Genomic DNA, 60948 nt, shown 5'->3' with positions numbered 1-60948 from the left:
GACTCATTACCACATCATTAACTCTAGCCACAGCTTTCAAGTCATTGGCTCTCTATATACAGTGGGTACGGAAAGTATTCAGACCCTTTCAATGTTTCACTCTTTGTTTCATTGCAGCCTTTTGCTTAAATCAAAAAAGTTCATTTTATTTCTCATTAATGTACAGTCAGCACCCCATCTCGACAGAGAAATCAGACATGTAGAAATTTTTGCAAACGTATTAAAAAAGAAAAACTGAAATATCACATGGTCATAAGTGTTCAGACCCTTTGCTGTGATGGTTCTAGTCCTTCATTGGAGTGTTTAATTAACTGATTGAACTTGATTAGGAAAGGCACACACCTGTCTATAAGACCTTACAGCTCACAGTGCATGTCAAAAAGTGCATGTTTTGTGAAACTTGTGTTTGCATCCTATTCCTAACATAACAGTAAGCTTCAACTATAAGAGAATAAAAAAAATTCAAACAGTAATAATAATGAATAGCACTGACTGTATTTTTCATTGAATAGATTCTTTCATTGTAAACTGAAGTGTTTCTCATAAACATAAAGACTAATTGTTTGTACAGTAATGGTCATGTACAGTTATGCCTGTTATTGTTGTCGATCTTCTGTTATTCTTTACTGTATTTTTCTCTATTCATGTACAGTTGTGTTCAGATCTGTGATGTCATGGATCTGCTGTCAATCAAACGTGAGACAAGTAAATATTTCCCACAGCAAATACAGTACAGGATAATACTTGGGTAAAATAAATTAAATCAACTAAGTGTCTGTTATTTTACATTGTCATTATCAAAAATATGTAATAAAATTATGTTTTTTTTTTCCATATGAAAGAAAAAGTTCCTCTACACACCGGTGTTACTAATATACAAACAGATGATCTGATGACACTGTGGAGGTTTAAAGGTAAAATTCCTCATTGGTATTAAACTCTTATCAACCTCACTGTCTACGGAGAAAACGGCTTATACTGTTTAGCCTCAAGCTGTAAGGAAAACATCAGGATTGCAAACAACCCAGTCTGAAAGACCTATACAAAAGCCTGAGTGTGTTACTTGTTGTGTCACGAGGGGGCTTCAGTGACGTCATCTGCAACAGTAGAACAGTCAGCACCAACATCATTACATCATCTACTGCCAGCCACACAGATAAAATACATACATTGTTGTGAGTGTGCTTGATTGTGAGACTTTAAGCCCTTAATTAATAAAACAGAAACAATGAACAAACTTTAAGATACTGATTAAAAGTAATATTTTGTGTTTGGCTTTTATCTTTGATCATTTAATTAATTAATATAAGAGAGGTACACTCTTAAAAATAAACGTCCTACAAAAGGTTGTGAAGCATCGTGAATGTTATGTTTAAAACGATCACATTAGCGACACCCTATGATGGGATTTTGCTATCGGGGGTCATTTGGGGACACTTTCAAATAGTGTGACGCAACTCAGCATCCTTTAGAGACGTCACGTGACTGCTTGATCTGTACAGTGCAGCATTATCATCACTGATCCACAGACAATGAGTACAGAATAGACAAACATCAACATGTCGGATTATTTATTACTCTTCAGTTTTTCTTTGCTTCTGGCTGGTGAGTAAGATTTATTTTATTGCTTACAGATTTCATATTGATTCAATGCACGTTTCTCTTTTATCACAATGCATATACTTGTATCGCCAAACTATTATTATTATTATTTGCAAACAGTGATGATAAGAGTAATATTATGCAGCATGTTTATCCTGTAAGAGTGTTGTTTTGCAAACTGTGCATGTATTTTCACAGCAGGTCTCTTGCGTCTGAAGGAAAACGTTGCGCATCTCTTTTATTGTCTCTCGTGTGCGCATTTAAACACATGTGTCGCTGTTTTAGCAGTGTACAATCATAATTAAGAATAACCACTAAACGGTATTCTGTTTAAAAGTCTATGGTGGTGTAAAGAGTGAGTGTTTTTCAGAGTCTGTGTGTTTTGGGTGCGGCTCATATAACGGAGTTCTCTCATCTTTTCATTTGTCAGACATTGATCAACTCCACAATAATATAAATACAAATATATTGATAACTTTATAACGTGTTTTGTTCTTTACCTCGTTCTTTACCCATGTTTTAAACACTTTCGGTTTCATTGATCTGCACCGGAAACGCATAAAAAACGCTTTTACACTCAATTCCTGGATCCCAGCTAGAAATAAAAAGTTCTAAGAACGTTCCCTGAAAGTTCCCGAATGTTCCCAAAAACATTCTGCCAACGTTAAAAGCGGCTAGTTTTTTTAAGTTCTAGGAACGTTTCTGTTGTCTGAACGTTAGAGTAATGTTGCATTTTACCATTTTAAACGTTATGACAATGTCATGTTTTAATGTTCACACAATGTTTAAAACAACAACTGTTTATTATATTGACTTGTTTGATTGTTATGTAAATGATAGAGAAACATTGCATTTTATTATTTTATAAAACATTATTTCTGTATGCAGTAAATATATTGCTGTAGAAAACTCAATTCACTTACTAGGTTTAGATGTTGATGTTTCATTTTAAGTCACCCTTATTGTGATTCATGTTTGTTTTAGTTGGTCTCTTGACACTTGACTTTTTGCCTACTAGGTATTTCCTGGTTGTGTTAACTTTGTGGTAATGCACCACATTTGTTATGAAAAGTTATTAGTGTATTTCTGTGGTTGTTGGTACATAATGGTAAAGATCATCACCTAGTTCATTTACTAATCAAAAGTTTATTTTCTGTCAATAATGTATATTAGATCCAACTCTTTCACAGCAGTTTGTCATTAAGGCGTTTTAGAAACTTTGGACAAAAATATCTGCTGTATAGTTGGGATGCCCAAACATCAAGAATCAGACTATGAATCTCAACCATGGTGACAATTAAAATTGTTAAAAAAATCCTTATTTATCCATGCTGCAGTGCATGCTGGGAGTCCTGAATGAGATTTGTAATTTGTTAATACCCAGCATGCATTGCAGCATGAAGTTTTTAATTTAATTGTCACCATGATTGAGATTCATAGTCTGATTCTTGATGTTTGTGTATCCCAATTATACAGCAGATATATTTGTCCAAAGTTTCTAAAACTCCTTAATGACAAACTGCTGTGAAAGTGCTGGATCTCATTTACATTTTTGACAGAAAATAAAGTTTTGATTAGTAAATTAATTAGGTGATGATCTTCACCATTATGTACCAACAACCGCAGAATAACACTATTAACTTGGCATGTTCATAACAAATGTGGTGCATTAACACAAAGTTAACACAACCAGGAAAAAACTAGCAAGCAAAAAGTCAAGTGTCAAGAGACCAACTAAAACAAACACGAATCACAATAAGGGTGACTTAAAATGAAACAAACATCAACATCTAAACCTAGTAAGTGAATTGAGTTTTCTACAGCAATATATTTACTGCATACAGAAATAATGTTTTCTAAAATAATAAAATGCAATGTTTCTCTATCATTTACATAACAATTAAACAAGTCAATATAATAAACAGCTGTTGATTTAAACATTGTTTGAACATTAAAACATGACATTGTCATAACGTTTAAAATGGTAAAATGTAACATTACTCTAACGTTCAGACAACAGAAACGTTCCTAGAACTTAAAAAAAACTAGCCGCTTTTAACGTCGGCAGAATGTTTTTGGGAACATTCGGGAACTTCTAGGGAACGTTCTTAGAACTTTTTATTTCTAACTGGGATGTCTTAAAATGCTGACATCCTTGTATTAAAAACCTTTCACTAACCGCACTACAGACATTGCATAATCGGACACTCACTGCAATATAAACTTTTAAAGGGAACATTTCACAAGACTTTCCTAGGTATTACGACCCGCAATGCACTGCGTAATTATACAGAATTTACATCGTACCTACAGAATGTTCTTATATGTATAAGGGAACAATATGTTAAGTTGGGGTAATAAAGGGGTGAGAACATGGACAATTATAAACTATTTATACTCTTAGTATTTCATAACTACAGGTTAGCCTACCTATTGTCCCAGGCCAACATTGTAACGTGAGGCTCATGTGGGCCCAATATGGGCTTCCTATGTGGGCCTATATGGGTTTGTCCATGGGTTTCACTATGGCTCCACCTGGGCTAGCTCATGTGGGTTTGATATAGAAACTGAGTGGGGCTTATGTGGGGCCCAGCTGGGAAACTTACATAAGATCCACATTGCCTCACCTATGAAGCCCACATGTTATTTACCAGGGCCCATGGGTTTTTAATGGGTACTGGACTGGATTATTATGTAATAATTATACCATTAATGCTTAATTGTAATTTACTTAATATATTCATTTAAATAATATTTTTTATTAAAATTGATAACTGATAAAAGCAAAATAATTTTAGTTCAGTAAATATCTGTTTTCAGCGTTAATATTAAACAGTTCATTCATCTATAACATCACAAAACATGAAGGAGGTGCAATATGAGAAATCAAATAAAAAACTGTAAAGGTTCAATGTATCAAAATACTTTATTGTCATTTTATTACACTTTCAACGCTAAAATAATCATCAACATTTAAAAACTGCTAATGCAGATAATGACTAACAATTTAACATAACACTTAAAATAAGAATTGAAAGCAATCAAACTCTTAAAATACTTGAGACTCAAAAAAAAAACAAAAAAAAAAAAACATTGCTCACTGTTCTGGAGATGGTCTTAATTCTGATCATCAATTAATCTTTGCTCAACAGTTTTATGAAGAACTTCCAAATCATCCACAGCAAAACTCACTGTCCTTGCACGTTTGCTTTGATTCATTGATGTGCAGTACGTGAACTTGCACCGTAGTTTTACATTTTCTAAAAAACATAAGTGTCAAAAAATTAATGACAAATTTGGACAAGGCATTATTGCTAGGTACCAGTCAGGGTCCTAGAGGGGCAGAATTGCTCATGACGCACAGTTGAAATAGCACGTCAGACTCAAAGGCTGCGTCTGAAAACTTAGGCAACTTAGGTTTACATTAAAATACCAATAGGAACCATACGCTTTTACCATTAAAACCACTACACTGTAATGTGTTTTGGGCCATATTCCATTAGAACCAATACAATTCCCAAAAAAACCAATAGAATTTCTGTGATGGTGTCTATTGTTTTTTTTTTAGCAGGGTAGAAAATAAATGCGTAGTGATGTCATTTCTGGATGACGTCCGGAACCGGTTCACGGAAATTAATCGGACTTTGCATCACTAGTGAGCAGGTCATAATGACGTCTCCTTATATGAAACACCCGACTCCACTAATCAGGCTCCTTCCAGAATTATTGAAACATTTCTTTAATTAACACACTAACAAACTGATTAACTTTCTGACATTTCCCTCATTCTCAGCTGTGCAAATTAAAATAAAATTAATAATTGATAAATTTATAAGCAGGTGAACATTATAAATATCACAATTAAATGTCAAAAATAATGAATTATTTTAAATGTTTTTTACTGATCAAATCATATCTGTTATATTATTTGCTCTTTGTATAAAAGTGACAATCAACCAAAAGTTATTATTTCATGATTTTAAATGCATTTCAAGCATAAAATTATTTTGCTCACATATGCCACGAGGGCCCCACTTTATCACCCCACATGGGCAAACCTATATGGGGCCCACATAGGGAAACCCACATATATTGCCCATGTGAAGCCCATGCCCCACATGTAACACATGCTGCCCAGATAGGACCTACGTGGGGCCCACCTATCAATGTTGACTGGGGTATAATATTACGTGGTATGTATGATTGACTTACGTCTATGGAAAATTTTTTGTTATAATTTTATTTAGATTTTTTTCATATTCGCTACTTACCTGATGAAAGTGTGTAGTCGATGTAACATATTGTATGTGTTATACATATATAAGTAATAAGGACATCTAGTGGTCATCTGATACAATGACATCCAGAGTCACATGTGTATGTTTGATTACTCAAAGTGAGTTGAATAAAGTTAGGTGACGTAGCAGCAGCTTGTGTTCGTTTGTCTGTATAAAGAACAGAACAGTCGATGAGCCACTTGGGTAAATAAAATATAACAAGACATCACTTTTATTTCTGTATAAATTGTATTATAATTGCAAAAGTGCAGCTGATTTAATTTGATTATCTGTGTTTTAAGGCAAGTGCAATAAAAAATAACAACTCTTTGATCTGTATATGTAGGTAGGAGTTACCAGGTAACTAACTCTTACATTTGCGGAGTGTAAATTAAAGTGGTGCTTTGTTTACCTCTTGTTATAAATTTAGTAGGGTAAATACCATAGACATAAACAATATTGTAATCTTTATTTTAACCCTTTAATACCTAACCCAAGTAATAATGGACAGAAGTCTTTATTAGGCCCTTTAACAAATAATTTGCAAGTATGTTTTTTTGTTCAGATCATATTTGATACTTTGGGTATTACACACAATATTTGTTTATATCATATTTGATACTTTGGGCAATTTATGTTCTAGCTAAAGTTTTATTTTATTTATTTGTTTGTTTATTTAACAGGGACAATATACACTAAGCATTGTTACACAGAGACAACCTATGCCGTGTACATAGGGCATATAGCATAAAAGCTAGTTTGCAGTCCTTGTCCGTGGTTAGGCTTTCACATAAAATCAAGACAACCAAATGAAAAACAAGTCATCACAATCATCACAAAAAACAAAATAACTACACACACGCACGCACGCACGCACGCACGCACGCACGCACGCACGCACGCACGCACGCACGCACGCACACACACACACACACACACACACACACACACACACACACACACACAGTGTTGTACATTTTGTCATACCTACTATAAGCCCATATGCAACTTCATACAAAGCCATAAACAATAAAGTTGTAAATCAACCTGCATACAGAAAGAAGATGTAAACTAACCCAGCCTGAATAAGCCAGTGGTATGTACACAGCAAAATCCCCGGTGTTAAATACACACTGTGGTTGTATATATAATCCACTCCCAGATGGGTGTGTATAAAGACTGGTGTTAAAATTTAACACTGAAGCAGTGTTGAAGTTAATGAGATAATGAAGTGATGATTAAGACATTAATGGTGAACACCTGCTGGTCATTCTGTGTCAAATCAACCTTAATTTTAGAATTTTCCCTGTCTTTAATTTTTTTATTTTGATGACTCTTTTTCTGGATAAAGTAATACTAAAATAATGCAGAAAGACAAAATATTTCAATGTAATAGATGAAATCCCCACAGTTAAATAAACACTATCATCATCTCTGTTTGAAAACAAAAATTACAACTTGCTTGCAGAGTTACATGGATAAGTTTAACTTCGATACAACTGCTGTAAATCTGGTTAATAAAGTTAGTCACCATTGCTCCGATTAGTGTTTCCTTTAGTTGGGTACTTGGGTCTTAAAGTTTAGTGTTAGTTTTTTTCTGCTCATTGTGGCAGTGTGTTTATAAAACACATCTATTAAAGCAGAGAAAGATGAGAGAAATGAAGTCTTAAACTGTTACAATGTTAATTACTATGAAAACATAAGTGTTGTGATTCAATGTTCTCATACAAAAAAATAATCACTGTATATAAGTGTATAATTTTATATTTGGTCCACCCCATGAAATCCATATAGCCTTAAGAGTTAATATTTTTCACCGAAATCTAATCTGTGGTGTCAGTCAGACACACTGAGACATCAACAATCAGCCTATAAAACACAATCATGGTGACAATCAACAACAAAGCTTCATGCCGCAATGCATGCTGGGTACCAGGATTGTATAAAACTCATTCATAACTCCCATCATGCATTGTGACATGACAAAATTGTGCAAATTTCTTACCATTTACTGTCACCCTTGTTGAGATTTGTATCAGAAGTTATGATGTCTCTCTTAAGCAAAAAAAAAAAAAAAAAAACTAAAGCATTACAGCAGTCTTATTCAGAACAGTGTCTTTCATAGAGCATGTTTGTATTTGCATTGTTGTCTTTATCATTTATTTGTGATCAAATGTTTTAATGATTGGTAAACAATAAAATTAATAACCAATCACAGATGCTATGAAAAGTTTTCCCTCTACATCAAGCAATGAACAAGCAGTCTTAATAAAACAATGTTACAATTGCTAAAAGTGGAAAATCAGTTTAGTGAAGGTTAAAGGAAGAATGCCTAACTAAAGGAAACGTTAATCACAATAATGGTGACTTCAAATGAACCCATAACAAACAAAAACTTATTAATGTGATACATTCTGTGATTACATCACGTCTGAAAGAAGATTTGTCTACTAAATCACGTGTGTGGATGCTGGAATAGTTGAGCACTTGTATTTTGTTCTGACAGTTGTTTAGAAGTTAAACTTATCATCCCGGTTTAGAAAATAACGCTGCAAGTTATAATTTTAGTTTTTTTAACAGAGATGATGATAGAGAGGCAAACGTGAAAGATTGCAGCTTTTGGAGTCATACACCCAACAATGTTCATTTAATACTGGGGATTTCGCTGTATTCATCTATTGCATTTTGTCTTTCTTCAAAATGTTAGTATTACTTTCTCCAAAAATAAATCCAGGAAAATTTAGTTAATTTGACACAGAATGACCAGCAGGTGTTCACCATTAATGTCTTAATCATCACTTCATTATCTCATTAACTTCAACACTGCTTCAGTGTTAAATTTTAACACCAGTCTTTATACACACCCATCTGGGAGTGGATTATATATACACCCACAGTGTTTATTTAACACCGGGGATTTTGCTGTGTACTCAATGTTCACATTGCTGTTAAGATTTCAGCCATTGTTTTAGCTTTGTGGAGAAAACTGCTGATTGCAGCTTTTAATATTCCACAGATGTGAAGCTTTCATTGAATATAGTCTAGTAGCCAGCCCATAGAGCCCCATTGTGAACCCGGAAATGTTGAGTACACCAAAGTTTTATTGCATGAATGGGAAGTATAGGTCCCCAACATACAGAAACTGCCGGATGCTAATTTGCATATGTTGAGCAATTTGCATAATTAGCATAATTAGCAATATTAGCTTAATTGTCCATTTTGGTCACATATTTTGCACTGTATGGCCAATTTCTAAAATATGTAAGTGGTTTTAGAGGTTTTAGAGGATTCTGATTTCATTTCTGCCACTTTCAGACTTCAAAATGGTAATTCTATAACAGATTTGGATTAATTTAGACACTTTTTTATTAATTCCGAACAAAATTTTAGGTTATTTTTATGGTAAACACTATATTCTCACATTTCAGAATCACAAGAACTCATGTTTACATTTCTTGAGGTCTGGTCATGTTTTTATGCAAATAAGCTGTTGCAGTGAGCTGTTGTATATACAATAAGTATGTTGTGAAGCAAAGGAGCATAGTCTATTTTAAAAGTCGAAATTATCCTTGCCGATATTTTTATATTCTTATATCATATTTATGTTTTCACATTAAGATAAAAGGTTATAATGAGTTATAGTGACAGTTTTGTTCAGTACATTGTGAATTTCTATTCAGATCCATTTTGTGAGTGAATCTGGTGTTCAAAAATTAGTTACCATTATTAAAAAAAATTGTATTCTTTTTTTAAATTCAGACTTCTTGTGATTTGATCAGAAATGGATTAAAAACATTTGATATTCAGTGTTCTTGCTGCTTTCTCAAGTTGTTGTGTAGTATTAATTTAACCATTTGGATCTAGGTTTAAAGGACAAGTTCGGTATTTTACACTTAAAGCCCTGTTTTCAGATTGTTTATGATGAAATAGAACGGTTTTGGCTGAAATTTCGACATATGCAGCTGCCCTGAGAATTTTTGGGTGTTTGTTGTTTCACCTCACACCTCTACAATGGGTTTAATGGTGCACTGGAACAATCCTTTCTAAAATGCATTAAACTTTCATTTACAAAGACGTGAAACTCAGCGAGTGGTCAGGGGTGTTCACTGATATGCTCACACAAAAATCGCTGCAAAAGATGCTATTTCACTATTTCATCATAAACAATCTGAAAACAGGGCTTTAAGTGTAAAATACCGAACTTGTCCTTTAAGTACTTTCAAAACAAAGAGAAACGTTTTGATCAAGTCGAAATGTCAGGAAAGAAGTGTCTGTTTGCACCATGCAGTGGCAAAAATAGCGACTTTAAAATATCTTTACAATCAGAGGAACTCTGTAACCTTGGATGGAGCCCGTATGAAATTTACCGAAAGCGCAAAAGGCCCCCAGCAGTGAAAGCACTACCTCCTACAGAACGTAATATGCGCCTTCATGGAAGACGTGCCCACCTACAGGTGCTACTATGAGAATCAGCTGACCAGCCTGATCCACCGGTTGTGGATATCACCTTGTTTGGATGGGACAAGAAGATGGGTCTAAAGGAAGGAGAGGAACTACTTATGCCCACACAGGATTCAAGTCCAGTTGCTCCTCCTGCTTTGTTAGATGTTGTCAGCTGTGGTTTCAAAGCTGTGTTGAAACCTTGTACATCAGCAAAGTGCAGCTGTGTAGCTGCAGGTCTGGGCTGTACCAGTTATTGTTCTTGCAAAGGCAATGATGGTATATACTGCAACATCCTTACACAACACCAAGAACACAAAGAAAGAGATGAAGGGTCTGGAGAAGATGATGACAGAACAGAAGAGAATAGTGAAGATGATGAGGCTGCCTTTTTATTAATTGTGAGGCATAGCAGTTTGCCTGAAGGTGGTAGCCAGTGTGTGCTTTGTGTGGTGCGGAGGTAAGGCCCTCTTGGTTAGCCTTCCGTCTGGCGGGCTGACCCGGGTTGCCCAGACTCAGTTTTAACTCTTCCGTTTGGTGGAGTTTTAACTGGGTCCTCGTTTGATTTTGCGACTTGCGGACCAACCTGGAAAGCACATCTGCTATTCTGGCATGGCCCTAGTGACTTGCGGGGCCTGTCTTGTATGGCATGTATATGTTGTATATTTACATGTTTGCCTTGGTGCAGAGGTGAAGCCCTCTTGGTTAGCCTTGCGTTTGGCGAGCTGACCCGGGTTGCCCAGACTCAGTTTTAACTCTTGCGTCTGGCGAAGTTTTAGTTTACCCGATTACCATGTATCATACAGTTCCAGGATCCAAATTATGTCAAATACCCGCATTGCTTTTTCATCCAGAAATGCATAACATTCAGCCTAACAAAGATTCATTGTTTATCCAAAAAGCTATTTTGAATCTTCAAAAGTGTCAGGAGGGGATTTAGCCTCACTATGAATCAACATTTATAAGTGCACTCATGATTCTGAAATGTTAGATTATTTTATTTACCATAAAATAACCTAAAATTATGACTGAAAGTAATAAAAATTTGAATAAATAAATCAAAATATGTAATAAAATTAGCTCTTTAAAATCTGAAAATGCCAGAAATGAAATCAGCATCATCTAAAACCTCTAAAACCACTCACATATTGTAGAAATTGGCCATTTAGTGCAAAATATGTGGTCAAAATGGACGATTAAGCTAATATTGCTAATTATGCAAATTATGCAAATTGCTCAACATATGCAAATTAGCATCCGGTAGTTTCTGTATGCTGGGGACCCATACTTCACATTTCTGCAATAAAACTTTGGTGTACTCAACATTTCCGGGTTCACCTAGTTGGCTACTAGACTAATAGGATGATTGACCCCCAGTAGTTTTGTATCTCCGAACTCCTTTGCCACTTATTACCCCTCTGGTCTTTGCCCCATCACTACTGAGTATTTGTATCAACTGACAGACTATATTGGGGGCCAGGCCATGTATACATTTAACTACTATTTTAAAAAATGAAAACAGGGTTAACAACTGATTGAGAAGCTTCACCTCAAATTATTGCACAATAGGTCATATGTGATAATATCATAGTACGGTATGCACGAACATTATCATACAAAAACAGTTTTGTCTTAATATTCTTAGACATTTTTTTTTACAGTTTTTTTCGATTGCTAAACGACAGTGGGCACAACTGGAGCTACATGTGCCAAACTCTAACTACAGTCTACAATACCAAAAGTCACGTGAGCTAAACTGTACATATCACCTGCAAAACTCACTTCAAGCAACACAACTCTTAACACATGACTCAAAACCAGGGATGGACAGTATTTTAAATACATGTATTTAAAATACGTATTTGAAATACAAAATAGTATTTTGTATTTTGTATTTTAAAGCCTTTGAAAAAATGAAATGTAATTTGTATTTAAATACATTTAAGATGAGTATTTTTGTATTTTTAAAATACTCAAAATACTTTGAGCCAGTCAACCAGTCAGGGTGCTGTTTTCATGGATCAACTAGTTCAGACCAGACACCAGAGTTCAGGTAAGCAAATATATCTGTGCAGCTTTTAGTGGGCAATAATTAAAATGTTGGAGTGGGAAAAAAGCAAGAGCAATTGAATTATTAGTTGTGATGTGATTTGTGTTATTATAACTGTCGCGAAAGGAAATTCAGATTTACACTTGCACGTTGGCATGCAGTTTAATGCACGACTGAGAGAGTGTGAAACGCTGACAAATAGGCCTACACTTTTGACTTAAAGGAAAACCACTATTTTTCAATATTTTACTATGTTCTTACCTCAACTTAGACAAATTAATACATAACTATCTATTTTCAATGCATGAAGGAAGAGCACTTAGTTTGCAGGAGTGATGATGTTACTGTGCCAGAGGTTGAAGTGCTGTAAACTAAGTGCTCTTCCGCCATACAATATAGTTCTCATTTTTTATCCACTTAAAAATCACTACGTTTTATTTTGTGCCACCATACTTACGCATGTAACTACTCATGTAACAGTCTTTAAATAGGGAAAACATGGAAGTGTTTGGTGGCTTCTAAATTCTTCCCTGTTTGGGAATAAATGGGACTAGGATAAATGCTAACACATTCATGACACGCTGTGCAAAGATTAAGTGCACGTATTGAAAAAAGATAGGTATGTATTCATTCATCTAAGTTGAGGTAAGAACACAGTGAAATATTGAAAAACGGTGGTGCTTTCCTTTAAAGGCCCTTTCACACGTGACGCGGCTTTGTGCAGTCAAACCCTTGTTTACACTTTTGCAATTCGCATGGCCTGCGGGCCCCTCAGTAAACCTACAAGACTTTTATGCTTGACGTGCTCTCCGTCGTATAATTCTGTGAAATGACAGAGGGCGACTCTTGAGTAATTGTTTTCAAAACCATCAAAAAGCAGCGATGAGAGGAAGTAGTTTGCCGAATAATTTGTCAAGCACTCGTCTCGTGAGAAGTTTGTAAATACGTGGATTTCTTCACATATAAACTGATTAGGTTGTGGGTCATTTTGCCGATACATGATTTTATATATTTTATATACATGTTTTTATAAAACATCACTTTACTTGAATGGGTCTGACATGACACCTTCATAACCATGACATGACACGTGTCGTGAATATGAAGGAGATTTTATTGACGTTTATGACTACTGTCATTAAGTGTCATTTGTTCAATTATGTCATTTTTATTGCAAAGATGACATTGTTTGAGATGTCTTTGTTATGACAACTTGACATTAACCAAGACAACATAACTGACCACTTTTTACCAGTGATACAAACTGAATTTGTCATTAAAATGTTATTAAGTGTTAATACTCTGTAAAATAGTTTTATAACAGCATAATGAATATTTTTTCTTGACCTCAACTACAGTGGCACAAATATTATTTGTCATTAAGTGTTAATACTCTGTTAAATAGTTTTATAACAGCATCATGAATATTCTTCAGTTCATAATGTTTATTTGACCGAGTATTAATAATTTATAATAAATTTGACATAGTATTAACACTTAATGACATTAAAATCACAGTTTAATGTAATGTTAACCCACAAAGCTAGATAGTTTCTTAATTGTTTATGATTTATAACAAGTTGTGTTGTATTGGTTTATGTCAAGTTGTCATAACAAAGATATCTCAAACAACGAGGTATGTAAAATAAAACGAAAGTTTCTAAGCAGTTGCACAGATCTAAATGCTTTTTGGCATTCAGAAATAGACCCAGATAGATTTCAGCATAATAGGGATACTTGCACTGAATCACCAATTTCAGATGTATTTTGTGTATTTTCAAAATACAAAATACTGTATTTGTATTTAAATACATTTTTCCACACAGTATTTTGTATTTGTATTTAAATACATTTTTCAACACAGTATTTTGTATTTGTATTTGAAATACATTTCAATGTATTTATGCCCATCTCTGCTCAAAACAGCTCAGTGCAGCCAAACACTAAACACAACCCTCAATGAGATAACACACACTGTCACACACAACACACTGAGAGGAAAAACACTAACATCAAACACAAATACATGCAAAAAATACTAACTTTTCATCTTTACAGTTTCAACAATTTCAGTGACTTCATACAAAGTAATGTTTTCTTCAAATAATTATTTATTGATTGATTGATTTATCACATGATTTTTTTAGAACATCATAATTCTTTAAGGTAAATGAAAATTAGCAGTTTGCTTCAGTAGTCTGGAGTAATTTATGGAATTACAGTAATGAGAAAAAAAGGTAGAAACTAAAAGTACATACTGTAATTCAAACAAATAATTGAGGGGCTGATCGTGCCTCTCCTACCATCAGACCACTACATGCCACCCTTCTCCCTCCACAAACCCGTCTTCTTTGTTTCATTTCCAAAATTAGTCTTTCTGAGCTCTACCTATCATATTTATATAAAAAGTTATATTTTATATATATATATGACATTGGAATTTATATTTATATGAAATTGCAATCAGTACTGTTTGAAAGGCCCAAGGCTGAAATCAATTGTGTTTTGAATGTGTGGTTGACAGTTGTGACAGCAGTGTGTTAGCATTTGAACAAAGTGCTGTAAATCCACAGTGTTGTGCAGGTTGTGTTTAAAGTCATGGGATAAGTGTGTAGAGTTTTGAAAACTGTGTTCAAGCAATGAAAAATGAACTAGAGTTTGGTCCACATGAACTGCTGCTGTGCAGACTGTAGTTAGAGTTTTGCACATGTGACTCCAGTTGTGCCCACTGTCGTTTAGCAATCGAAAAAAACTGTAATATGGGCATGAAACTTAAGCTTAAATTAACCTGCTGCTAGCTGGCAACTTTCTTAAAAAACAACATTATTTGAAACGCGTTGGTCATGGTCATGTATTAACAATGCGTGCTGATCCTGCTCACATCCCTTGCAGCTGTACTCCACAGTGTATTACGTTCTTAAACTCTCCTAGTAAGAAATTTCCTCTCAGGATCATGTTCCAGGCAGACAGGCTTTTGCTTCAGCGTGAGCTGGATCTTCTGTTGTTTCATTCTGGTTTGCCATTGCATAAATTATATTTGGCTAATATGCTTGTATTTACACATGTTGCAAACTTTTATGTTACCAATCACTCTAAAAACAAACGGTGCTATATAGCACCAAAAGTGGTTCTTTGCTCATAATCATAGAAGAACCGTTTTTAGTGCCATATAGCACCGGTGAAGCACCTGTGTAGAACCATATAGTCCTATGTAGAACCATATTTGGTGCTATAGTGGTTCTATATGGCCCCTATATGGCTCTACACAGGTGCTTCACCGGTGCTATATGGCACTAAAAACGGTTCTTCTATGATTACGATCCAAAGCAACAGATTTGGTTCTATATAGCACCGTTTGTTTTTTTAGAGTGATGATAACACATAAAAATGAACAAAATAGTGTGCTGCTTTATTGTCGTTATTGTGTCATTTGAAATAAAACATTTTTAACAAGAATCAAGAATCTCAGATTGTATATACAGCACACCGTATTTACCCTATAATTTCATAGGGAAACAAAGCACCACTTTAAATTACAGCCCACAAATATTAAAGGCATATCAGTAACTTCAAAAAAAGTGATTTGCCCACTTGGCTCGTAGATATCGACTGTATATACAACGCACTTTTATCAGGTAAGTAGCAAATATGAAAAATTCACAATAAAATCATAACAAAAAAATGAATAAATAATTTCCCAATAGACTTGCCTAAGTCATACATACCACGTAATATTACAATAGGTACCCTGTAGTTATAAAATATTTAGAGTTTAAATCATTTATAACATCCCATTCCTTACCCATTTATTACCCCAAACTTAACATATTGTATACCTACAATACGTACTGTAGAGGTACTTTGTTGTAAATAAGTAAGTACGCTGTAAATTCTGTTTAATTACACAGTACATTGCGGGTCGTAATCTAAGGCGTTACCCTTTTTTAAGATGTAAAATAAATCGTTGGTGTCCCCAGAGTACGTATGTGAAGTTTTAGGTCAAAATATCCTATAAATAATTTAAAACATCTTAAAATTGACACTTTGTAGCTGTGAGTAAAAATGTGCCGTTTTTGTGTGTGTCCTTTAAAATGCAAATGAGTTGATCCCTGCATTAAATGTCAGTGTCATGGTTGGATAATGCAGATTAACTCTTTCACACCAGAGTTTTTAAGAAAAGTTGCCCACCAGCATTTTTGTGATTTTAACAAAAGTTTCACAAAATGCATGCCAGGAAAAATTTTCTTCTATAAATATATTAACATACAAATATATCAAATGAAAGAACAGACCCTCTGCTTTCAAACAAACAATAGACAAACAAACAAAACGGGAAAAAAATGTCATGCTATCTTTACTTTTTCACCTTATTTAACCACTGAAATATGGATATTTCTCTTCAAAAATAAAAAAATGAGCAAAAAGCTTTAAAATTTGCATTTTTGTAAAGGAATTTTGTGAGAGATCAGATCCAGAATGATTATCAAAACATACACGAGGTTTATAAATAATTAAATTTATAATACAATGATTTTTGCTTCAGTTTTTATAAATTGGTTAAGAGCGCCATCTAGTGAATTACAGCTTACCACAAAAACTTGTCAGGAAAGCATCTTTATCAGGTAAATATTAACTCGTAATTGACGAGATAACTCGTCATTGGCAGGGGAAGAGTTATGGGGCAGTATTGTCCCCTTCTGACATCACAAGGGGAGCCAAATTTCAATTACATATTTTTCACATGTTTGCAGAGAATGGTTTACCAAAACTAAGTTACTGGGTTGATCTTTATCACATTTTCTAGGTTGACAGAAGCACTGGGGACCCAATTATAGTACTTAAACATGGACAAAGTCAGATTTTCATATATATATATGGAGAAACTGCATTTATTAATAGACTGTATTGTGGATCACACATTTAATAAAACAGTGTTTATCTAAGTTGATCTTTTACTAAATAAAGTGTTTGTGTTTGTGTCTGCAGGTGTGTTTTCTGCTTATGTTACAGTGTCAGTGATGACAGGAGATGACGTTACCCTTAATCCTGATGCCATACATGAAATGCGGCGTTGGAAGTTTAAAGGGATTGAAATTGGAACTAATAATCAATCCAGAAACAGACCGAATGTGGATAGTCAAACTGGATCTCTCTTCATCCAGAACATCAGAACTGAAGACACTGGAGAATATAAGCTGGAGATCAAGAGAAGCAACGACAAAACATTACAGCCATTCAAAACATTCAATGTTATTCTCAATGGTAAGCAGTTTATTTGTGGTGTTCACTATATATGAAGATACAGATTGTTTTGTGTTGTCTGTCTTAGGTGTTGGACTTCATATGTGCATATTTAGTTAAAGATCATGAAAATTACTGACAGCATTTGTTTGTTCTCTGTTTGTTTGTTGTTGAAATACATCAAGTGATCACAGTTTCTGTGATGAAGGGAGATTCTTTCACTCTACCCACTGGTGTTCAAAAACAGCCAGATGATGTGAAGTGGACGTTTAATGGCAAAGACTTAACCTGTTAAAGTCCGATAAACTCGGCTGGACCCTGTGTCGGGTCCATTGATATGTCCCTTTAATTATTAAATGTTCACGTCACTCAATGACGTCATATGCGGTCTCGTTTGAAAGCGTAGAATGTCTACTTTCAGGAGAAGAGTGCACCACTTTGGCATTTATTTGACCTAAAATAACATATTTAGACTGAAATTCCTCATTTGACCAAACAATAACCATGTTATGATCATGTATGTTCACGAATATAATTATTATCCATAACGCTCAAGTACGAATATGTGCAAGTTATATGTCAAATGAAAGCTCTCATTCTACCAATTAAGGTAACACCGTTTATTTTAATAAAACATAACCACAGACCTAACTATTGACAAATAAACAACAACGTATGAACATTATAGTTCTGACAAAACAAACACAAACCTCGCATTCCCGATCGGATAACTGCTTCATGCCGTATATAAATAGCCACAAGTGCTATACATTCTGTTTCGTTAGGTTGTTTTCTTCAAAATGAGCCCATTTTACCTCTCTGGGTGGTTGTGTGTGAGAATAATCCACAGTTATGGCTAATCTTTGCCATACAAAACTTGCACCGTAAATAAAAGGTATGAAAAGTCAAACATTCTGCAGAACACTTAAACCTCCGTCTATCCAGATTAAATATAATCGCCCATTAAGATGAGACTCTGACCTTTACGTAGACGCGTCATTTGACCAGATCGGCAAATCAGAGGCTGAGATACAGCTGTGCGCAACAGGAGGCGTGTATACAAAACAACTTTAGCATATTAGCAGCATTAGTTTTAAACAAGCAAATACCGCGTGATAGACAAAGATTTTGGACGAACCGTGTGGAATTTTCACTAAAACGATGGCGTCAAAGGGAAAAGTATGGCGTTTATTCAGACCTAAAACCGAGAGATACGAGCGGCGCAGATCAGAGCACTATTCGCGCGCAGCTGGGATGAGCGCGCTCGCTCGACTCTCTCTATGCGCTCACAGCTGCACAACCTGTGCACAACACGCGCCCGCTCGATCGATCAGGATGACTTTCAGTTTTGAGACTTTGGGGGCAGGACAATGACTAATGTTCTGTAATGCTCTGTAACAATACTGACAAACAAAATTAACCATATTATGTCAAATGAAATAGAAACCACTTATTGGATACTCAAATACAGCAACATAGTAAAATTCAATGCTATTTTGACCCTAAAAGATGCAGAATGGGTGTAGCCTAAACAGAAACAGACAAAACACAAGCTCACTATAGAAAAAAACATGGACTGCTGTCTATATTTCTGTTAATCTTTATAGAGGACTATACTAAAGTTTGCTAATGCTAATTAGTCTGGACCAACTCGGTGATCTACACTGACAATGTCAATACTACCGTATTATTGCAATTATTTAAACAGGAAACAAAATATATAATACCTTAAAATTGGTGTCATTGTTTGGTTTGCATCTTATTGCATGGATCAAACAAGATCGACTATTGTTTTATGGTTTTTGTGCGTGTGAGTTTTGTGTCCGAATTAACGTCATAAATTAGATCGCCTCTCTGATGTGGACTTTGTCACTGGGACTTTGTGGCTGGGACTTGAAGTAGAAGACTCTGCATTTCATAGGCTAAGTCAGTGAATATTTCCACAATTTACCTCCTGTTTCTAGGAATAGTTGTTTTGCTTTCGATACCGCTGAAGTCAGAAACGCAATGTGCTTCTGTATTGTTTTAGTAATTCGTTAAAACTGCGCGATACATGCTACTCGGGCATAGATGTTGTTATTGTTTGTTATTTTGGACATGTTGTAAATAACAATTGTGGCTTTATATTCTAGACTGCTGTAATATGTTTTTAGAAGCGCAATGAATGAATGAAAACTGCTTTTGTGGTTTAGTGAATGGGTTGGGTTTGGAGTGCAAAGAGGCCACACCTCCAGCACCCCTCACCTCCAACCCCCTATAAATAAATGACAAAACATATTATTGGGTCTTTCTGATGTTACTATGTTATTGATAAAGTAAAAGTAAGAACATTTTGGTGGTAATGTGAGTTATAATAGCTTGTTTTTGCACTTTTGATAGGTGGGCATCTTAGAGATTTGGTTGACAAAATGGATCCCTTGAGGTGCATTAGAATAACTCTTGAACGCAACATAATAGAGTATAAAATCTTGTTTGCAGTGTTTTCTGACATCTACTAGAATCAAACAGAACTATCTGCAGGTTGCTAGTACACACAGGACCTTAGTTATACACTTTCAAAGACATCATTTAGAACAAAAAATCAAAAAGTGCCCTATGTTTTTTGTATTTACCATGAGATGAACAACACATACAGCAATGTATATTACTTTACAGCAGCGTATTATGAAATTATGAGCAGTTCCCTGTAAAATGAGACCAAAATAATGCATTTAAACCACTGTCTGTGGGTATGGGGAGCTTTCAAATTTGGGTATGCCAAATACAGGTGGAAATTACAAAAACAGGACACCTTGCTTACTTTGATATGAATTAGAATATTTCCTGAAGAAAATAAGCTAGCAAAAAGTAGTTTTTTCCACAATTTCCTGACAACCCATGGAATCAAACAAAACTATCTGCAGGTTTCTGGAGCACACATGGCCAGGGTTATACAGTTTTATATACAGACTTTAGGGAAAAAAAATCAAAAAGCGCCTATTTATTTTTTGTGTTTATTAGAGGACTGACAACACATACAACCATGTTTAGCACTTTTAACATTGTTTTATAAAATTTGAAGCGTTTTCTGTAAAATGACATCAAAATGTTACATTTACTCCACTCTATGTGTTTATGATGAGCTTTTAAATTTGGGCATGACACATTCATGTGGAAATTCAAAAAATGCCTCGTAGTGTAACAAGTTAACTGGCTCTACGATCACAAACATCAGACCCGAACAGTTTGGAGAATATAAAGGGGAAATCAACTTCAACGATTTTATTTTACACAGGACATTGAGCGTTAAACTCAACGGTGAGTGATAAAAATGTTTAGTGTGTTATTTTATGTGGGGGAGGGGTCATTTGTTAACTCCACCCCCTCCAACTGTCAGTCTGCTGCCATGTCTATTTCTGAATGAAACGCCTACTTTTCTATATCCATGCAACCAAAGTCGATCATGGCATCTGGTTTCGGGATAGTTTTCCAAAAATGAACATGACCCCATGATTTACTCACCCTCAAGCCATCTGAGATACATATCTCCATCAACTTTCAGACGAACACAATTTGAGTTACTTTAGTGAATGTCTTGGCTCTTCTACGCTTTACAACACTAGAACACAGAGTCCATCACTTTTAAGCACAAAAAAGTGCATCAATCCTTCAGAAGTAATCCACACGGCAGTAAGGGGTTAATAAAAGCCTTGATGGTATTCAGTGTACTTTTGTAAGAAAAATATGCATATTTTATGTTTCCCACAGATATGAAATATACTTGTAGCAGGTGAAAAAGGCAATCATTACCCACCGACAAAAAATGGTTTTACTATACGTGTTGTGTGACCTAACCTAATGCTTTGATTTATTGAACATTATATATTTCATAAATCCAACGACCCCAAACTCTCTTTGCAATAAACGAACGTGACACTGTTTGTCAAAACACAAGGTCTTAATACGTCTATGATTAAATCAGCCATTGCGTGTGATGTTTAGGGATCTGTTTTGGTCCATTAATTTTTTAAGGTAAAATGTGTACTAAGCACTTTCTAGTAACACACAGCAGAACCTAAGGGAATACTTCAGCATTTAAGGGTAAATACTTATTGACAGCCTTATTATTCATTAAGTGAACCCTTAGGTTTTTTTCTTGCAACCCATGTTTCATTAAGGGTACCCTTAACCTTATATCTTAAGGATTTCTTAGCTTAAGGCTTTCATGCAACTGGGCACAGGAAGAAATAAAACATCATTATTGTTAAGATAAACACGGTTTTGTACATTTTTTAAACTCTGTAAAGAAAGTTTATGAGTGATTAAGAGTAAAATCATCTGCTATCAATACTTTACATATTCTCTGAAATTCCTGTATTTTTAATATTTAGATTTCTGACATGATGATAATTTTTAGTTTAGAAACTTTGACTCTGAACTGCTGTGAATACAGTTATTCAAGTAATAAACACATTAGCATATGATCTTTATATTTGCTCTCTACAGACAGATTTGCTTATGATCAGAATACAAATCAATATTCATCATACACTGCAAAAACCCGGGAGTTAAATTAACACTGCTCAGAGTTTATATAGGTCCACTCTCCAGAGTGTTAAAAAAGTAACACCGGAGAGAGTTAAAAGCTACAATCTGTGACTTTATTCTCTCTATCACCATCTCTGTTTGAAAACTGAAATTGCATTTTACATCTTACTTGTAGAATTATTTTCTTAACTTATGTTAAGATGTTTGCTGTTTCATTTAAAGTCACCATTATTGTGATCAGTGGTTGTTTTAGTTGGACTTGACTCTTGACTATTAGCTTGTTAGTTTTTTCTAACTGCTATATCTTAGTGTGTTTAAAACATGTTGTTATAGCAAAGAAAAGGTTGTAGTGTGATTGAGTATTGATGGTTGAAACAAAATCTCAAACTTATATATTTAATGACTATTTAATGAACAGATTTATTAGTATAGTTTTCCTCCCTCATCAGAAGCCTCATTTTCTTTTAATAACAAATTACTACAGTTCAAGATGCAGAACTCTCATAGCAGTTTATCATTCTGAAGGATTTTGTTAGTGTGCACAAAAACATTAACCGCTGAACAATGTAGATGCACAGACATCAAGAATTGAAGTATGAATCTCAACAATGGTGACAAAGAAAATGGTAAAAAAGTTCATTATTTATTCATGCCGCAGTGCATTCTGGGAGTTCTGGATGAGATTTGTAATTTGTTGATACCCAGCATGCATTGCAGCACGAAGCTTTTCATTTTATTGTCACCATCATTGTGATTCATACTCTGATTCTTGATATTTGTGTGTCTACATTGTAGAGCAGTTAATTTTAAGTGTCAGTGTTTAAAAAATGGTTCAGAATGAAAAACTGCAATGAGATGGCTGGATCTCATACTACAGTATCATATTATTGACAGAAATAAATACTTCTAGTAAGAAACCACTAAATAAAATATTTTTTAATAGTGCTATTTGAAAGTATATCCTAACAACCATTATAATCATAGAAATGCACTAGTGTCTCCTCTTTGGCCACAAACACATGTTTTTAACACATGTGATTATACCAGCCAAAAAAGCTGAAAAGCTAAGACTAAGACTCAAGAGTCCAATTAAAACAACCACTAATCACAATAATGGTGACTTTAAATAAAACAGCCAACATCTTAACATAAGTTAAGAAAATAACTCTACAAGTAAGATCTAAAATGCAATTTCAGTTTTCAAACAGAGATGGTGATAGAGAGAATAAAGTCACAGATTGTAGCTTTTAACTCTCTTCGGTGTTACTTTTTTAACACTCTGGGGAGTGGACCTATATAAACTCTGAGCAGTGTTAATTTAACTCCCGGGTTTTTGCAGTGTATATGTTTATTTATTCTGGAAAATTCACTTAGAAAGGCGACTTTGAAGCAGAAACATTTGTAAAGTTTAATCTCTGTGGTTTTGTTTTGTTCTCTGTAACAGATAAAGTGGAGTCAGTATCAGGGGTCAAGGGAGGATTTGTCACTCTGAACACTGATACACAACCGCAGACAGATGATGTGATCGAGTGGAAGTTTGAAAACACTTCCATAGCTAAAGTGGACAAAAGAATCCCCTCAGATTATTTCAATAAGGAGAGATTCGGAGACAGACTGCATGTGGATTCACGTGGCTCTCTCATCATTACACAGATCAAAATGAATGAGTCTGGACAATATGATGTAAACATCACTAGCAGCAAACAGATCATTCACAAGAGATTCAGTCTTACTGTTAGTGGTGAGTATCTTGTTTTTCATATATCAGTCTCTTTAAATCTGTGATCTACATCTGAACAACATGATATGAAATCAACACAGATGTGTATTTGATTCATGGGTGAGATATTAAACTGAGGTTCTGTATTTCAGATGAATGTTACATGTAAAGATGTATACACTGGGTTGGTGTTTTTCATATCTTCTAGGTTGATAGAAGCACTGGGGCCCAATTATAACACTTAAACATGGAAATAGTCAGGGCTCGTATTTATGAAACATTATAGTGCAAAGAGTTGCTCCTAGTAACAAAATAGTAAGAAATGTGGGCGTTTATCCTTAAAATGAAAGAAAAGATCCTAGTAAAGAAGAAAGTAATTCAGAAAGCATCTTAACCTTTAAAAGAGGTCCAATATTGTTAGAAGTACATGCGAGGACTTTTAAGAGTCTTAAAAAAAATTTTAACAGCAGGAAGAGTGGACAAAACGCGAAGAGGGAGACAAAAAGTGTTGCACACAATGCATGACAGTAAGTTAATAAGACACAACACATTAGATCGTGCAGGAATCATGTTTGTGACTGATCTTATTAAAGACATGTTAACATCTCTAACACAGTACAAAAATGCCTTAGTGCCAAAAATAGAAGTAATCACTACATTAACTACAGTAACAGATTTGGTAACTGGAAAAAATGCCACTATGCAGCAGAGATAATTTGGGTCAGTTACAGATGTCTATAAGGAAAGTGATCACAAGAACACAGAACCTCTGTTTATTTCCTATAATATATGTTAAAAGTATGACATTAACAGCATGGTACATAAAAATAAAAAAGTACACCTGTAATTTTAAACTGATGGCTTATAATAGACCCTACACTTAAAAGCACTCTTTATCTTCCTTCTTGGACAACCAACCAATCAGAGTCTTCATAAGACTGTGTCATACGTAGGAACGGGGTCAGCCTCTTCACTAAGATAAAAGTTTTTGTATTTTCCTTCCTCAGAGTTGCTCTCAGATTGGACCTGAATCGCTCTTAAGCTAAGACTCCTACATAGAAGTTTATAAGATAAATAAGGAGCTCACTGAGAGGATTATAATAAGCTTCAAGAATAAGGGCCCAGGTTTTCATGATATGTCCCCTTTAAACAAGTGCTTTTCTGTCCCGGTTCGGCGTTTATTGCATGCTGCACATGAGCTGCTTCCATGCTCCGCCAATCTATTAACTAATATATTTATTAATAGTTAACTAAATGACTTTTTGGCACTAATTAACAGTTATTTCTTACGTCATTTAAATGTTTATTTACAAACTATATGTTAATATAAAAGTTAATGACATATTTAACTAATTATTATTAAACTGTGCTTCTGCCAATATGAACCACTCCTAATAGGACCCTTACAATAAAGTTGGTTAAGCTTAATTAGTATATTAGTAATATATTACTAGCAGTATGGTGGACCCTTATAATAAAGTTGGAACAGTAATTATTTATTTACAAATATTTCTTATAACATTTAATATTGATAGCAAATATTTTACAGTGGACACACTACAGGACTTGACTTGACTTGACTGACTTGACATAGCCTGTGAGTCGACTCGACTTGACTTGCCCAAGCAAAAAAATACTTGGGGCTTACTTGAGACTTGAAGGTTCAGACTTGAGACTTACTTGAGACTTGCACATGGTCCCATCTCTGGCCAATGATGATGCTCCATAGGCTTTTTGCCAGCATATATGATATAAAGCAACCCCTATGTCGCCATGACATTCAGATTTAAATATATAACCGTTTGAATTTTGTGGTGCTAGGCTGCTCATATTTGGTTGCTAGGGGTGTCACTTAATACCTCTATAAGGATCCTGAGAGACTGATTGGATGCCTGAGTAAAATGAGCCCACCCCCATGTCTCCATGTGTTTAGCAATTAATGTGACAATTTGGGAAATTTATAAAGTGAGAATGTGTTGGTTAGTGTTAGCGATGTCTCTGATTTATTGCTGAAAGACAAAGTCTGAACTTATATTTTCTTTATGGCCCATTTTGTGTGTTTTCGTACTAATATCTGGCACCTAAATATTCCAGCACCTAAACAGTGATCAAATGCCGTCATTCAGCGTCATTCAGCGTGGGCAGGTTATAGGGCTTGGGCGTCGTGACGTCATTACTTGTCATGGCGGCCATGTTGATAGCCTCCTTTACTGCTGCGCTCCATGCTGCGCTCTGTTTATAGACATACTTTCTCTCAATCGTGTGTCGTGGAATTTTAGCCGCATCAAATAATACTCACTAAGAGTCAAAGTCAAGGATCACACAGACACACTGTCGACAGAATTTTCTTTGTCTGAATTTTATATATTCTGCAGAATAGGCTCTCACCCCCATGGTGCTAGAAGTTTAAAAACCTAAGAGCCCCGATTACAAGGTTGAACACACATTTATAGTAAGATGCTGAAACATGTGTAGTCATCAGTTTCTACGTCATTTAGAAGATAAGCTTCAATTTGCCAGTGATTAAGAACATAAACAGTTAAACACAAATAGTGAAATCATAAAACGTATGTCTTGTTCTCAGTACATGATGTTTAAGTCCTTGGACATTGTACTTTGCTCAGAAGACAGAAAGAGCATAATTCTGTACGTTAGCAGAAAAACATGATCTCCATATGAATCACAATTTATGAGCTTATGATTGTAATTTAAAAATGAAAAATAGGATGAAAAATAAAACATAATAATATGAAAATAAAAGCATAATAAAAGTCCTCCACTACACGTCTGTCTTAATTTGATTAATTTGTCGTTATTTTTTCAACCATGGTAAACCGTTGCTGTATTAATAATAAAGTAACACATTAAAAATAATTTACATTAAAAATGACAGATAAGGACAAAACTTCATTATGTTTTATTTAGGGCCGGGACTTTAACGCGTTAATTAAGATTAATTAATTACACAAAAATAACGCGTTAAACATTTTTTTTTACGCATTTTAATCGCACTTATTTTTGCACCGCGGAACATTTCTCATGAGTTTCGGCGGACCGATTATACTGGAGCACCAACTAGCGTTCATGACTTCACAACAAACCACAGTGAACATGAACCAAGAGGCTGATGAGATCGCTTTGGTTGGCCCCGTGGATGGGAATTTTTTTTATAAAAAACGAACGGATGTAAGCGTCGATAAAAGCATGGTTGTGTGTAAGCTATGCAACAAGGAATTCACATATCACCGCAGCACATCGAGCATCTCAATGCAAAACATACAGCAGCTAGCGTGGACATTAGCCCGACTCCGGGCACAACGACTTATTCGGACGGGATTAGTTTTACATAGGGATGTGGGGTAAAGCAAGTTTTTATCAGAGCTTCTCTGTGATTTTAGTCCAGTCCGAATGCTCCATGTCAGTAATCATTACGGACAATGTCAGTAAAGATTACGGCGTCTTTTGCCTTCTGTAAAAAGGTCCGGAGAAATTACCTCAGGTAATACAAATCCAGTGCGAATAGACCAGCTGTAAATATACACGTAAATCGCGTCATTTCCTTTTAATTTGCGGGTTTCTTTTAAATATAAAAGCGCTTAAAGAAGCATTTACTTGCGTTCTAGACGGAGAAACAAGTCAGTTACAAGTCAGTTTCTGAATAAAACACGACTTTAAAAAAAAAGTCAAATTTACTTCTCAGAGGCATGGAACTGTTTATGAAACTGACGTTCTCCCCAAACTGAAATTAAACAGTGTTTCGCGTTTTCTTTGTCTGTGTCATGTTGTTTGCACATCTGATATCTGGAAGCAAGGTAACGTGCACGTGAAGACGAGAGGTGACGCGCTGCGCCAACGAGTTACCCCTCCCACTTCTGAATGTTTTACAGAGATTTCTAATCCCGTCCGAATTGACCATTAATATTACCGACGTCCTGTGGTAAAATTACATTACGCCATCTACCCCTGTAAAACTAATCCTGTCCGAATATTTTGTTGCTTAAGCTTATGTATTCAGTCATTATTCATGGTACACTCTAAGAACGAATGTGTTAAAAACAACACATTAGTGTTGATTCTGGGACAACACACTAACTGCGTCGTCCTGGAATCCACCCATCTCTGTGTTATTATTGAAACAACACATTTTGTGTTACTTTTAACACAACATGTGTTATACTTGAACACAAAATCAAGACAAAATGACTCATAATGTGTTAAAATTACACATAATGTGTTAAAAGCTTACAGCACAATGATGTGTATAAAATTAACACATCCTTTCTAAGAGTGTATACTAAAATCCATGTAAAAAATTACTTCTTAATGTTCTCAGGTCAAATATTTATATGCGATTAAAATGCGATTAATTTAGATTAATTAATTACAAAGCCTCTAATTAATTAGATTAATTTTTTTAATCGAGTCCCGGCCCTAGTTTAATTCAATATCGGAAACCAAACATTAACCTCAACCCCTCAGTAATGTGTATACATGACATATAAATTACATTTATATATACGACAGTGAAGTGTTACATCTGAATATTAATTTATAAAGCTTAAGTCAACATTGAACATAAGGGTAATGTCCCGGTTTACTCGCCCAAAATACGGGAAAATTTCAACATTCATCTTTCTGTTGCTATCCCTCTGCTGACAGCAAAAACTGCTGCATTAACTAAGCTACTTGTGAAGCTAGGTCGTATGTGACTTTGCTTATAGATTGGCGTGAAATCGTGCTCTCACCCCAACCACGCTGTTATCTTAAAAGGCTCTTTATTCACCCTTTTTTTTTAATATGGATCCAAACCGTTAATAGTTCCGATTTTGTCCACATACCGGTCCCTGCTTTCCTGTTTAACGTATCCCAATAAATTCCACATCCTTTTCCGGATTTTAATATCTTTTTTCTTTCTTTTAATTCTCCCAACTCTGCCGCTTCTCCTAGTTCAACTTGCTGTATGTTTACATTCGCGAGGCCACCAACATGGCCGCCACGTCCCAGAATGCAACGCGGCGCCCAAGCCCTATTGCTGACATGATAATACATTCGGTAAGACACAGGCAATAATCATCATGATTATGTATGTAATACATGCTTCTAACACTAAAATTCAGTAGAAAATAACACTGGTACAAAGATGTAGAGCAGTGAAATATTTCAAATATGTAGGCATTATGTGATTTTATTCAGTTTAGGAGTTAGCATTTAACAAAGTCATGCTTAAAACATCCATAAGAGCACTAAACAAAGTTCTTGTTTATATAATGTTGCTTATTAAAACGATTCATATAATGCTATAATAAGCATTGTTGCATGAAAATAAATTAATTATCCACCCTAACAGTAAAGAGAGAGTTTACAAATTGTAATATAATAAATAGCGGATAGTATAACAATGTCCACCCCCAAAACGTATAGAAAGACTAAAGAGTGGGTATTTAAGTGTAAAATGGCAAAAAGGTTCAAACAGAATACTTAAGATCCCAGTTAAAAAATATACTATTTTGTAAAAATTAAGCACTACAAATATACTAATAAAAGGTGTATGGTTCTACTTTGGTACTTCAATGCACCTAAAAAAGTATACAATACCAGTAAATAGATCTCTCGTGTTTTAAAATAAGTGTCTCAAAATAGCACAGTTAAGTACACTACTAAAGACAAAATTTGTACATTTAGTAAGTGTACTTAAACTTTATTTTAGTGCACTTTTTTCTCCTGCACTCTAAAAAAAATCCGTAAAAAAACGGACAAAGTACTGTGTAAATATGAAGGAATTTTCCGTATTTATGTTTTACAGGCATTTATCCGTTTTTTTTAATAACATGTTGCATTATGGGTACAATAACTCCTGCTGCAATCTTTCACTTTTGCCTCTCTATCACCATCTCTGTTTGAAACCTAAAATTACAACTTGCTTGCAGAGTTATTTTCTAACATGGATGATGTTTAACTTCTAAACAAATGCTGTCAGAACAAGATACAAGTGTTCAACTATTCCAACATCGACAAATGTGATTTAGTAGACAAATCTTCTTTCTGACGTGACGTGTAAGTCAAATGGATATTTACCACAACATTTATCACATTAAATCTCCAGTTTCTGTTTGTTTTAGATTAATTTGAAGTCACCACTATGGTGAGTAGTGTTCCCTTTAGTTAGGCTTTTGTCCCTTGACCTTTCAGAACTGATTCTGCTCTTTCAGCATTGCAACAGTGTTTTTGCTTGTAGCAATTACAACTTGATTGTTGCTTGAGGAAGGAGAATTGTCTATAGTGTCATATAAGCTTAGTTGTTTTATGTTATGCTGCCTAACATTTAAATATGAAAATATAAGAATAATGAACTGAAATGTATAAGAGTGACACTCTATGCTGATCTAAAAACACACTGTATTGAATAAGGTGGCTGCAAATTTGTCAGTTGTGGTTTTTGCTTCAGAGACATCAACACTTTGGATACAAATCTCAACAATGGTGAGAGTAAATGGTAAGAAAGTTTTCTGTCCTGGTACCCAGCATGCATTACGGCATGAAGCTTTGTTGTTGATTGTCACCATTGTTGCGTTTCATAGGCAGATTGAAGTGTCCCTAAAGGTTGCGGACAATGTTCTGTAAATTTGCGGACAGTGTTCTGTAAATCTACAGAATGTTCAGTTTTTGAATAAACGGAAATTCTGTAAACATAACGGAAAATGTGCCGGTAATTTTCTGCCAGGACATTATCCGTTTTTTTACGGATTATTTTTTTAGAGTGTGGAATAGCATTTGTTAACTCTTAACACCCTGCCCTGGCCCTGGACCTCACTAATTGTCAAACCCTGGCTACGGCCATGGGTACAAGAAAGACTGGGAAAATAAATATTTGTGGCTGAAATTCCTAAAGGTGTCCCCAGAACAGGTTTTTTTTTCTCCGCCTGCCTTTAATAACATGCAAGTTCACCATCCTTCCATCCCCTTCTCGTTCTTTGAACCTCTGGAGTTGTGAGTTAAGAGATTTTAACTTTTCCGGTGGTGTTGAGCAACTACAATTCCTGTTAATCTAAAGTGAATAAGTTGTACTGAAAAATAAATAAAATTAAATAGCTAAAGTAAATCGTAAGTGGAAGTGCATCTGTCAATTGAATGTTAAAAATATTATGAATCTTTATTTAGAAAAAATACACATTGGTTGGCCTATTCATGAGCATACATTAGCAATTACACATGTTTAGGGGAATAGGGCATTATGAATATACCATGTAAGGTGGTATGTGCTAGAAATGGGTAAACCACTATCAATTAATCTGCCTGTGGGGTGGGGGCACTGCTGCATCAGAGAGTGTCCCACATTGTCCCCCAGAAACATACCCCAGTGTCCCCCCTTGGGCTTATTAGCACGTGGTCACCCTAACCACAAATAAAGTATTTTCATCCCCATTCCCACAGTGGCTGCTGATATCATATCAGGCCCGGTACTAGGCTTGCTGGACTGGGGGGGCAGTCAGGATTTTTGGGTGGGCAGCCATTTCTCGGCTAAAATGATTCATACACTAAAATTATGGATGTTTCAATCCAATATTATTTTGCCTAGGCTATGTCTTAAAATAAAGGGCCATTTATATGTCCTTTTGCACGTTCAAATTTTAATAGTAGATGCAATTAGATTAATGATTTATAATGTTATAATGATTACACTAGTTTGACACATTTAGTCACAGTTAATGAAATCAGGCAAGCAGGTGATATGAATACAAAGCTGTACATATAGCTATATTTTATTAATGTTTACACTGCATTTAATCTATTATTTCACTTATAGATAAATTAAAGCCATTCTTATACCTACCCTACCCAACATATGCCTTTATTCTAAATAAACACTTGTTAGGAACTTTATTTCCACTTCTCAAACATTTTCTTAATTTAAAATAATGTATTTTCAATGTGATATATGTGATAATTGTATTGTCATTAATTCCTGACCCTATCATACATGCTGCTGCAGCAACCTCAAATATCACAACAAAGCACAATGCTTTAAATAATATATTTTGAAACATCATGAAAGCAATTTGACATGCATGACAAATTCGTCAAAGGTTATCCTGTTTGCCTATAACAGCACCAGACAAAAGCACAAGCCCTAAAATACTGTAAGTGTGATTTGCGACGAGACCAAAGATAAATCACACTGCTTTGTTCATTACACAGCAAATAAGATATTATAATACAACGCAACATTATAAAATACAACGTTTTACCTTACGATGACCTTGCGGAGTGACAGTTCCATCTGAACTTAAAAGTCTGTAGATTTTTGTGTGTGAAGTTTTTTTCTCAAACACGAGCTGAATGAGCTGATGAATGACGATGAAAGAAACGCTAAAATTTGATTTTAAAACTGCACGCGATGCTCAGCTGTTTTTGTAAGTGTGGGATCAAATCTGGCCAATGAAATTAAAATTGATCCACAGACTGAAGGTGAGGTGAATGCTGTGGATTATTTAGACAGTAACCCTAACTCTATGTTTCTGAAACCAGCTGAGGAAATGGAGATTATTGAAATAGTTAACAATTGTAAGAATAAAAAGTCAACAGACTGGAATGATATTGATATGGTTTTAATTAAGGACGTCATTGGTGCAATTGTTAAACCATTAACTCATATTTATAATTTATCTTTTAAAACAGGTGTATTCCCAAGCAAAATGAAAATAGCTAAAGTCATCCCACTACATAAAGCTGGAGAGAGAAATCAATTCACGAATTACAGGCCATTGTCCTTACTCTCTCAGTTCTCTAAAATATTAGAAAAATTGTATGTAATTAGATTGGATAATTTTATTGAGAAGCATGAATTACTAGTTGATAGTCAGTATGGATTCAGGTCAAACAGATCTACATCAATGGCATTAATGAAGTTAATTGAAGACATTACCAGTGCTATAGATAACAAACAATGTGGGTATATTTATTGACTTAAAAAAAGCTTTTGATACAATTGATCATCGTTTGTTAATCAGTAAACTGGATAAGTATGGTATCAGAGGAGTTGCATTAGATTGGATGAAAAGTTACATAAGTAACAGACTTCAATTTGTTCAAATAGGAGAATACAGATCTGAGTGCTTGGGTATCACCTGTGTATTACCACAGGGGTCAATATTGGGTCCAAAATTATTTATTATGTACATAAATGACATTTGTAGGGTGACTAACCTCTTAAAATTTGTGATTTTTGCTGATGATACCAATATTTACTGTTCAGGGGAAAATCTGAAGCTGTTATTGGAGGTGGTCACAGCAGAAATGAATAAGTTAAAAATATGGTTTGACTTAAATAAATTATCATTAAATCTAGATAAAACCAAATTTATGATGTTTGGTAATCGTAAAATTGACACACAAGTAAAATTAAAGATTAATAATGTTACAATAGAAAGAGTGTATGAAAATAAATTTTTGGGTGTGATTCTGGATTATAAGATCTGTTGGAAACCCCATATCAAATATGTTAGAACAAAAGTAGCGCAGAGTATTGGAGTAATGGGGAAAGCAAGGCATATATTGAGTAAAAAAGCACTTTATATTTTATATTGTTCCTTTGTGTTGCCTTACTTAAATTATTGTGTTGAAGTATGGGGCAACACCTACAAGACCACCTTACAAACATTATGCACAGTACAAAAAAGAGCAATTAGGATAGTTAATAAGGTAGGATACTATGAGCACACTAATTCACTGTTTTTAAAATTGCACACTCTAAAGTTTAATGATCTAGTTCAATTTAAGACTGCTCAATTAATTTATAGAGCAATAAACAAACAGTTGCCTGGAAACATACAACAACTATTTTCATATAGGGTTGGGGGTTATAACTTGAGAGGGGATTTAAAATTGAGACAACATAGGACTCGAACAAAACTCAAAAGTATGTGCATTTCGATTTGTGGGGTGCTTTTGTGGAATGGTCTGAGTAATTCTATCAAACAAAGTGTTAATATGCTGCAGTTTAAAAAAAGGTACAAGAGTTTTATTTTTGATAAGTACAAAAGTGGTGAGGGTGAATGATAAATCATTACTGATGTAAATGTTGCTTGATAAAGACTTCTTTATATGTTTCTTTATCTTAATAGATAAAGTATTACTTTATTTAGTGGTTACTTTTCCTGTATTATTTAAAATGTTATGTTCGATACACTGCAAAAACCCGGGAGTTAAATTAACACTGCTCAGAGTTTATATAGGTCCACTCCCCAGAGTGTTAAAAAAGTAACACCGAAGAGAGTTAAAAGCTACAATCTGTGACTTTATTCTCTCTATCACCATCTCTGTTTGAAAACTGAAATTGCATTTTAGATCTTACTTGTAGAGTTATTTTCTTAACTTATGTTAAGATGTTGGCTGTTTTATTTAAAGTCACCATTATTGTGATTAGTGGTTGTTTTAATTGGACTCTTGAGTCTTAGTCTTAGCTTTTCAGCTTTTTTGGCTGGTATAATCACATGTGTTAAAAACATGTGTTTGTGGCCAAAGAGGAGACACTAGTGCATTTCTATGATTATAATGGTTGTTAGGATATACTTTCAAATAGCACTATTAAAAAATAATTTATTTAGTGGTTTCTTACTAGAAGTATTTATTTCTGTCAATAATATGATACTGTAGTATGAGATCCAGCCATCTCATTGCAGTTTTTCATTCTGAACCATTTTTTAAACACTGACACTTAAAATTAACTGCTCTACAATGTAGACACACAAATATCAAGAATCAGAGTATGAATCACAATGATGGTGACAATAAAATGAAAAGCTTCGTGCTGCAATGCATGCTGGGTATCAACAAATTACAAATCTCATCCAGAACTCCCAGAATGCACTGCGGCATGAATAAATAATGAACTTTTTTACCATTTTCTTTGTCACCATTGTTGAGATTCATACTTCAATTCTTGATGTCTGTGCATCTACATTGTTCAGCGGTTAATGTTTTTGTGCACACTATCAAAATCCTTCAGAATGATAAACTGCTATGAGAGTTCTGCATCTTGAACTGTAGTAATTTGTTATTAAAAGAAAATGAGGCTTCTGATGAGGGAGGAAAACTATACTAATAAATCTGTTCATTAAATAGTCATTAAATATATAAGTTTGAGATTTTGTTTCAACCATCAATACTCAATCACACTACAACCTTTTCTTTGCTATAACAACATGTTTTAAACACACTAAGATATAGCAGTTAGAAAAAACTAACAAGCTAATAGTCAAGAGTCAAGTCCAACTAAAACAACCACTGATCACAATAATGGTGACTTTAAATGAAACAGCAAACATCTTAACATAAGTTAAGAAAATAATTCTACAAGTAAGATGTAAAATGCAATTTCAGTTTTCAAACAGAGATGGTGATAGAGAGAATAAAGTCACAGATTGTAGCTTTTAACTCTCTCCGGTGTTACTTTTTTAACACTCTGGAGAGTGGACCTATATAAACTCTGAGCAGTGTTAATTTAACTCCCGGGTTTTTGCAGTGTATATCGTGTTTGACTGTGAATTGTTTTACTGGGGGTAGGTCTTGATAAGCCTAGGGCTTCTACCTATCCCTTTTCGAACAGGGTGTTTATTTTGTCAAATTTTGTTTTATTTTTGTATGTATATTTCATACGCATAGCCGTCTTTTAATTGTTCGAAATAAAATATTTCATAATCATAATCATAATCATAATGCTGTATATTTACTGTATAACCATCTTATATCATTTATATCTACTATATAGTATGCCACATCCAAACTGCATATTCTAATTTTAATAAACAGAACTACGTCTAAAACAAACACATTAAATGCTGCTGGAGACTTGCCATTGGCTGTTGTATTTGAATGAATAAATAATGAGGTGAATCTAAGAAAGGATAAGGGGCTATTTTGGGCATGTTTTACTATAAAAAGTTTCATTTTAATATGTGTTGTGTTATTACGTTTATGTAATACTAAATTGCATCGTTTCTGATATATATTTTAAAGATACGTTTTTTTAGTTACGTCATACAGAACAGTAGTACTTTTCCTGTGAGTTAAATACTGCTGCAGAGCCCTCCAATGCTCGAATAAGCTAATCAGACAATAGTGGGCGGGAGCCGTAAACACTAGCGTTTGTCATCAGAAGACGTTTTATGTTTAAAGAGACTCCGTTATTTTATGGTTGGCTGGATATTTTTTGGGGGGCAGAAGGAAAATCTGGGGGGGGGCAATGCCCCCCCCGTAGGCCCGGCCCTGTATCATATTCATTTCCAGTGTGAGAGACCTACTGTAAAATATTTGCTATCAATAATAAAGGTTATATGAAATGTTTGTAAATTAATACATGCACATTGCTGCACATTGGTGGTGGTTGAGGAGATTCCCCCATTCATATTTAAAGCGCTTTGAGGTCTGCAGAAAAGCGCTATATAAATGTAATGAATTGTTATTATTATTATTATGATTAATTACTGTTCCAACTTTATTATAAGGGTCCACCATACTGATATATTTAACTAATATATTAATAAAGCTTAACCAAGTTTATTGTAAGGGTCCTATGAGGAGTGGTTCATATTGGGATAGAAGCACAGTTTAATAACAATTAGTTAAATTATAATATGTCATTAACTTTTATATTAACATCTAGTTTGTAAATACAAATTTAAATGATAAAAGAAATAACTGGTAATTACCCCCCTAGAAATTTTACGTTCCCATAACGTTCTCAGAACGACCCCGCTGGTGTTAAGGACGTTGCCCAGTAAAGTTCCAAGAACGTTATGAGACGGACGTGTTGTGGAGTTCCCTAAAGGGTTGGAGGACGTTATTTGGCAGACCTCCACGGAACATTCAGGACGTTCTGGAAATGTTGAGGGGACCATATTTTATGTACACTTTACGTTCCCATAATGTTCTTAGAACGACCCCGCTGGTGTTAAGGACGTTGCCCAGTAAAGTTCCCAGAACGTTATGAGACGGACGTGTTGTGGAGTTCCCTAAAGGGTTGGAGGACGTTATTTGGCAGACCTCCACGGAACATTCAGGACGTTCTGGAAATGTTGAGGGGACCATATTTTATGTACACTTTACGTTCTCATAATGTTCTTAGAACGACCCCGCTGGTGTTAAGGACGTTGCCCAGTAAAGTTCCCAGAACGTTATGAGACGGACGTGTTGTGGAGTTCCCTAAAGGGTTGGAGGACGTTATTTGGCAGACCTCCACGGAACATTCAGGACGTTCTGGAAATGTTGAGGGGACCATATTTTATGTACACTTTACGTTCCCATAATGTTCTTAGAACGACCCTGCTGGTGTTAAGGACGTTGCCCAGTAAAGTTCCCAGAACGTTATGAGACGGACGTGTTGTGGAGTTCCCTAAAGGGTTGGAGGACGTTATTTGGCAGACCTCCACGGAACATTCAGGACGTTCTGGAAATGTTAAGGGAACCATATTTTATGTACACTTTACGTTCCCATAATGTTCTTAGAACGACCTCACTGGTGTTAAGGACGTTGCCCAGTAAAGTTCCCAGAACGTTTCAAGACTGACGTGATGTGGAGTTCTTTAAAAGGTTGAAGGATGTTATTTGGCAGACCTTCACGGAACATTCAGGACGTTCTGGAAATGTTAAGGGAACCATATTTTATGTAGAAATTTTATGTTCCCAGAACGACACTGCTGGTGTTAAGGACATTGCCTAGTAAAGTTCCCAGAACATTTGAGACTCACCCACAACTTATCCAGAACCCCCAGAACATAGCCATAACTCAAACAATATATAATTATACTGTGAAATTGATACGGTTGGTGTGGTGGAGGATAAAGGATGAGATGGAGATCATGATGAATCCAAAATTATAATCTTTAATTAATATAAAACAAGGAACATGGAAACTGGTAAACAGCAAAACACCCAACACATCACTATAAACAAGAACTGACCTAGACAAAGGGAAAAGCAGGGTATTTAGACAATGGAGTGATGAGGGGGATGCAGGGACGTGCACAGGAATTTTTAGGGGCAGTTGCTCTGTCCTAAAAAAAGGGCACCCCCCTGAAAAAAAAACGTACGGCCTATATGAAGGACTGAGAATAACAGGGTCTTTATTAAAATCACCAAACATGTTTGCCTAATGCCTACCAAAAAAATAGTAGCCTAGGCTGTTTGTCTGCAAGCTATGATAGCTAGCTGCTATCTGTCTAACTATTTAGGCTAACATGGCAAACTCAGCCTGGATTTATGAAAATTTTAACAGAGGTGGAAAGAGTAGCCAAAAACTTTACTTAAGTAAAAGTACAAGTGAGTAAAGAAATAATTACTCAAGTAGAAGTAAAAAGTATGCAATGAAAATAATACTCAAGTAGCGAGTTACTAGTTACTCATGAAAAAATAAATCTAGGTATACATACATGCACGCGCACCCACACCCACAATACAGTGCCCTCCATAAGTATCAGAACAGTAAAGACAACATTTTTCTTTTTGCTGTGGAGACCAGATATTGGTAAGATAAATATCAGTATGTCAGAAGTTTAGAATGTCACATTTTATTAATCTTTGTTTATGGTTCAACACATACATGTTTTAACAACAAAGAACAACAGCATTAAATGCTGACTTATGTGTTGTACCCAAATGCACACAAGTGAATCAAACTGATCCTACACTGTTTACACATGAAAAGCATAAAATGTGTAGGATCAATCAGGACACAGCTCAGTGCCCATAAAAAATAATGTGACAGATTCTGTACTTTTGTATCATGTTCATCTTTTAATGTTTAGACATTTCTTGACTCCACAGCAAACAGAGGAATACTTATAAAGGGCCCTTATACATTATGTGTAAAACTGCAACATACACAAACAGTACAGAAAAAAGAATACACACACAGAATAGATAAGCATTACAAATTAACTCTAGTCTCAATGTTGATGTAGCTTATAGCTGAAATATCAGACTGTAAACTGATAAGAGTTTTGCATTCACTATATATAAAGTTAGAATCTCCTAAGATGGTCTGAGGACATTGACAGTTTACACTTACATGATACAAACTGATTTTAGACAAAACTCATGTTTTCTTATGTTGTCATGTCGCGTGTGTTTTGTGAGAATCACTTACATCATTACAGTATACAGCGAATCAGACGTCAATCATCGATGGATCTTCTGGAGGCTGCGCGTGTTTAACTGTGTTTGACGATGAACAGGTCACGCGTATATAATGGCGGGTACATGTGTGAAGTTCTGCTTTTAGTTAAAAGACTGGTAAATTCATATCCACGTCACCCAAAACTGTTTATATTCTGCGTGTTTCTACATAGGCTACGAGTAAAACAGCATCAGACGATTCCATGTTTGCAGCGATCTGAACAATTCATTCAAACTGATTCGCGAACCAATTCAAACGTTTGGCCCATTTGCTTTGTAAAGAATCGATTCAAAAGACTCATTTATTTGCAACATTTTGTAAGGAATCGACTCAAACGAGTCATTAATTCGCGAATGCCTCAGAAACACGAGACAGCAATTTAAAAATAAAATATACATTTCGTAATTAATTAAAATACAGTAACGAAGGAACGCTACACAATGTAAACGAAGTAAAAGTAAAAAATGTTCCACCTCGGAAGGGCAACTTGAGTCGAGAAGGGCATATGGGCAGTTGCCCGGGCAACCTGAGCAACCCCCCTGTGCACGTCCCTGGGGGGATGACTGTCAGGTGAGGATAATAACAAACACAGTTCAGGTGAGAGAGTGAAAAGGATTATGGGAAATGAAGTCCAAATGGATGATGAACGGTTCCCCGTTCATCATCCATTTGGACTTCATTTCCCATAATCCTTTTCACTCTCTCACCTGAACTGTGTTTGTTATTATCCTCACCTGACAATGACTGCGTTTACATGCAGCCAATAACCCGTTCAAATCCGGAATATTAGCAATAACCCGGTCGCGCACGTCCATGTAAACACCGGCAAAAACCCGAATATGCTAATATTCCTGTTTTTAAAATCCCGAATATTACCCCTGGGTTACCTCTTTTCTAGGCCGAAATTTTGGTCATGTAAACGCGCATCGGGATATTCCCATCAAAAGGAACATTGATTTGTGTTCTGCGCATGTTCTATTCGCAAGGAATCTTGGTCTTTTGAGTAGAGGAACTTCTTGTATACACTTTTAGAGCGAGGAGGAAACCAATTGCAACAACCGCGCCTTGCACGTTAAATTAATATATTGCTATGCCCTTCTTGTTTTTCACATCATACATGTATAATGAAGTTCAAATAGATTGTCAATAGTTATGAGAGTAACTTGTTTTTTTTTTGTGAATTTGAATTCAAAATGTAATACTATGCTATTCATATTTCGTTAAATACAGTGAATGTGTGAAAAAAGTGAAAGATGACAGAATAACTGCATAGCGTCGTCTGCATAGATACAGTTTCTAAGATTAAAATTACTTTAATTTAACTGATCCACCCAAATACAAAGCGGCATAATATAACTGATTGCTTACCAGCATTAAAACCACTTAAAATAAAAACCTTAGGTTTTTTCTTTGTATGCAGCGTCCGCTCTGTGGATTAGGATGTTGCAATAACGCCGGTGGCTTTATTATTAACTGACTGAATACTTGACTCTTACCTGACATTTAGATATGAAAGTTTACCATCAACAGTACCTGCGCGAAACATTAAACACTGATGATCATCTGCCGACTCGACTGTTTCTGCACGTCCTCAGTCCGCTTAATTAACGGCTTTTCGTTCTATCCGCGTGAGGTAAACATTTTTGTTCTGTACTTTTTTACTTGCATGTATTTCTACATATTTTCGGCCAAGTAACACTCAGGATATAATATAAGTTATTATAGATAGCATAAAAGCTTGTTCTAAAAGGATGACAATTATAAAAACGATCTTTCCAGCTTAATTTAGCCAAAATAATGATTTATTCGTTTTCATACTTTATATATGTTAATTTATCTACTAATATATTATTGAAAATGCCATAAATAAATATTCATTGCCTTCTGTAAGCTATTGCATTCGTTTTGTACATTTATAGGTGCATAAATACTGTCTAATTTAAATTTCTTTAAGACGTGGTTGTGTTCTCTATTTACCGATGCTCTGTAAATTTGCACTTAAAAACCTTCTTGTTAGAAAATTGTTCTTCAATTAATTTTTTTTTCAAAAATATATTTAGCTGAAGAAGGCTAGTATATAGCTTGTTAATCTTTTTATCAAAAAAAGGAAAGTCATGTAACTTAGCCTACCCTGCTTCTACATCGGTGCAGCTTGTTCTGGATTTAAATAATACTTTTATTTTAGTAAATGAAGGCAGTAAAACCGCAAAGCGCACTAGTGAGCCACCCAAAATCACCGCATTTACCTTTCAATCACAGTTTACATCGGGATATTGCCAATTCCACGTATACAGGGGTAACTCTCTCTGCTCACGCATGTAAACGGGTTATTCCGAATGTTTCAGAAACCCGAAACCCGAGCTTAACTCGACCATAACCCGAAAATTGACAGCATGTAAACGTAGTCAGTGGAGAAACAAGCAGGAACAAATTGGGACTGTGACAAAAATGTATCATTGAGAAACACAAAAAATAATTGAAGTGAGATTACAGGAAAAACAAATAGAAGGTCAAAATCTGGCAAATTAACAGAAGGATAATAAAAAACAAAAACAAATAAATAGCCAAAAAATACAAGAATAACATAAAAGCTAACAAAAACCCACATTAATTAAATTGTTTTAAACAATAAAGATGCAATTAAAACAAAACATTTACATTTGGAGTGCATAAAATGTAACATATTTCAATATACAACAACTGGTTAAATAAAATAAAAAATAGCCCACAAAATATTAAATTTATGTTTACAGATGTGCAAATGTGTATTAGATATATAAATGTAAAAAAAATAACGCCATGTGATAAGGTCACAAGCTTGATAAACATCAACCTTTAGGAACTTCAATCTCCAGGTCTGGAGCCTGCAGAATAAGAGCATACAAATACAAATCCAGTTAAAAATATATTTACATAAAATGCATAAGTAAGGGCAAAAACACATATTACAAAACATCACAAATCCAAGAACTAAGATTTTTAACATTCAAATCGAGATGTGAAAAAAATATGTAGGAAGATTTCAGACTTCCGGAAAGATTTTCAAATTACCAACTTAAAGAAAAAAGCAATTACAAACTACAAAAATGTTAAGCTCCAAAACTTCTTGGTCAAGTATTTGTTATTGCCTGCTTCATTATTTGCCATTATTCTTTACTACTTCAAACAATCCAAGCCCCAGTACCTGAAACATTTTTAAAACATGCTGTCACTTTTAAGCCAAAACACTTGTGCTTTTGTATCTAATACTAATATTAGGCAAATTAACCCATACAAGAAATTACCTCATACAAAATTTAACAAATTCAATACATTCAATATTGTAATTAAAATCAAATTACACAAAGATAAATAATGAACATGACTCTTATGTTTTTAAATAATGTGTATTAAAGTTACACCTTCAGATTGCAGGAAGATACACTTCTTCAGGTTTGACAATGTGTGGTACATGACTTCTGCAAACAAAGCACAATAATGTTTACATTTTTTTTGTAAGACAAACGCTAATTTATGATTCTTAGGTATTAAATTCCTTTACAACAGTATTTCCAAAAAGTGTCAATTTTTTTGTTTTGTACACAAAACATTTGATCTTCGGTTGGCATCTTTGTGGGCTGAGCATTAATTTATTTTGTAAAGATCGAACATCTTAAAGATTTTTTTAACATCCTCTTTATGAAAATTGTTTAGCTCACTGTAAGCCTGCATGTTTATCGTTATACTTTAAATGGCAAATAAGAATATATAGCCTAACATAGAAATAAAAAACATCACAGAAAAGAATAGCAAATAAACAGAAAAAACATTCATGTAACTCGCTGTAGAACAACGAGTGAAATCTATGTAGGTTTAAAAAGAAAAGTATCTTAACTTACCTTACAGTATTATATAAAGACAAAACAAAGATCACGCGTCGTCAAGTGTGGCAGTTTGAATTTCATGCGACTTCCGGGTCCTCTTGTAAGCTGTAGCATTATGGGAAAGGTAGTACTTTTCATAAAGCGTATTGAACGCTGTTGCTGTTAATTGACTACTGTTTCCAAGATGCATTGCAATCTACATCATCATATTCAGAGAGTACAACATAATACATATTAGTATAATATTATTTACTAGTATTTTTGTGCTTGTTAACACAATTTAATGTAAAGTCTTATTTAATTATTTAATTTGTCTTTGTCTGATGTACGATAGTGCAGACTGAATCACTCTTTTATTTTTCTTCATTCTGAAATCATTTATTTATTACTTTGTTTGTATGGTCCACTGCACATTGACACATCCTTTTTATTAACTGCCTATAAAAATAAAATGCTCTAACTGTAATTTCATATTTTGTCCTCCTAGTGATATCAGGAACATTATTAAACGACCAACAGAGGACCATGTGAGAACATTCTATTAATGTTCCAAATGTCCTCTTTGTAACGTTGCCATGTGACCACAGCATAACCAATATGGAACGTCTTCCTACAGTCATATCAGGAACGTTATGATATGACCAAAATAATACCATGTGGGAATGTTCTGTTAATGTTTCAAATGTCCTTTCTGTAACGTTCTTTTGTGACCACAGGATAACCAATATGGAATGTCATCCTTCAGTCATATCAGGAACGTTATGATATAACCAAAATAGTACCATGTGGGAATGTTCTGTAAATGTTTCAGGTGTCCTCTCTGTAACGTTCTTATGTGACCACAGGATAACCAATATGGAACGTCTTCCTACAGTCATTTCGAGAACGTTTTTATCTGACCGAAATAGTACCATGTGGGAATGTTCTGTTAATGTTCCAAATGTCCTCTCTGTAACGTTCTTATGTGACCACAGGATAACCAATATGGAACGTCTTCCTACAGTCATATCAGGGAACGTTTTTATCTGACCAAAATAGTACCATGTGGGAATGTTCTGTAAATGTCTAAGGCGTCCCCCTAAAGTCACACGAGGAACCTTGAACTGCAAGACTTTTATAACTAACAAAGGACGTTTTAGGAATGTACCTAATGTTCTCTAAAGGTTCAGGTCTTTTCATCCTCTTTAGAGAACTTTTAGGGAACGTTGCGAAAGGTCACGAGAACGTCACCTTCTACGTGGGTAGTGCCAAAAAGTCATTGGGGCGGTTTCCCGGACAGGGATTAGACTAGTCCTAGACTAAAACATTTTTAAGAGCTGTCCAAACTGAAGACAACTTGCACTGACATATCTTAAAATACATCAGTGCCCTTTGTTTTGCCTCAAAATGCACACAGGTAATGTTTTTAGTACGGCATGTTTGTTAAAACTAGTTATGTTTCCTCATTAAACTAAGGCCTATAGTCCTGGATTAAGCTAATCCCTGTCCGGGAAACCTCCCCATTTAGTTAACTATTAATAAATATTAATATTAATTATACAATATTAGTTAATAGATTGTTTTCTATTTGTTAAAACATTAACATACAGATTTTTTGCCAACAACTAATATTTAATCAATTATAAAAAAAAACAAATACTTGTGGCAAATAGATATTTTAGTAGCAATTTACAAATATTAACAAAGGGTTAGGTAACGACTATAGTTTGCTATTTATTATGGCAAATTATTATGAAGTGTTACTATAATAAAATACAGTAAACACTTTACCAACACAATAATAGAGCTGAAACAAATGAAACATTTTTTTAGTACAATCAAGTATAATCAACTTAAAATTCAACTTTATAAGTTGCAGGAACTCATCATCACTAGTCAAGATAAAAAACAAAATTTGAAATGACTTGTAAATCCTGTGATTATACTTAAACATGTACAGCCTAAGTGCAAAAAATATATTTTACAGTGTGGAGAAACTGCATTTATTAATAGAGTGTATTGTGGATCACACATTTAATAATACAGTGTTTATCTAAGTTGATGTGCTATTAAATAAAGTGTTTGTGTTTGTGTCTGCAGGTGTGTTTTCTGCTTATGTTACAGTGTCAGTGATGAAGGGAGATGATGTTACCCTTAATCCTAATGTCATACATGAAATGCGGCGTTGGAAGTTTAAAGACATTGAAATTAAAACTACTGATCAATCCAGAAACAGACTGAATACTCAAACTGGATCTCTCACCATCCAGAACATCAGCACTGAAGACACTGGAGAATATCAGCTGGAGATCAAGACAAGCGAAGACAAAGTATTAAAGCCATTCAAAACATTCAATGTTATTCTCAATGGTAAGCAGTTCAAGATGTGATATTAGCTGTGTCTGAAACCGCTCCCTATCCACTAGTGCACTATATCGGGTGTCGGCCATTTTGTAGTGGTGTCCGAAACCTGAGTGAACAACTTCATTCCCTACATTCATTCACTCTGATTTTGAGGGTACATTCGATGTCCACTCGTTCACTTATATTTCCCATGATGCAATGGGAGACGAACGCGTAACTTGAATCAGCTGAAGGATACTGACAGTAAACACCAAACATTTAGGTTTATACAGTTTTGTTACTTCTTGTTGTCAGTTATTTTCTACTTTTTCAAAATAAACAAATGAAAAATAATTGCGTTATCTTTTATTTAAAATCTAATACACATTTTTATTAAACAATAAATAAACATCAGTAAATAAATATTATAAGCAGTTGTTTTGCTCTCTTTATTATCAACTAATAGAATAAACATGACAAATGTGAAAAACAGTAAGAAAGTAAACTTTTCCATTTCACAGTACAATCACTAAAGGTGTTTATGATGAATCTCTGCAACAGCTCTCTGACGCATGATATTTACGCCAGTGTCCGAAATCGCTCACTCATTTTCATTTGCTTCTTCCCCATATAGTGGACTCAACTGTCATTCCCCATATAGGGAATAGTGAATGAGTGAACGAGGGAACGGTTTCAGACACAGCTATTGTGTAAATTCTTTTTTGTGGTTCTGTTTATCACTGCGCCCTTAGCAACACCCAACCACACGTATCGGTTTGTTGTTTTTATTTGAGCTTTCATGCATATTACACATTGGAACACATTTTTGTTCATGGTCAGGGACTATTTTTTCTAGCGGAAGGAATGCTTTTTATTGATTTAACTTCATGAAAGTTGCACAATATTTTTTTTACTTTAATATTGTGTGGTAACTGTTTTATAAAAGCAATAAGGTACTCGAGGCAAGTGCTGTATCGTGAATAAGTAACGGCTGACGGGGTTGCAGGCACAGCCTCTCGTACCTTATTGCTATATATTGTTAGATCTAGTCTCCACACCACAGAAAAAATATAACGATCCAGCCCCGGACACCAGATCACGTCAGAAAATATAAGTTTACTTTGTTAAAGTATCTGTCAGATACAAGGCTGATCAATTGTTGCTAGAAGAGAGCATAAACAGAGTCGTAAACAGAGTCGTGAGACGGAGGTTTTAGATGATAAAATAGAACAGAGTTTTATTGATGGACAGTTAGTTTCAGTTGCATATGTCTCAATGTTCAAACCTCGTCCACCCCGTCTACCCCCGTCTACCCAGGAATACAGCATGCCCTTGTTATATCCAAATTTGCTCAGCTGCATCATCCCTTAGACCTTGAGCTTCCATAAACATTCTCTTTATCTATCTTGTTTACACACAGACAGAACAGCTCCATGAAACTTCCCAAATGTGAAACTGAACCACAAAGAGACATATAAAATATAGAAATACAATGAATTAATGAATGATATAATAAAATACAGAAATATAATAATGAATAAATGAATAAAAACAATAATTAATAAATGAATTAATAAACAATAATGTAATAATAAAAATGATAATAATGAAATTGATAATGATAAAATAATATTAAATAATCAAACAATAATTAAATGGATAATAACTAATGATTATAAAATGATTATGTAAATAAATGATTAAAGATTAAAAAAACACAACAATAAAAACATTCTGCACGTGAGGATCTAAGGTAGGATCCTTCACTATATATATATATATATATATATATATATATATATATATATATATATATATATATATATATATATATATATATATATATATATATATATATATATATACATGAAGATACAGATTGTTTTGTGTTGACTTTCTTAGGTGTTGGACTTCATATGCATTTTTAGTTAAAGGTCATGAAAATTATTGACAGCATTATAAGTTTAATTTCTGTTTTCAAACTATTTTGTTTGTTATCTATTTGTTTGTTGTTGATACAGACCAAGTGATCACAGTTTCTGTGATGAAGGAAGATTCTTTCACTCTACCCACTGGTGTTCAAAAACAGCCAGTTGATGTAAAGTGGACGTTTAATGGCACTGACTTAACTGGCTCGACGATCACAAACATCAGACCCGAACAGTTTGGAGAATATAAAGGGGAAATCGACTGCAGAGATTTTATTTTACAGAGGACATTAAGCGTTAAATTCAACGGTGAGTGATAAAAATGTTTAGTGTGTTGTTCATGCCAAACTAAACTTCAATTTAAACTATGTGAATAAAGTATTTTTCTGAAACAGTAATGTTTTGTTTGAAAGTGAAATAACTTGGATAAGTCAAACATGAGGTTGAGTGATTGCAGTGGCAGTCCGTAATTACCTGCACTTCTGTTCTCAGGTTATTCTTACTCATATGTCTAGATCTGGCATCATCATGCTGCTTGGCATACATGAACCGCGAAGGCGGTCCGATCCATACTAAGACTGCATGATTATGACAAAGCTCATAAGTGTCGATTATTGCTCTTTAATTGTAAATGAGATTATTAGATTTAATATTAAAGTACCCTCTGATGAGGTCAGTTAGACGGCATGGGCGGGAGCATTTGTTAAATTTGTTCGGGGTGGTGATGAAAGACCTTTGTTGTGAAAGACTCTGGTTCAAATCCACTACACCATTGTGTCCATGAGCAAGACACTTAACCCCTAGTTCCTCCAGAAGCGTGTGATCTCTGACACATATAGCAATTGTAAGTCGCTTTGGATAAAAGTGTCTGCTAAATGAATTAATGAATAAGTTAACTCTGTCCCCTCCAACTGTCAGTCTGCTGCCAGGTCTATTTCTGAATGAAACGCCTACTTTTCTATATCCAATCAAAGCACAGTGGAAAACACAAGCCATGCAACCAAAGTCAATCGTGACTTCCGGTTCCAGGATAGTTTTCCAAAAATGAACATGACCCCATGATTTACTCACCCTCAAGCCATCTGAGATACATATCTCCATCATCTTTCAGACGAACACAATTTGAGTTACTTTAGTGAATGTCCTGGCTCTTCTACGCTTTACAACACTAGAACAAAGAGTCCACGACTTTTAAGCACAAAAAAGTGCATCAATCCTTCAGAAGTAATCCACACGGCAGTAAGGGGTTAATAAAAACCTTGATGGTATTCAGTGTACTTTTGTAAGAAAAATATGCATATTTTATGTTTCCCACAGATATGAAATATACTTGTAGCAGGTGAAAAAGGCAATCATTACCCACCGACAAAAAATGGTTTTACTATACGTGTTGTGTGACCTAACCTAATGCTTTAATTTATTGAACATTATATATTTCATAAATCCAACGACCCCAAACTCTCTTTGCAATAAACGAATGTGACACTGTTTGTCAAAACACAAGGTCTTAATACGTCTATAATTAAATCAGCCATTGCGTGTGATGTTTAGGGATCTGTTTTGGTCCATTAATTTTTTAAGGTAAAATGTGTACTAATCACTTTCTAGTAACACACAGCAGAACCTAAGGGAATGCTTCAGGATTTAAGGGTAAATACTTACCCAGATAGCATGCAACCATTGAAACAATGTTAAAAATCGTTGATTTGTCAATGTTAATACCATTGAATCAATATCAGGTTTGCACCCTCCGTTAATATTGAAAAAATATTGAAATTTCAACAAATCACCATTATCGTGATCAGTGTTTACTTTAGTTGGGTCCTTTACTCTTGTGTTTTAATGTCAAGTTTTCTTTGGCTGTTGAAGCAGTGTTTTAAAGTACATCTGCTATTGCAAAGAAAACAAAGATCCAATGTTATCAAGTAGTTTAATTCTTGTAGACATCTCTAAATTATATTAATGAAATACTGTTAAAGTTTTGCAAAAGTTGTTATTATGGTACTAGTTGGAAACAGTGGCAGGTCTGTTATTTTGAGGATTATAAAAACACTTAAAAAGTTAAACTACTGAATCTATCTCTGACATCATGAATCGGTCTAAGAATCTCATCAATGGTAACGATCAACAAAAGAAAGCTTCATGCTGCAATGCATGCTGGGTATCATGGTAGTACTAAACTAATTTATAATTCCCAGCATGCATTGCAGTTGATCGTTTTATATGAATTTGTTTGATGATTGTCACCATTATTGAGATTTGTAGGATGAGTAATGATATCTGAATGTGTCAGCAGTTTTTCTGCTTATCTTGTCACAGTGGATTTACAAACCAGAACAATTATAATAGTCAAAAATTGATCAACATAATCAAGTAAAGCAGCTTAATTTTATATCATCTTGACATCTTCAAAGAAAGCAATCAGTTTCAACCTCACTTTGAAACACATCTTTCATTTCCGATGCACATATGTTACTACACAAACGGGTAGAAGAAAAGAAAGATTTAACTTGAATATCCAGAGTCAAGGACCCAACTAAAGCAAACACTGATCACACTAATGGTGATTTGTTGAAATTTCAATATTTTTTCAATATTAATGGAGGGTGCAAACCTGATGTTGATTCAATGCAATTAACATTGACAAATCAACTGTTTTTAACATTGTTTCAATGGTTTGCATGCTATCTGGGTATTGACAGCCTTATTATTCATTAAGTGAACCCTTAGGTTTTTTTCTTGCAACCCATGTTTCATTAAGGGTACCCTTAACCTTATATCTATGGGATTTCTTAGCTTAAGGCTTTCATGCAACTGGGCACAGGAAGAAATAAAACATCATTATTGTTAAGATAAACACGGTGTTGTACATTTTTTAAAACTCTGTGAAGAAAGTGTATTAGTGATTAAGAGTAAAATCATCTGCTATCAATACTTTACATATTCTCTGAAATTCCTGTATTTTTAATATTTAGATTTCTGACATGATGATAATTTTCAGTTTAGAAACTTTGAATCTGAACTGCTGTGAATACAGTTATTCAAGTAATAAACACATTAGCATATGATCTTTATATTTGCTTTCTACAGATAGATTTGCTTATGATCAGAATACAAATCAATATTCATCATATATGTTTATTTATTCTGGAAAATTCACTTAGACTAGAAATGTGACTTTGAACCAGAACAGAGAGAAATACAGTAAAAGTAGAGATGTAGAAATGAAAATGAATCACCAACATTTGTAAAGTTTAATCTCTGTGGTTTTGTTTTGTTCTCTGTAACAGATAAAGTGGAGTCAGTATCAGTGACGGCGGGAGAAACTGTCACTCTGAACACTAATACACCCCGGCAGGCAGATGATGTGATCGAGTGGAAGTTTGATAAAACTCTCATAGCTAAAATGGACAGAAGAATCCCCTCAGATTATTTCAGTAATGAGAGATTCGGAGACAGACTGGATATGAATTCACGTGGTTATCTCATCATTAAACACATCCAAATGAATGAGTCTGGACAATATGATGTAAACATCAAAAGCAGCAAACAGATCATTCACAAGAGATTCAGTCTTACTGTCAGTGGTGAGTATCTTTTTTTTCATATATCAGTGTCTTTAAATCTGTGATCTACATCTGAACAACATGATATGAAATCAACACAGATGTATATTTGATTTATGAGTCAGATATTAAACTGAGCTTCTGTATTTCAGATGAATGTTACATGTAAAGATATATAACTGTTTTTTGACATGACATCACCTGAACCAGTAAAGATTTGTATAACTGAAGTAAAAACTATTGAAAAAAAAAATTTTTTACTTACATTTATAAGCAGTTTTATAGTTCAGAACAAATCAGATACTTACTAAACCAATAGAGAGATGCTTGAGATACAATACACAATGTTAAAAATCTTTAACAAAATGATTTATCATTTATTTGTATTATTATTCATTTAAATTTATTTTGGTCCTGTGAAATGTTTACTTAAACAGGGCAACACTAAATTAATAACTAAACTCACTTTATTTCTCTAGCACTTTCAAAAACCACAATGGGCACCAAAGTGCTGTACAGAAGATAGGACACATACAATATATACAGTGGGGCAAAAAAGTATTTAGTCAGCTACCAATTGTTCAAGTTCTCACACTTAAAAAGATGAGAGAGGCCTGTAATTTTTGTCAAAGGTACACGTCAACTATGAGAGACAAAATGAGAAAAAAATCCAGAAAATCACATTGTCTGATTTTTTTAAGAATTTATTTGTAAATTATGGTGAAAAATAAGTATTTGGTCAATAACAAAAGTTTATGTCAATACTTTGTTATATACCCTTTGTTGGCAATGACAGAGATCAAACGTTTTCTGTAAGTCTCCACAAGGTTTTTACATATTGTTGCTGGTAGTTTGGCCCATTCCTCCATGCAGATCTCCTCTAGAGCAGTGATGTTTTAGGGCTGTCGCTGGGCAACTCAGATTTTCAACTCCCTCCAAAGATTTTCTATGGGGTTGAGATCTGGAGACTGGCTAGGCCACTCCAGGACCTTGAAATTATTCTTACGAAACCACTCCTTCTTTGCCCGGGCGGTATGTTTGGGATCACTGCCATACTGAAAGACCCAGCCACGTTTCATCTTCAATGCCCTTGCTGACGAAAGGAGGTTTTGAGTCAAAATCTCACGATACATGGCCCCATTCATTCTTTCCTTAACTCGGATCAGTCGTCCTGTTCCCTTTGCAGAAAAACAGACCCAAAGCATGATGTTTCCACCCCCATGCTTCACAGTAGGTATGGAGTTCTTTGGATGCAACTCAGCATCTTTCTCCTCCAAACACAAGAAGTTGAGTTTCTACCAAAAAGTTATGTTTTGGTTTCATCTGACCATATGACATTCTCCCACTCTTCTTCTGGATCATCCAAATGCTCTCTAGCAAACTTCAGACGGGTCCGGACATGTACTGGCTTAAGCAGGTGGACACATCTGGCACTGCAGGAATTGAGTCCCTGGCTGCATAGTGTGTTACTGATGGTAGCCTTTGTTACTTTGGTCCCAGCTCTCTGCAGGTCATTCACTAGGTCCCCCCATGTGGTTCTGGGATTTTTGCTCACCATTCTGGTGATAATTTTTACCCTATGGGATGAGATCTTGCGTGGAGCCCCAGATCGAGGGAGATTATCAGTGTTCTTGTATGTCTTACATTTTCTAATAATTGCTCTCACAGTTGATTTCTTCACACCAAGCTGCTTACCTATTGCAGATTCAGTCTTCCCAGCCTGGTGCAGATCTACAATTTTGTTTCTGGTGTCCTTTGACAGCTCTTTGGTCTTGGCCATAGTTGAGTTTGCATTCTGACTGTTTTAGGTTGTGGACAGGTGTCTTTTATACTGCTAACAAGTTCAAACAGGTGCCATTAATACAGGTAACAAGTGGAGGACAGAGGATCCTCTTAAAGAAGAAGTTACAGGTCTGTGAGAGAAAGAAATCTTGCTTTTTTGTTATTGACCAAATACTTATTTCCCACCATAAATTGCAAATAAATTCTTAAAAAATCAGACAATGTGATTTTTTGGATTTTTTTCCTCATTTTGTCTCTCATAGCTGAAGTGTACCTATGATGAAAATTACAGGCCTCTCTCATCTTTTTAAGTGGGAGAACTTGCACAATTGGTGGTTGACTAAATACTTTTTTGCCCCACTGTATATATATATATATATATATATATATATATATATATATATATATATATATATATATATATATATATATATATATATATATATATATATATATATATAAACATTGCAGATTATATGTGTATTCTGAAAAATGTTTAGTAAATTAAGATCTGTATAAGTTAGACTAATTTATGTCTTTCTTTTATCATTACAGAATCACATCGGGAGAAGATTTGTCCATTATTATTTGTACCAGTGATGATGTTGGTGAAAGTCCTGGTTTAGCCGCTACAGCAAACGCAAGTAACCCAGCTAACAGAAAAAAGTTCTAAGAACGTTCCCTGAAAGTTCTTTACGTTCCCAAAAACGTTCTGCCAACGTTAAAAGTGTCCAGTTTTCTTGACGTTCTAAGAACGTTTTTGTGTTGTCTCAACGTTAGAGTAATGTTACATTTTACCATTTTTAAACGTTATGACAATGTCATGTTTTAATGTTCACAGTCACACAATGTTTAAAACAACAACTGTTTGTTATATTGACTTGTTTAATTGTTATGTAAATGATAGAGAAACATTGCATTTTATTATATTTATTTTTTATATTTATATTATTTTATTATATTTATTATATATTATATATTTATTATATATTATATATCTATTATATGTAAGTTTAGATGTTGATGTTTAGTTTCATTTTAAGTCACCATTATTGTGATTAGTGTTCGTTTTAGTTGGGCTCTTGAGCCTTGTCTTTTGCTTGCTAGTTTTTTCCCTGGTTGTGTTAACTTTTTGTTAATACACCACATTTGTTATGAACATGTTAAATTAGTAGTGTAATTCTGTGGTGTGATGGTTGGTACATAAAGGAAAAAAATCATCCCTAATTAATTAAAGTTTATTTTCTGTCAATAATGTAAATGAGATCCAGCACTTTCCCAGCAGTTTGTCATTAAGGAGTTTAAGAAACTTTGGACAAAAAATATCTGCTGTATAATTGGGACGCACAAACATCAAGAATCAGACTATGAATCTCAACCATGGTGACAAAGAAAATTGGAAAAAAAAATCATTATTTATCCATGCTGCAGTGCATGCTGGCAGTCCTGAATGAGATTTGTAATTTGTTAATACCCAGCATGCATGGCAGCATGAAGTTTTTCATTTAATTGTCACCATGGTTGAGATTCATAGTCTGATTCTTGATGTTTGTGCATCCCAGTTGTACAGCAGATATTTTTTGTCCAAAGTTTCTAAAACTCCTTAATGACAAACTCCTGTGAAAGCACTGGATCTCATTTACATTATTGACAGAAAATAAACTTTTGATTAGTAAATTAATTAGGGATGATTTTTTACCATTACGTACCAACCACCAGACCACAGAATTACACTACTAACTTAACATGTTCATAACAAATGTGGTGTATTAACAAAAAGTTAATACAACCAGGGAAAAAACTAGCAAGCAAAAGACAAGGCTCAAGAGCCCAACTAAAACGAACACTAATCACAATAATGGTGACTTAAAATGAAACAAAACATCAACATCTAAACTAATATATAATAGATATATAATATATAATAAATATATAATATATAATAAATATAATAAAATAATATAAATATAAAAAATAAATATAATAAAATGCAATGTTTCTCTATCATTTACATAACAATTAAACAAGTCAATATAATAAACAGTTGTTGTTTTAAACATTGTGTGAACATTAAAAAATGACATTGTCATAACGTTTAAAAATGGTAAAATGTAACATTCCTCTAACGTTGAGACAACACAAAAACGTTCTTAGAACGTCAAAAAAACTGGACACTTTTAACGTTGGCAGAACGTTTTTGGGAACGTAAAGAACTTTCAGGGAACGTTCTTAGAACTTTTTTCTGTTAGCTGGGAACATATTGAATGACTTTATTACATGACAGCAGTTCAATAACAGTGTCTAGTTGAGTTTTGTCTGATAGAGTCTGTTTTCTTACAGGATTGACAACAGCACTTCAACAGCAATGGTCCATATCACTGAATGCCGTAGCAAAAGTAATGACTTTAAACACAGCTATGTAATATTCAACAGCTAAAAATGAATTGAACTGTGAAACTTAAGCATAACAAGTGCAAGTGCAAACATGCTTACCTATTATAATAAAATGTATATAGCAAAGTCACCACTTAAAGCAAAGTTAACCTGCTTGCTTTTCAATTATAAGTCTTACATTTCATGTGCAAATCATGTTTTTATTATTGCCATAATAAAATTATTATTTTTGATGAATCGACTAATCAGATAAAAACGTTAATGTTTACTCAATTAGATTTTTCACTTATTATAGGTAAATAAGCTACTAAATTGGGGTATTCACGTGTGGAAGTGCAAAAGCCACACACTACTAGTTTTGCATTATTTTCTGATAACCACACATCTTACTTGTCAAATGTCTTTAAAATAGGCACCAGAGCAATGTTTGTGGTAACCGTGGTATAAGAAGAATAATTGACTCCGGTCCTTTGAATTATTTGAAAATAATGCACACCCACTCCGCTTCGCGTCATGCCGCATTGCACCTTGGGTGTGCTTTATTTTCTTATAATTCAATGGCCCGTCATCAATTATTCCTTACGTATTTATAACGATTCCATCAGGCTGCAGAAACATTTAAAAAAAAACACAAAGAGAGGCCTCTCTGCTACCGTAGTTGCAACTCATGCGTGATCACAACAGGGTGTTCAATGCATCACCGTTTCTGTTTAATAAACGTTGTGGAACGTTTTGTCGGGCCTGAAGGCAGCCCAGGGTTGCCAGATCCGCGTAACAAAACCAGCCTATGGCCATTCAATATTAGTCCAAAGCATCTAAATGATTATTTACAGCCCAAATACCAATTACTAATGAACCAAATCATTCAGCATGATCTCACGAATTTCCGTGGGATAGTCACAGAATTTTTCCATAGCATTCTCACGGATTGGTTACTCAACTGTTTTGTCCTGTTTTCTTACCATTTTCGCTTCGGTTTAGGGTTAGATTTACATGAAATGCCATCCTTACCCAAACCCAACCCCAAAGGCAGGGGACAATTGTTTAAAGTTTAGAAAATATAAAAGAATAAATCAGGAAAAAATAGTATAAACCAATAGTTAAAGTGACATACTAAAGCAAACACCAAATCTAAACCTAAACCGAAGCGAAAATGGTCTGAAAATAGGAAAACGCAGTTGAGTAACCAATCCGTGAGAATGCCACGGTAAAAGACAGTCCGTAGCAGGGCCACGGAAAAATGCGGAGATCCGCGAGAATGCCACGGAAAAATGAGCAAAAAATTCCCTGACTATCCCACGGAACTTTGTGAGATCAGGTTGAATCTTTTTATCTCTAACCCGCAGAAAAACATCAACCTGCTGAAACAGTTTAAAAGTAGCCTAAGGACCTGGCAATGCTGCCTTGCTTTTAACAAGCTGTGCCTTACTTTGATCACGCAGTTTCCCCTTTATGAAGAAACAGCACCTGACTTTTATTATAAGCACATCGTTCGCACTGTCCGATGGTGGTGCCGGAGCATGTGATGTCACAGACCAACTAATCCATAATGAAATTCGTTGACATCGATTAGTTGCTGCTAGGGCTGTGACGAACCGCATCACCACAGTATGTGTTCCCTTCCACGGTGCTGAGGTCATCATCGTCATCACCGCAATTTTTTTTTTGAAAATTTTTAATTAAACATATTATAAATAGTAACATGATTTTTTTTTATTTTCGATGTCTTTTGAGTTTAATATGAATTATGGAACAGTTTTTGTCATTGTTTGTAACCATTTTATTGTACAATAAATTATTCAACTTCAACCAGTTGCGTTTGGAGGCGTGCGTCGTATCGTATGCACGGAGTGTTACCAGAAAAACACTCTAAAAATAGAAATCAAGGTTTTGCACAACTTACCAGAAACAATGTTAAGCTCGGAATGTTTTTTCTAGTTTTTTCAGGTTGCTTTTCTATAAAATGTAAGCTATTGTACAAAAAAGGGTTATAAACGATGACAAAAAAATCGATAATTCCCATTGCATTCAAAACATATATAAAACAAAGAAAAATGCATATGGAAATACATATTATTTCATGTTGTTATTGTTAATATAATTTGTTGTTTTAATTATAAAGAAGAATACTGTTTTCCGATGCTTTCCGGCGGGGGTGGGGGCATTGGGGGTTACTGTTGTGCGGTGTTGTGATTTGTTGATGCTTCACCGTGGTAAGAAAAAAATCCTAACCGTCACAGCCGTAGTTGTTGCAGCTCTACATGTTTTTAAAGTTTTTAATCTGTTCAGTGTCAAATCTCAGGCTTAAATATGGACAATATAGTCAGTTTGCTTAAGTAAGGACTAGGCTTTAGTTATATCAGGACATTTAAATAGCTTTTACTATTTTTAACATACCATACAAAAACATGTGTACTGGTGTTCATCTTGAGACAAAACAATAGCACTGATATATTTTAAGATATGTGAGTGCAAGCTGTCTTCCCTTAAGACAGTTCAAACATGTATTTTAGCCTGAGACTAAACTTGAGAAAGTGATGAAAGTAAATTCTTCAGATAACCGCACTCATTCATCTATAGTGTTGTCTTTCAGTGTTAATCACTCTTAGGCCAAAAACATACTTCAGTGTTAAATAGAGTTTGTTTTTTCTCTCTTTGTTTTCTCGGTGTACAGTATGTGTACACTGTTAAAAATAAACCGTACATTTTACGGTAGAAAACCGGCAGCTGTGGTTGCCAGATCTTTACCGTCAAAAATACGGTAGCAATGTTATTGGTTTTACGGGATTGCACCCATTGTACTGTATATTTTACAAATTTTAAATGTTTTTTTTACAGTTTATAACTGTCTATTTAACATGTTTATGTTGCTAAAACAGTTTATATCTGTCAAATTCAAGGGTTAACATTGTAATATTTATGGTTCATTACCATTTTTTACAGCTCAAAACTATTTATTGTAAAGGTTTATGTTGTACAAATGACGGTTCAGTACCATCTATTTTACAGCTCAGAACTGTCTAATTTAAATGCTACACTGTAAAAAAATCAGTAAAATAGATTACCAGTACTATTTCCATTATGTTTATAGACATTTCCTTTAATTCCTTTAAAATACTGTAAATTTACAGTACATTCTCCGTAGTCTTTACAGACACTTTAATCCGCCTATGAAACGCAACAATGGTGACATTCAACAACAAAGCTTCATGCTGCAATGCATGCTGGGTACCAGGTTGTAGAAAACTCATTCATAACTCCCATCATGCATTGTGACATGACAAAATTGTGCAACTTTCTTACCATTTACTGTCACCATCGTTGAGATTTGTATCCAAAGTGTTGATGTCTCTCTGAAGCAAAAAAAAGAAACTAACTAAAGCATTACAGCAGTCTTGTTCAAAGCAGTGTCATTTTTTCAACTGAGCATCACTTTTTTGTGCTTTATATCTTTATTGTTCTTTTATCATTTTATGTTCATAAAATATTTATAAAATTTTATGCATATAAAATTATATGCATGACATACAAGCAATTAATAGATCACATGATAGTTTTTCCTACACCCTCTAGCAATAACCAAGTGGTCTTGATAAAGCACTGTTGCAATTGCTAAAAGAGGAGAGTTAGGTCAGCGAAGGTCACAAGGACAAATGCCTAACTAAAGGAAACACTAATCACAATAATGGTGACTTCAAATGAATCTTAAACAAACACAAACTGGAGATTTAATGGGATAAATTTGGTGGAAAATATCCATTTGACTTGTGATTACATCACGTCAGAAAGAAGATTTGTCTACTAAATCACGTGTGGATGCTGGAATAGTTGAGGACTTGTATCTTGTTTTGACAGCAGTTGTAAACTTATCGTCCATGTTTAGAAAATAATTGTAATTTTATGTTTAAAAGTAATTTTAGTGTGATAAAATTAGGAACTTGATGACAAATGCCTGCATGATGACCACTATAGTGCAGACTGATATTATTCTAATTTTTAAACTCTATCAACAAGGATTTAGTAAAATATAAACAGATGGTTCAGTATATTGGTAACAAATATATTCTCTAAAAGTTTTAATGTTACATCAATAACGCATAATGCCATATCTATTACGCTGATATTGCTCAATAATTTTTTTTTTTCATTTTTATGGTAATACAGTATCTTGTTAATTTTACTGCAATAAACCATATTTTTTTATGTTTTTTACTGTTAAATGTAAGGTTTTAGTCTGTAAAACTAATTAAAGTTTTTCACAGTGAATCCTACGGTTATCACATGTTTTGTGAAATACGGTTTTATACTGTATCATTTATACGGTATTTTACTGTTCAAATTACAGACATTTTTTACAGTGTACTGCTATTCTCTTAATGCTTATTTTTAGTTTTCCATATGTTGTTTTGTACTTTATTTCTCAATTTTGTACTTTGCTAAACATTTCTTAACATTTTATGCCTCATACTTGACTATTGAAAGACAAATGGCAAATAGATCAGTATGAACTGAGCTCAGTGATTTACACTTGTACTGTACCATATATGAGGATTAAAACATAACTCTAGCCAAAATGCAATCTAGGGTGTTTTTTTGTTGTAAACGAGTCAAACTTTCATGTAAAAGCATAATTACGACGAAAGAGCATCTTTTACGATGAAATAGCAACTTTTAAGACCATGATTTTGTTTTCTGGTAAAATGGTCTTTGAGTGGAAGTGCTAGGGGCTGAAGCAAACGCTATTTTTACAACAATAAGAAGGCTCTACACAACATGACACTTTGCTCGAAGTATCACCTGGGTCTCTACACATGAACTCAAGCTTTGAGAACCTTGTTTGCGTACACAGAGTTTACTAAAAAAGAGGTTTTGAACAACTCACTTTCGCTGTTGTGGTTTCCGCTCGGACACATCTTGCCAGTCAAGATGTATTGATCTCTGAATGCGACGTAAGGAGGGAGGAATGTAAAGATGGATAGCTACTAAAGCATAGTTCCATATAAACGGATAATTCGTTGTTTTGTCGCAAGTGGAAAAAAAAATTGACCTTCTAGTTGAAAGGAGCCTCATATAAGAGAGATTCGAAGATCGACACTTCTTGACTGGCAAGATGGCTGCGAGCCGAAAACCACAACAGCGAAAGTGAGTTTTTTTTTTTAACTCTGTGTACACAAACAATGTTCTCAATGCCTCGAGTTATTGTGTAGAGACCCAGGTGATACTTCGAGCAAAGCAAAAATAGCGGTTTTGATACGCTCAAAGTAGTGCCCTGAGCACTCCCACTCAAAGACCATTTTACCAATCACGGTTATCTTAAAAGTGGCTCTAATTATGCTTTTAAATGAAAGTTTGACTCGTTTACAACCAAAAAACACCCTCGGTTGCATCCTGGCTAGATTTACGCTTTAAGTTCTGATGTTCTGCTGTAAATATGATGCTGTTCAGTATTATATAATGATGGTTCAGTTCAGATATGATCTTGCTGTTACACAGAAACATTACTGCCATCCAGTGAACAAATAATGACATAAGAGGCATTACCTTTTTAAAAGTTCAAATAACAACATTTACTTTAGCATTAATTAACTCTACATGCTGAATGCCTCATCTGAAATAAAAAAAATGATTGTGCTGTAACTTTGTCTGCATTGAATTTATAAACATGTTTGCTATCATTTTTTCTCGATTAACAAAATCTGAGTAACCTGTGAATTTCTCATTTATAAAGTTAGAAAAGTGAAATGCTCTTTTATCTTCGTGTTCTTATTCACATTTGACTTTAAATTGTACAGCAATATTGAAAATGTAACATAGCCTACATAGAAAATGATGTGAGTTTTGTATTTAAGTTTCTGTGTGATTGTGAGAGATTGAGAAACCAGTTTTTGTGCCTGTTGTTTATTTGTATTATGATTGTATTATGAGATTAAAAGTATCTTAAAGTCGTAATTTCGACTTTTTACCTTATAAAAATTATTTACCAGGCATGTTTTTTCTTTAGTTGCGGAAATGGGGTTCCATACATCTGCTACAAATGAACACTTGAATCAGTTTGAATAACAAA

General features: G+C 34.5%; 1 protein-coding gene across 1 annotated transcript; it reads left to right on the top strand.

Annotated features, from left to right (window-relative positions):
- The first annotated feature begins 1483 nt into the window (after positions 1 to 1483).
- LOC129453022 (muscle M-line assembly protein unc-89) lies at positions 1484 to 50583 on the top strand. The gene is made up of 7 exons (XM_073865293.1): positions 1484 to 1605; positions 17356 to 17631; positions 23582 to 23878; positions 44972 to 45241; positions 47236 to 47451; positions 50433 to 50523; positions 50571 to 50583. Exons 1-7 carry the CDS (start codon positions 1560 to 1562, stop codon positions 50581 to 50583), a joined length of 1209 nt encoding a protein of 402 aa, XP_073721394.1. The 5' UTR covers positions 1484 to 1559.
- Positions 50584 to 60948: the final 10365 nt, after the last annotated feature.

The sequence above is a fragment of the Misgurnus anguillicaudatus genome, unplaced genomic scaffold (assembly GCF_027580225.2).
Source record: "Misgurnus anguillicaudatus unplaced genomic scaffold, ASM2758022v2 HiC_scaffold_31, whole genome shotgun sequence".
NCBI classification, from domain to species: domain Eukaryota; kingdom Metazoa; phylum Chordata; class Actinopteri; order Cypriniformes; family Cobitidae; genus Misgurnus; species Misgurnus anguillicaudatus.
Note: the sequence above shows the minus strand (reverse complement) of the source record. Positions and strands in the feature narration are given on the sequence as shown.

Excerpts from the sequence above, each read along its gene's own strand:
- LOC129453022 (XM_073865293.1), top strand. The coding sequence starts at position 1,560 with ATGTCGGATTATTTATTACTCTTCAGTTTTTCTTTGCTTCTGGCTG. Across the intron at positions 23,879-44,971 it reads ATTCAGTCTTACTGTTAGTG|GTGTGTTTTCTGCTTATGTT; the intron begins GTGAGTATCTTG and ends TTGTGTCTGCAG. Across the intron at positions 47,452-50,432 it reads ATTAAGCGTTAAATTCAACG|ATAAAGTGGAGTCAGTATCA; the intron begins GTGAGTGATAAA and ends TCTCTGTAACAG.